This window comes from Boleophthalmus pectinirostris, unplaced genomic scaffold (assembly GCF_026225935.1).
Source record: "Boleophthalmus pectinirostris isolate CB_2022bp ecotype Guang Dong unplaced genomic scaffold, ASM2622593v1 HiC_scaffold_5, whole genome shotgun sequence".
Classification (NCBI taxonomy): Eukaryota; Metazoa; Chordata; class Actinopteri; order Gobiiformes; family Gobiidae; genus Boleophthalmus; species Boleophthalmus pectinirostris.
The window spans coordinates 11,090,035-11,162,123 of NW_026571404.1; the positions used below are offsets into that span (position 1 = coordinate 11,090,035).

Below are 72,089 nucleotides of genomic sequence, written 5' to 3' on the forward strand. Positions count from 1 at the left end.
TAAAATATTAGTCATACTACAGTACTACAAAGTAAAACAAACAAAACAGATCACATTAAAATATTACCAACAGACATCACAGATTCAATTAAACACTTGGTTTAAAAGCTTCTTCGGTGTCAGTAATTTGATGGATATTGCTTGCATTGGCATTAAGACAACAACCTGAAACAATTTATTCTACATTACGCCAATTAAACACTATTTTAGATCCATCTTGTGTTAAAAGTACACTAACTTTTCTGATGAATTATCTGGCGGCTGCTTCAAAGTAGATTTTCATGGAGAAGTTTTGCCTGTGGTATTAAACTCATCTATCTTACGATCATTAAAAATGTTTTGTAACTCAAAAATACCTTGAAAATCATGCGTTCTTACTGTGAGTGGGTTCATCTCTCCACAGATCTGACCTTTATCTGGCTTAGTGGCGCCACCTGTTTGTCTCCACGAAAATAGAGCTGGGGTCCATGTTCTGATCTATGTCATGGTCATAGATGGTTGTAACGCATCCTGGAGTTGTGTTTTGTTTCATTCACACTCATTTAACTCTCAAACTGGATATTTAGGCTCCATTTGAAAACAATCTGCTCTACCTTTTGATATTATGTGGTTATACAGGAAGTGCTCCATAATGTCATAGTACTCGAGACCGGTTTTGGTCTCGAGACCGGCCTCGAGACTGTTATTTTTTGTGGTTTTGGTCTCGTCTCGAACTCATACTTGGACCGCGTTTGGACTCAGTCTTGTCTCGTTCTTGACCTCGTTTGGACTCGGTTTTGTCTCGGTCTTGAAGGCGCTTGGACTCGATCTTGTCTCGGTCTTGAAGGCGCTTGGACTCGATCTTGTCTCGGTCTTGAAGGCGCTTGGACTCGATCTTGTCTCGGTCTTGAAGGCGCTTGGACTCGGTGTTGTCTCTGTCTTGAAGGCGCTTGGACTCGGGGTTGGCTCGGTCTTGAAGGTGCTTGGACTCCGTCTTGTCTCGGTCTCGAGGTCTGACACTCGACAAGTGATAAAATAGAGATAGATTTATAAAAACATTGCCAAAATAACTGTAAAATACAAAAGATGGTCTCGTTTCTCAGTCTCATCTCGGTCTCGGCCTTTAAAAGTCTTGGTCTTGTCTCAGTCTCGACCCTCAGAGGTCTTGGTCTTGTCCTGGTCTCTGGACCCTGTGGTCTCTGTCAGGTCTTGGTCTCGATAAGTGCGGTCCTGACAACAACACTCGTGCTCCAGTGTATTTTTAGCCCTGGAATTGCCCATCTCTACTGAACTAAAAGTAAAAGGTAGTTGTCGACTTCAAACTACCACTCCATGACATCACAAGGTGGAACACAGCATTCTCAAGCATGCGTGAATGAAACAAAACACAACTCCAGGTCTGCTTTTGATGAGATAACAGCATTATAACACGGTTTAAAGCTCACAAGAGTCCAGTTTGTGTAAATATAATACGACGGGACCTTTAAGTGACGGACCCCGCACTGTAAAAGTTACACATGCACATTTATACCCACTATAAGGAAGTAGCCAGCATTAGCACAATCTGAGCTGCTCTCCCGGTACAGTCCCGTCCTGTCCCGTCCTTGACCCTTCCCTGTCGGCTCGGGTCGGTCTCTGCAGTGGCGGGACGTGCACGCCGCTGCCCCGCTCCTCGCCTCTGCACCTCTGCACCCTCCGCCTCCCCTCCCGGATGATCTAATGCTGCAGGCGAGGGGAGAGGAGGGCGGCGGAGGAGGAGGAGGAGAAGGAGGCGAGGCAGCGTCGGGGCTCTGCGTGTGGCTCCGAGCGAGATTCGTGCTCCTCATAAACAAATGTGATTGATCTGACTTCCACTGCGAGCCTGAACCGCGACCCCTGGTGGCCAAAAGTGGGACTGCGCCGACAAAAGCTGCAGCGTCATCATAGTGAGCAGAATGGATAAACTGTAGTCTGGAAGGGCCACAGTCACATTCTGATGACTGCAATGTTTACATGACATAGATCGACACATTTTGTTAGATTTATTAATAAAAGAAACCTACTTAAACGTGTATTATGCAACTTTTGTGGTGGAGGATGTGCTACCTATTTATTTCCTTCAGGATGTTATTGCTTTGCTTAGAATGTTCCATGGTATGACATTAAACATTGCCAGTCTTGCATTTATTCATTACGGGTGTTTCTTTTGGTCAAAAATACAGTGATTTCTTCTATGAATAAGAGCGACTCTCCACAGATCTGAATTATAATGTGACATAATCTGCTTGTCTCTCTTGTGATAGAGGTTTAATCTATATCAAAGGTCAAACTAAGGCCCGTGGGTCGACTCAACTGTCATGACTTGGACTTGAGTCAGACTTGTGTCATTATTTTTATGACTTGAGACTTGACTTGATAAAATGGACTAAGATTTGGGACTTGAAGGTCAGTGACTTGGGACTTGACTCAGATTTGAGGCCTGTGACTTAAGAAGACTTGAGAAGCACATTTAAATCTTGAATTCTTTTTATTCTGACTGTAATGATTCACACTAAGATCTTGTCAGGACATTTAAAAAGGAAAAAAATAACATTTCTAAAACTCTTACTTACTCTATAAATACTCATATATAAATATACTATGATTATATAAGTACAATTTATCTTAAAAGTCATATAATTCACAAAAATCTAAACTATATTTGGTACTTTGGTTTAAAAACTTGAAATGACTTGAAGCTCAAAGCAGACGACTTGGACTTGACTTGGATTTATGGGCCAGTGACTTGAGACTCGATTTGCACTTGCCTGTATTTGACTTGGGACTTAACTCGGACTTGAGGTTAAAGACTTGAGACTTACTGGAGAAGTGCAAAACAACGATTTGGTCCCACCTCTGCTCAAAAGTTGTCACGGTCTATTTCTTAAAATTACTTCTCGGCAAATAATAACACGTCTGCATCTTGTGTTTTGTTGATTTTTTCAGTTAAAAAATGATATTTATATGTATACGTATTTACATTTGCCGCTGAATTTTCGTCACCTGACAAACTCAAGATCAAACAGTGACAGTCAAAGCACATGTAGACTTCTGTAGTGCAGTTAAGGACAGCAAAATGGTGAGTGTTAAAGTACGAAATCTTGACAGAGAGTGCCGAGTTTTCAAAGAACAGTGGATGACCAATTATTTTTTTGTTCAGTGTAAGGACCATGCAGTTTGTCTGATATGTAAAGAATATAATCTGCATCGTCAGGGTCATACAATTCTGTTATACAACTGACTCGACCCCGGCCCCCACAATCAGGAGCGATAATGTGGCCCCCAGAGAAAACAGTTTGGTGACCCCTGATCTATACTGTGGAACATTATAGACAAAGCAATAACATTTCCATTTAGACAAGGAAGTAGTGGCCCCTAGACCAGAAATGTTACATAGTGCAAGTTTAACTTAGTGGTCCCACAGTTAGTATGAATGTTTTTGTTGTTGTTATTGTTTTGTTTTTAGTGATTGGGAATATTAGGCTTATTATACCCTATTTGTTTAACATACAGTATATAGGCTACATTACAAATTTAAAGATAGGGGGACATGTATCTGTCAAAATTCTCCATAAAATAACATTAATGGCATCATAAACCTAAACCATAAAACTGTAATTTTCTCTATTTATTTTTAAGTGTAACTTGGGGCTTAAAGGCAGTCAGATAAATACATAGAACAATATTATAACTATGTATAGCCATGTGATTTCATTAAGTTGCAAAAAACAAAAACAAATCCAACAGAACACAATGAAAAATACCACTTTTATTGAAATTACATCATATTTACAAAAAACAACTGACATGACAGCTCAAACACTGAATGACTTTGTGGTCACAGTCAAAATGCCCAAAAAGAGAACCATAAATTCCTTGAATAAAGAGTGGGACCATATTATTTTGAAGTTGAATAGATAGATATAAGTCTAATAATTCTGTAATAATCAGATTTTTGCTGTGTGTTTACTTGTTTATTATTTAACTGGAAGATAACCTATAAATAATGCCCTTTTTTTCCATAATTGTCCTTGATAATACCTCCACTATTGTAAAAAATCAAGAAATCAGACGTAGACAATAATAAAATCAATAAAATAATAATGAAAACTTTGGAAATTAGATGATTATCAGATTTTCGGTGTGCATGTGCAATTGTAACAAACCATTCTGTGCAGTTGTCGTATCTATCTTGTAACCTTACATTGCTTCATTCAGGATTATTTTACACCTGAGTAAACAGTATAGACACTTCACTCATTGTCCAGTCTTTAATTAGTGACCTGCCTGGTTTGTTCAGTGTCTAAAAGTGAGTATGTTGTGGAGCTGACAGCACAGATCTCAGTAAAATGCTAACAGAGCCATACACTTTTGGCCTGGGATCAGCTGGACTCCAAACACACTGCGGAGGTTTACTTTGCATCCACATCTGCGGCCAAGAGGTTGTCACAAAGCGCTAGGTCAGACGCACACTGCAAACTGTTGTCTTGGCAAAAACATGAAACTACAGCCGTGGCAGCTCCATCGCTCAGTATTAAGGCTGGAAAATAATTAACCTCAGGATGAACTCTGGTTTAATAGGCTTCGTTCAAGTTATAACTTTCTGAAGAGCCAGTAGTTTAACACTGAGGCAGAGGACAACAGGTCAGGATTCAGTGGTAGATTTTGTCTGGGGGTGTACGTAATTCCCCTCCAGGAAGTATATTGTAAAAGCAGCACTTGTTGTTGAAGTTAGATGCCTGCGTGCTGCTATAAAGCATTTATCGGTTACAAGCCCACAATAATTGTCCTATAATTCAGTTATCCGGCCAGCCAGAGCCCAAAAGACCTGAGGGCCTGGAACCATATCCCAAAAATTCAGTTGGGATGATTGACAGGGGCGTTTTAACCAATCAGAGTGGCTCAGAGTTTGTTCATGTCAAAACAAACATATTGGCTTAGAAGTTTGAAAAAGGGAAAAATAATGCAGAGGACTGAAAACATCCATCCAATTTCTTCAGTTTATCCGGGGCTGGGTCGCGAGGGCAGCAGTCTAAGCAGGGACTCCCAGACTTCCATCACCCCAAACATTTCCTCCAGCTCCTCCGGGGGACCCCAAGGTGTTACCAGGCCAGCCCAGAGACATAGTCCCTCCACCCTGTCCTGGGTCTTCCCCGGGCCACCGAGCCACCTCAACTGGCTCCTTTCGACATGGAGGAGCAGCGGCTCTACTCCGAGCTCCTCCCGTGTGGCCGAGCTCCTCACCCTATCTCTAAGGGAGCGCCCAGCCACCCTGCGGAGGAAACTCATTTCGGCCGCTTGTTTCCATGATCTCGTCTTTTCGGTCATTACCCAGAGCTCATGACCATAGGTGAGGGGAGGAACGTAGATTGAGCGGTAAATCGAGAGTTTCGCCTTTCGACTCAGCTCCCTCTTCACCACAACGAACCGATACAGCGACCGCATCACTGCCGACGCTGAACCGATGTGACTGTCAATCTCTCCATCCTCCCCTCACAACAGAATTTAGAAATTTTTTTTGAAGAATTTTGATATTTTGTTCTGAATTATATGATAATTTTCGGGAGGAGACGCTGGACCATCCAATGTTAGGATGTTAGTTTTTCATGCTCTATGGTCCGAGTCCAGACCCTTCGAAGAGACTGTGGGGACTGGCTGGTCAGGTAAGTAAATCAATGTTTACGATACAAAAAAAAATAAAAAAGGTGTATTATACAAATGGACTTTTTAGTACTTTCTACCATTTTTAACATTGTGACCTTTGTCAAAAACATGCCGGAAAAGGTTTTATATGTCATCCAGTTCCAGTTATTAGTACAATCCTGTCCACATGCCTACATCACCCAGACTTGCTTACTGTGACAGTGCTCTGAAGGGGGAGTGACTTTCGCAGAGAGCAAGGTTTTGGAGAATATAGCATTTTCAAAACCATAAAAGGTAACACAATAATCTCAAAATTATGTGTTAAGACTGAAATATTTTTACTTTAAGGGAAAACTGTAGTGGATTTCTGTTATATATTATTATATATATATATGTATATATATATATATATATATATATATATATAGTCCCCTGCCCTCCATCTGAAAAATATATTACATAAAATTGTAGGACACAAAACATATTAGCTGTTAAAGTATAAATAATATTTTCTTCTTTTCATGGTTATAAAACAAAGTGCTGGCACCTTAATGGAGCTCAAAAGTCCTCATCCGAACATTCCCCATTCATTTTCCCATAGACTTTTAGACAAACTCAAAAACAAAACAAAAAAACACATACACATACACACTAAAAACGTAAAATTCTGTCAAATGTTTTTATAAGTTAGCAGTTCAGTATAGGCTTTGTGGCTTCATTACCACACGTGAGCATTCAAACCGTATTTACATGTTTTTATTAGTTTATTTCTGAAAGTCTACGGGAAAAATGAATGGGAAATTGTCTGGAACCAAGTGGTGGGCGATCACTGCAGAGCTCCATATGCCAGTGCATTGGAGTGCATGTGTCCGTCATCTCCTCACGTCGTTCATATAAGTCATGTGGTTCATTCTCTGTCGGGGGATGATGTTGTCAATGAGGCGTGGGCTGCAGTGCCGGAGGTAACGTAAAGACGGGTCCTCGTAGTTAAACGGAGGGGGTTTGTAGTCCTGTAGGTACTCTGGGATTAAGTGTGGCAGACTGCGGAGAGAGAAGGAGAGTTGGTCAATGTAATGATTAAACTAAAGCACAAACTGATGTCTGAATAGAGCCTCAGACAGAGCAGTGCCTACAGTTAGCACCACACCCCCAGAGAATGTTAATGACAGCTGCAAAGTATCAATTGAGACACATTACTTGAATAGTACCAGTTTAGTGTAGTTCATTCCCCATGTTTATGTCCTTAAAGGTGCATTGTGTAACTTTTCTGGTGGAGGGTCCATTAAATATTTTCTCCATGGAGATGTTATTCCTTTGTCTGGAATGTTTCACAGTATGGCATTAAATCTTTCTATCTTCAACGAGACCAAACCAGACTAAGTTACAGGTCAGATCTGTGGCGAGGCGACCCGCTCACAGTCAGGATGCCTGTTTTTTGATGTATTTCTGAGCTATAAAAACACCTGTAATTGAATAAATGTAATGTAAAGCTGTTTAATGTCACACTGTGGAACATTCCAGGGAGGGCAATGACATAACCATAGAAACAAGCAGGTGATGGACTCCGACTAAAACGTTTTATAAAGCACCATTAATGCGAAAAGATAAGATTTGTTTGTTGTTCAGCACTTTGGTAACCGTTGGCTTTTTTAAATTTTCTCCGATTTTCATTTTGAAGACAAAATGAAAATTCAATCCAAACATTAAAACTGATCATTAGGTGTAATCTGTGTATCATTCATTTGTTCATTCGTTTTTCAAAATAAAACCAAAAAGAAGAAACGGATAACAATTCGTTTTTTCAGTTTTCGGTTTTGTGTTTAAATAAATAATGGAAAAAAACAGATAACGACTGTTTCCTGTCTTCGTGACTTAAACTGCGATGCAGGACTTTTGCGCCGCATAAGGACTAAACCAGAGCTGGACCAGGACTGAACCAGAACTAAACCACGACTAAAACAGGTCTAAACCAGGTCTAAACCAGGATTGAACCAGGACTAAGTGTCAGGACAGGCCCGGAGGTGCACCCACATAGACAGTCAGGTGATCAGGACTGAGACCAGGACTGAGACCGGGACCAGACCAGGACTGAGAGCGGGACTAGAGTGGGACCAGACCAGGACTGAGACCGGGACTGAGACTAGGACTAAGATCAGGACCAGACCGGGACTGAGACCAGGACTGACACCGTGACCAGACCAGGACTGAGAGCGGGACTAGAGTGGGACCAGACCAGGACTGAGACCGGGACTGAGACTAGGACTAAGATCAGGACCAGACCGGGACTGAGACCAGGACTGACACCGTGACCAGACCAGGACTGAGACCGCGACCAGACCGGGACCAGGACCAAGATGGAGACTGGGACCAGACCAGGACTGTGACCGGTTTAGTCCTGGTTTAGACCTGGTTTAATCCTGGTTCACTTCTGGTTTAGAACTAGTTTAGACCTGGTTTAGTCCCGGTTCAATTCTGGTTTAGAACTGGTTTAGACCAGTTTTAGTCCTGCTTCAGTCCTGGTTCAGTCCATATGCGGCCCAAAATTTGGCATCACAGTTTAAGTCACAGAAACTGGAAATGGTCGTTATCCGTTTTTTTTTTTTTTTTCTTTTTTTCCATTATTCATTTAAACACAAAATCGAAAACTGAAAAAACAAATCGCTAGAAGTTTTTTCATTTTGATTTTGGAGGCAAATAATGAAGACAAATAATGTTTTTTTCATTTTCTTATTTTTGGTTTTATTTTGAAAAATGAATGAAAGAATGACACACGGTTTAGGTGTGAATGTCATTTTTAAATATATATTCCTACACACTACAATTTACTGTGATGAGAAAAAATGTGCTTTCCCTTATAAATTATAAACTGGGCCACATCTGTTGTGACAAGAACTATTGTAAAACATGCCTGAACATTTAGAGACGTTCCTGCCGCGTGTCGTGTTGTCTGTAAATCTACAAGCAGCAGCGAGCTCCGGACTGTCAAACGCTCTGTGCTTCATGAATATTCAAATAAGTCGAGATGCTTTGAGAACTGAGACAAATCTGGGACTAAATCTGATTCAAAACACAACCATCAGAAGACGACTACAGACTGTTGTGCTGCTCGTTTAAGCCTGAATAAATTGTACATAATTGCAGTAATTCTCAGTGGGAAATCTGCGATGCTCTCGTATAATAAGGGATAGAGCAGTGTGAAGGAGAAGCACAGAATCTCCATGAGCTAATGACTGTTCACAACAAACACACTTGTAACATACTCCATATAGTCCATGCATAGATAGTTTGTTTATATACTTTTTTTTAGATGGATTAGTAATTAATGTGGCCTGTATATGGTGCACGGTGTAGTTTCTGGGTCATCTCATGAAATAGTGAACAATCAAAAGAATGTACAGGACCAGTCTGAGTTGAAGGGTTTAAGCTTTAGGTGCACTGTGTAGCCTGCTTATTTATTATTTGTTTGCTGGAAAATTCCACAGAATGGCATAAAATTTTGAGACAAGCAGGTTACACCACCAGGGCCAAGCCACACGTCAGATCTGTGGCGAGGCGAGTTTACTGCAGGTTTTTCAAGGTATTACTTAGGTAACACTTTCTGTAACTGCTGCTGTCAGGATCTTCATTTTGTTCTTAAAATGTTTGTATTAACCAGCGCTACATGATCCTGGTGTTTTTATTTCGCTTCAGTTTTATATAGAGTTTTTCTGGACACTCAAAGATGCTTTTACAGTTCATTATTCATTCACTCCATACCCAGCGATGGTAAGATACTATTGTAGCCACAGCTGCCCTGTTGCAGACTGACGGAAGCGAGGCTGCCAATCTGCACCATCGGCCCCGATCACCACCATCACTCATGCACACACCACTTTCATACTAGGCAATGTGGGTGAAATGTCTTGCCTAAGGACACAGTGGCAGTTTTTTGTGAATGGCAGCTCCCGGTGGCTCCTGATTTTCTCAGTGTCTCCCATCCAAGTACAAACCAGGCCCGGCCCTGTTTAGCTTCTGAGATCTGACGAGATCAGGCTTTGACAAGCTGGTACGGCCATGTAGTGCACAGTCTACAAGGAAAGTTACACAGTGCATCTTTAAAATAATAAATTCAGTTTGTGGCAAAAGGAGAATTTAATTTGTCACATAGACAAAAGTTTATTTGGTCGAATATGTTTCACAGCTCATCCAAGCTGCATCCTCAGTTCTGCTCAGACGCTGGTGGACACTTCCTTATATCTGTCTGAAGGAAGGAGCTAACTACACTGAAACTACTCTGAAACTAACACACCTACTTGTTTACAGTTTCTGTTAGTTAGCTCGGCCTTTTGATCTTGCACTGAGTCTGAGTGAGCAGTCATATAAGCAGAATCATTCAGTCATAATGGAGCTTTCGCACCTCTGGGCCTGACCTGGCTATCCCTTTTTTTGTTTTTGTGTGTTTGTTTGTTTGTTTGTTTTGATTTAGGTTTGAGGATGGAGTTGTAAATAGGAGATAGATGATGTCTGAGTCCCCCATTTCTGTTCAAAGATGGATTGTCTTTCCTATCAAAAATTGCCTTATATATAGTGTTAGTTTCAGAGTATTTTCAGTGTAGTTAGCTCCTCCCTTCAGGCAGATATAAGGAAGTGTCCACTAGCGTCTGACCAGAACTGAAGAAGCAGCTTGGATGAGCTGTGAAACATATTCCACCAAATAAACCTTTGTCCAGTTGACAAATTGAACTTCTCTTTTTGCCTTGGATTCTACCTGGACGACTGAGGGAACAGTTTAGTTTGTATTATTCTTAGCCTAAATACCACAAACTTTCCACACAGGACAGTATTGTTTTAAAATAGCACTGCATATTAAATACTTGTGTGAAAATTCTTTTCTCATCAATATTATTTTACATTTCATGCTATTACATTGTGACTATGGTATCCTACTTGTGACAAACACTAAACCATAATTTTGCACATTAACAGCCAAAACCCATTTTCAAGCAATACAATGAATGCACACGGACTCCCACTGATAGTGTGATATTGTAAAGATGTAATAAACCCCCCCATCATATCTGATACATGAAGGATTATACATGAATGATAATCCGGACATCTCATCTGTTTTACTCATGACAACAGCCTCCGAACCTCTCCTTTTGCTTACTCAATCTAATCTAACAACATAATCCCTCTATGCAGGCCATTATATCCATAGGGTCCACAGCAGCGGGACAGAGAGGAGGAGAAAGCAGGCCAGTCATCAAGGGGATTAAGCCTCTGTCCCACTAACACCTGGTTGAAATGCCAAACATCTGTACACACACGCACACCGCAACACACGCATTTACTCTGTGAATTTACGAGCACATTAACAATCATACAAGGCCACAAATATACTATAACCATGGATTAGAATGACTTCAAATCATAATCTGGATTGGACTAGTTGTGAGAAATTTTTATTGAACTTACTTAAAGGCACCAGACCATTTTTTACAGCGTTAAAACATGAAAAACGGTTTACAGTGATCAAAACTATGGAGGATAATTTGTTTAATCAGATTTTGAATTTTAAATACTGTTGAAATTCTTACTTTTAATTTAACATGTTTGAATTATTTTTATTCTAAGACTGCGTTTACACTGAAACAAATCACCGTATCGTCGTTTCTGTGTCCGCAAGCCTTCCCTATCCACACAGCTTTGCGCTTAGTTTTTTCTTTTTTTACAGAAACGAAATTTAAAACCATATGGCTCATTTGCAAAAACTGAGGGCTCAAAAAACAGCTCGCTATTGATGCGGTTCAGATTCTGTCAGACTAAAGCACACGACTCAGTGGAATATGAGTGTTCTTTCTGTGACAGAGGGATGTTCTGCTGATGGTGGGTCTCTTCTGTGCTTCTACGGCGTTGGAAATGGTTCATGTTAAACTTATCAGAGATCATACGTCTGCAGGACTCTGTAGGACCGGCCTCCTGCTGGTGCCCAGAGTCAGGACTAAACAAGGGGAGTCAGCGTTTCAGGTTCACGCAGCTAAAACCTGGAACAGTCTTCCTGAACATGTGAGACAGACTCTTCTGTGACGCTGTTTAAATCCAGGCTCAAAACAGTTCTGTTTAACTGTGCATATTCATTCTGCACTCTTCTCTCTAATTTCTCTCTCTCTTTTTTTATTTTAATCTTTATGTTTTGATTTGTTTTTATTTAGATTTTAATGTATTTCTTATTTTGTAAAGCACTTTGAATTACTTTGTGAAGGAATTGTGCTATACAAATAAACTTGCCTCGCCTTGTCTTGCCTTACCAGGTCATACGCACAGACCGTATATATGAATGGACAAATATTCTAGCCTCTTAGCGTTTTGGTGGTGAATTACTTCGCGGCGCATAGACCTACATCAGCGTATCAGCGTTTTCAGGCATCCACACAGTGCTGGATCAGATCTGTACTCAGATGAATTCATGGGAGCTGGCGGCACTAGATCGTTCCGTCTCTGAAACACTGCATCCACAACGAAAATGACTCGAATACGCACTAGTGTGGACGAGGCCTGAGTTTTAGTTGTTGAAATTTTAAGTGTACATTTACAAAGTGTTTAAAATTCAAAATAAAAATGTAACCTTTTAACTATGCAGCACAAGCCCTCAAATTCAACAGTCAAAATTCAGAGTGAAAATTTTGCAGTCATAAAAATTTACAGGAAAGATCCAAGATGAAAAGGCCTAAGGAATCGCTCGAAAGTGATCCGATCTAACATAGTAACAAGCAGGAAATGGTGCAGTGAGGCGATCTGATTGGTCAAATTTAACCTCATCAAAACCTTATCTCTTTGAGTTGTTAAGTGTAAACCCCGCCCACAGGTGAGAACGACCAATAGGAAACAGCCTCTGTCCTCCTCGCTCACACATGATCGATTGCTTCTGCCTTGGCATCTTGGATCTTTGTGCTAAAATTTTTCATTGCAGATTTTACACTCTGAATTTTGACTTGAATTTGAGAGCTTGAAAATATCTGTGCTGAGTATTTAAAAGATGACATTTTTATGTTGAACTTGAAACATAGTATACTTAAAATTTCAGCAGCTAAAATTCAGAATAAAAATAATTCAAGCATCTTTTTTCAGATTTAAAACATTCAAAGTGAGAAAATCTTGATGGAACAAATTATCTTCCATACAAAACTTATTTCTCTTACCTCATTTATTTATTTATTTCTCCTGATTTAAAAACACTTTTTAATTAGATGAAGACAGGACGAAGTGGTCATATTTTCATCTCAAGAGCAGCTTAAATAATACAGGACAAAGGAAAAATTAAATCTGTCAACAGGAAAAACGTAAATTTAAGTTGAAAATGTAAACTAAATAAATATTTGGCAAGTTGACAGATTGAATTTTTCCTTTGCGATGGATTCTACCTGGACAACTGAGGGTTTCTACACATATATCTATAAGGGGGCAAGCCAAAATTTGCTTAAATACATGGGAAGAAATCAGGTATAATTTAAATGCTTTATTTAATCATTTGTATTTTTTACCGCCAGTCCTAATAATATGCTGAAAATATTTAAACCTTTATTACAAGTCTAATAATCTAGGTCTAATATGTTGCGTTTAAGACATGTTTACTAATGACACTAGTTTGTTTTTTTTTTTCTGCCTTGTTTGTGTTTTAAAAGCTCTTAAAGGGATTCCCATTCATCCAGGTCCGAGGTCAAGTGGTTACTACACTCTCCACGTTGTGTCATACGTTTGATTTGGTTTGTGTGTCATTTATATCTGAGTAAATAAATCTCCCATCCCCCCTCTGCAGTTCATGCTTCAGTGCGTGTTGTGTAACAAACTCATTCACAGTTAATCTGAATGAGTTAACCCACAACTGTTTTATAATAAATCCCGTGGTTGTATCTGCAAATCTCACTGGAAAAAAAGATTATCTGCATTAGGTAAAATGTCTTGAATGACTCATACAGGATATTTACTTGTATATTTATTGTGATTTGATAACTGGTTTATATTTTCAGAAAAATATTGAATTGCCATAATAATATCTAATGTAATTTTCTGACTTTATCAGTAGTAGTAGTAGAAGTAGTAGTAGTAGTATCAGTAGTAGTAGCAGTAGTAGTAGTAGTAGTAGTAGTAGTAGTAGTAGTAGTAGTAGTAGTAGTATCAGTAGTAGTAGTAGTAGTAGTAGTAGTAGTAGTAGTAGTAGTAGTCAGTAGTAGTAGTAGTAGTAGTAGTAGTAGTAGTCAGTAGTAGTAGTAGTAGTAGTAGTAGTAGTAGTAGTAGTAGTAGTAGTAGTAGTAGTAGTAGTAGTAGTAGTCAGTAGTAGTAGTAGTAGTAGTAGTGTAGTAGTCAGTAGTAGTAGTAGTAGTAGTAGTAGTCAGTAGTAGTAGTAGTAGTAGTAGTAGTAGTAGTAGTAGTAGTAGTAGTAGTAGTAGTCAGTAGTAGTAGTAGTAGTAGTAGTAGTAGTCAGTAGTAGTAGTAGTAGTAGTAGTAGTAGTAGTAGTAGTAGTAGTCAGTAGTAGTAGTAGTAGTAGTAGTAGTAGTAGTAGTAGTAGTCAGTAGTAGTAGTAGTAGTAGTAGTAGTCAGTAGTAGTAGTAGTAGTAGTAGTAGTAGTAGTAGTAGTAGTAGTAGTAGTAGTGTCAGTAGTAGTAGTAGTAGTAGTAGTAGTAGTAGTAGTAGTAGTAGTAGTAGTAGTAGTAGTCAGTAGTAGTAGTAGTAGTAGTAGTAGTAGTAGTGTCAGTAGTAGTAGTAGTAGTAGTAGTAGTAGTAGTAGTAGTAGTAGTAGTAGTAGTAGTAGTAGTAGTAGTAGTAGTAGTAGTAGTAGTAGTGTCAGTAGTAGTAGTAGTAGTCAGTAGTGTCAGTAGTAGTAGTAGTAGTAGTGTCAGTAGTAGTAGTAGTAGTAGTAGTAGTAGTAGTAGTAGTAGTAGTAGTAGTAGTAGTAGTAGTAGTAGTAGTCAGTAGTAGTAGTAGTAGTAGTAGTAGTAGTAGTAGTAGGTAGTAGTAGTAGTAGTAGTAGTAGTAGTAGTAGTAGTAGTAGTAGTAGTATCGGTAGTAGTAGTAGGTAGTAGTAGTAGGTAGTAGTAGTAGTAGTAGTAGTAGTACTATCAGTAGTATTGGTAGTAGTAGTAGTATCGGTAGTAGTAGTGGTAGTAGTAGTAGTAGTAGTAGTAGTAGTAGTAGTAGTAGTAGTAGTAGTAGTAGTAGTAGTAGTAGTAGTAGTAGTAGTAGTAGTAGTAGTAGTAGTAGTAGTAGTAGTAGTAGTAGTAGTAGTAGTAGTACAGTAGTAGTAGTAGTAGTAGTAGTAGTAGTAGTAGTCAGTAGTAGTAGTAGTAGTAGTAGTAGTAGTAGTCAGTAGTAGTAGTAGTAGTAGTCAGTAGTAGTAGTAGTAGTAGTAGTAGTAGTAGTAGTAGTAGTAGTAGTAGTAGTCAGTAGTAGTAGTAGTAGTAGTAGTAGTAGTAGTAGTCAGTAGTAGTAGTAGTAGTAGTAGTAGTAGTGTCAGTAGTAGTAGTAGTAGTAGTAGTGTCAGTAGTAGTATCAGTAGTCGTAGTGTCAGTAGTAGTATCAGTAGTCGTAGTGTATCAGTAGTATCAGTAGTAGAAGTATTTCATTTGCTTCAGTTCAGTTCAGTTCACATAGAGCACATTCTTGTTTACAGACCTAATTTTAAAATCCATTCAAATCCCATATGTATGCTCATTCAAATAAAAAATGTATCACAATTAATAATATCTTAAAGAATTAATTATAATTTATTGTAGATTTATTATTACATTTTGGCATTTGTGGTTATTTTAACTTCTGTAGATACGCCTTTTTGCAGCGAGCGTGTATTACTCAATCCCGTTTCATAACTAGGGCCAAAGACTTTCAGTTTAATATAGTTTAAGAGTGGGCAGATCATCCTCCAAGAAGAAGCTGAAGACTGGAGACAAAAGCCGCTGAAGCTACAGGCAACAGTTTTAAATCCTTCAAATGAACCACTGTCTCCGGGCTAAAGTTGTTAAAAATCAATATTCAAACACAAATCAATATGAAATCTATAATCAGATGAAACTAAATGCTAATCTGAGCATGATCAGACACTTATTTACACAGATAATATATGCTGACATGCTACAAATAATAAACACGGACAATCTTAAATGTATAAAAACATGTTTGCACGACAGATTAGAGTGAAAACAGAAAAAGAACATTTCTAGTATATACATTAAAGAAGCATGGGAAAAAGATTCTAATATTACAATATCTGAGGATGACTGGTACAATATCTGCAGAACTGCAATGACCACCTCCAGCTCTGGTCTTTGGAGAGAATTCACATGGAAAACTACTGTACGTTTTTTTTGTTACACCCTATATTAAGAGTAAGCGGAGTAATGACCCAGAGATGGCTCGGTGTTGGAGAGACTGTGGTGATGTCAGAGCAGGGCATTTTCACATATTTTGGGACTGTGTTAAGATCACATCCTACTGGACAATGGTGATAAAAGCTATTCAAAGTATATTCAGATTACACCTGCCAATATCATTGGGATTTACTGAAGTCTTTTTTTGTAATATTATATGTGGATTACAGAAATCAGACAAATATCTTTTGTCAATATTGCTGGCTGGAGCAAAGAAAGCCATTACCAGGAAATGGTTGTGTAAAGATGCACCTGGACTCACTGACTGGATCAAAGTAGTCAACGAGATATATGACATGGAAAGATTGACATTTTCATTGAGACTTTCTACTGCCAAATGTAATAGGTATTGGAGGAAATGGAACGATTATTTGAATTCGATATGTTAAAAACTGTCAGGACAGATAACTATTGGTTACTCTAGATGCTCTGAATTTTAATTAAAAATTTTTTACTGCAAGTTTTAAAATCTTTATTTTACTTGTTTTGTTGTGGTCTGCATTTTCCTTTTCGTTTTGTTTTGTAAACGTATAAAATTTTCAAACACACACAAAAATAAAGTTTAAAAAAAAAAAAAAACATGTTTGCACGACAGATTAGAGTGAAAACAGCTTTTACCTCTTCTCTTAACGGATCGAAGTAACTACAAGAGCTCACGCTGAACACAAGAACACTCACGACCCCCCGACCACCATCAAAAACTCAACACAACTGAATCCCTGTATCATTCGTTAATTTGTTTTTCAATATAAAACCAAAAATAAGAAAATGAAAAAACAACTATTTTCTTCATTATTTGTCTCCAAAACCAAAAGGAAAAAACGGATAATGATTTGTTTTTTCAGTATTCGATTTTGTGTTTAAATGAATAATGGAAAAAAACGGATAAAGGCCGTTTCCCGTTTCTGTGACTTAAACTGCAATGCCGGACTGAACCAGGACTAAAACAGGACTAAACTGTTTTCAGTCCTGGTCTGGTCCTAGTGTTAGTCCTGGTTCTGGTCCCAGTCTCAATCACGGTCTGGTCCTGGTCTGGTCCCAGTCTCAGTCCCAGTCTCAGTCCCGGTTCTGGTCCCGGTCTAGTCCCAATCTCAGTTCCGGTCTGGTCCCGGTCTCAGTCCTGGTCTGGTCCTAGTCTGGTCCCAGTCTGAATCACGGTCTGGTCCCGGTCTCAGTCCTGGTCTCAGTCCCGGTCTGGTCCCAGTCTCAGTCCCGGTTCTGGTCGCGGTCTAGTCCCAATCTCAGTTCCGGTCTGGTCCCGGTCTCAGTCCTGGTCTGGTCCCAGTCTGGTCCCAGTCTCAATCACGGTCTGGTCCAGGTCTCAGTCCTGGTCTCAGTCCTGGTCCTGTTTTCTGGTCTCAATCCTGGTCTCAGTCCTGGTCTCAGTCCTGGTCTGGTCCTGGTCTCAGTCACGGTCTGGTCCCGGTCTAAGTCCAGGTCTGAGTCCCGGTCTGGCTCCGGTCTGGTCACAGACCTGGTTTAGTCCTGGTTTAGTTCTGGTTTAGTCCTGGTTTAGTCCTGGTTTAGTCCTGGTTTAGTCCTGGTTCAGTCTGTATGTGGCGCAAAAGTCCGGCATCGCAGTTTAAGTCACGGAAACGGGAAACGGCTGTTATCCATTTTTTCCATTTTTCATTTAAACACAAAATTGAAAACTGAAAAAAACTAATCGTTATCTGTTTTTTTCATTTTAGTTTTGGAGACAAATAATGAAGAAAATAGTTGTTTTTTTAATTTTCTTATTTTTGGTTTTATATTGAAAAACAAATGAACGAATGATACACAGATTCAACTGTAACAGACAGTTTATTATTGATGTTATTTTATTGGGCTAGGGTTAGTTAGTATTTGGTTTACAATGTGCAGAAGTGTAGTCTTGTGTTAGACTAATTATCATTGAATGTGTAGTTCTATTTCTTTTGTGTGGCTACTTACTCTCCGGTGACTTTCTTCCTCCTGGAGTAGCAGCAGTAGGCGAGCAGAGCCAGGAACAGCAGCAGGAGCGGGATCCCCAGCCCCAAAACTAACCCCAGAATCAGGTCCAGGTTTGATTTAGAGGACGAGACTTGGGCTGAAAACAAAAACATGCTCTTCACATTCTTGGTTTTAGAAGACTTTAGTCCTGACGTAGACTTAGTTGGATCCTGTACTAGTCCTGGTTTACTTCCAGTTTTAGTCCCAGTTTTAATCACAATTTTGTTTTTTTATGTACAGTAAGAGTGAATGCAGCAAGAGGTTTAACACATGAACAACAACGTAACAAAAATAAAACAATACAACATACATTAAAACAACATTGGCCATCAGTTATTGGCCTGGGTTTAGACCAGGTCTAAACCAGGTCTAAACCAGGTCTAAACCCAGGTTCAAACCAGATCTAAACCTGGTCTAAACCAGGTCTAAAACCAGGTCTAAACTAGGTCTAAACCAGGACTAAACCAGGGCTTAAGCAGGACAAAAAACAGGTCTAAACCAGGTCTAAACCAGAACTAAACCAGGACTAAACCAAGTCTAAACCAGGTCCAAACCGAGTCTAAACCAGGTCTAAAACCAAGTCTAAACTAGGTCTAAACCAGGACCAAACCAGGACTAAACCAGGACTAAACCAGGTCTAAACCAGGTCCAAACCAAGTCTAAACCAGGTCTAAAACCAAGTCTAAATGTAATTCACCCGGCATTGCCTCCCTGTCTTGGTGAATGTGTATTATGAATGTGAATATGGGTGGATACTTTAAGTTTTTTTTTTTATTAATTCCTATAAGAAGGACTCAAATATACACTGAGTAATAATGTGGTTGATGCGAGACTCCTGGCTACAGTTGCCGTAATGCGCTGACAAACCATCAAGCGGTGCGGCTTCGTAGTTCACCAAAGTCGTACTAAAACATTTTGACAGATTTTTGAGCGCTGTGTACTACATAAAATTAGTTCGAGGTCAGAAAGCACAACCAGAATTAATACATACAAGGTGAACTGTCGATTTTTGAGAAAATTAAAGGATTTTAAGTGCGCCTTATAGTCTGAAAAATACGGTAATTAAAACTATAGTGGAACAATGCTTGTACTCACCATTGAGGATACACTCCTGGTTTTCGTCCACATCGGCCTCACCGTTACAGACACATCTATAACCTCCATATGTGTTTTCACAGACGGCAGGCTCCTTACAAACCGCGATTTTGGTTGCACATTCATCTAAGTCTGAAAGGAAAAAGAATGACATTATTTTAAAATGTTTTTTTTCCCCCAAACATGTCTGTCCCTAAACAATTTGTAACTGAATATCATCACTTGTCCACAGATCTGTCTGGAGGTGTTACATGCTTGTCTCTATCTTGTCTCCGTGGAAATACATAGATTTTTTTTATAACAATGTTTTTGTTTCTGTTTTTGTACATTATGAAAGCATGATTACAATCTATTTGCCAGTCGTGTACATGAAAACAAATAAAAAAGAAAAACAAGGACAGATCAACCTTACAGTTAGAAAATTAAGTTATCCATCCATACTTTTACATTACTTTTTTCCCCCTCAACCTAAATATAAATATATATAAACATACATACATACATACATACATATACATGTCCATATACATACGAACACTCATAAAAATATAAAATGTATATACACATACATTAAAAAATCTAATTAAAAGGTTTACAGAGTAATTTCAGTCATCCTCAGCACCATCCGTCAAATTAAGATTCCCTACAAAACTTTTAAGAGGACCCCACACCTCGTCAAACAATTTCAACTTTCCTTTTCTTAGATATATAGATTTAATGTTTAATTTTATACTGTGGAACATTCCAGGCAACAAAGCATTAACCACAGAGACAAGCAGGTGATGAAATCCCCACCAGAAAATTTACATACTGCACTTTTAATACATGTTTTTGTTTTTTTAATACAGTTTTAATTGACACATTCAAGCATGAAATTTAACTGGACACAAATTTTAGTTTCGTCTACTTGCTTGAATAAAATCTGAGAAGCATTTCACAGTTTGGTTTTATATTTAAATAAAAATAATGTACAATTTTAGAGCTTACCTTCGACGTTGACTGACTGGATCTTGTATTCGGTGCTGGCCCGGGACATGTAATCCTGTATGTACCAGTGTGGAGTATCACTGGAGACATTCACACGGTACTCGCTCGGGTTGATCTGACTCGCATTGTAAAACTTATTCGTAAAACCAGACGACCAAAGATTCTCCAGCTGAAGAAATGGAAGAGAAAATAGTGTCAGTATCTTGTTATGAGGCTGAACAGTGAACTGAAAATAAATAGGAATTGCTTTTTGTTTTAGTTATAACCTCTGCAGACAGTGTTGGGGAATAACAGATTACACGTACCGGAGTTACGTAATCAGAGTACAAATTATGAGTAACTGTATTCGGTTACAGTTACTTGTTTCAATGAGTGGTAATTGGATTACAGTTACTTTGTTGAAATAAATGGATCACATGGCGGTATTTTCCTGTTGTCACATTTTGGGCTATTCCCTTTCTTTTTTTTTTTTGGTAATTCCACTCATTGCCAGACACTAAACCAGGTCTAAACCAGGTCTAAACCAGGTCTAAAACCACGTCTAAACTAGATCTAAACCAGGACTAAACCAGGACTAAGCCAGGAGTAAAGCAGGACTAAAACCAGGTCTAAACCAGGACTAAACCAGGACTAAACCAGGACTAAAACCAGGTTTAAACCAGGACTAAAACCAGGACAAAAACCAGGTCTAAACCAGGACTAAACCAGGACTAAAACCAGGTTTAAACCAGGACTAAAGCAGGACTAAAACCAGGTCTAAAACCAGGTTTAAACCAAGACTAAACCAGAACTAAACCAAGACTAAAGCAGGACTAAAACCAGGTCTAAACCAGGTCTAAACCAGGACTAATTCAGGACTAAAACCAGGTCTAAACCAGGACTAAACCAGGACTAAAACCAGGTCTAAACCAGGACTAAACCAAGGACTAAACCAGGACTAAAACCAGGTCTAAACCAGGACTAAAGCAGGACTAATCCAGGACTAAAACCAGGTCTAAACCAGGACTAAAGCAGGACTAAACCAGGACTAAAACCAGGTCTTAACCAGGACTAAAGCAGGACTAAAACCAGGTCTAAACCAGGACTAAAACCAGGTCTAAACCAGGACTAAACCAGAACTAAACGAGGACTAAAACCAGGTCTAAACCAGGTCCAAACCAGGCCTAAACGAAGTCTAAACCACATCTCAAACCATAATAAACTAGGTCTAAATCAGGACTAAACCAGGACTAAAACCAGGTCTAAACCAGGTCTAAACTGGGACTAAACCAGGTCTAAACTGGGACTAAACCCGGTCTAAAACCAGGACTAAACCAGGTCTAAAACTGGATTTAACAGGACTAAACATGCTGCATGGATGTGTTTCGTCTTCTTCTATCAATAATATTTTTAATACGGTTCAGTAAAGTCTGGGCTTTTCATTGTTTTTTATCAGACAAAACATCTTATTTGAAGATTTCCTCGTCTTTACAAATCTACAGCAAATCAAGTAATCCAAAGTATTCAGATTATGTTACTCCCTTTAAGTAATTTAATGGATTACGTTACAAACTACATTTTGTTGTATGTAATCTGTAATCTGTAGGGGAATACATTTTAAAAGTAACCTTCCCAACACTGTCTGCGGATAAGGTTAAAGTTTACTTCTGTTAGATTGGACATGGCACTTATATAAAACCAGTTTAGACCTTAACATACATTTTATAAAAGTGTGTAATTGTGTTAAATTAGCAAATAAACAACACCAATTAGAAATATCTGTATCTGTCAGAAAAAATGCAATTAAATATGTTCAAACCTGCGTGAGTCCATTGTTCTGCTGCCAGCCCAGTGACACTTTGAAAACATTTGATCCTAAAAACAAAATAATGTCATTTCACTTCAGAATAAAAAGTGATGTTTCATGTATGTTTATGAACTTTTGTACCTGGAGGATTGGCAGAGTCACCTACAAGGAAAGACACATAAGACAGTTACTATTGATTAGTGATTACATAATATTCTGAATGACCCAAGACCCATTTCACAAATTTTTTATTATTACTCAATCAATACGATCAAAAAAAGATGAAGGTAGCTTTTAATCATACACTGAATAACTGGACTATTCCTATGTTTATGTGTATTGTGTATACTGCCCTCTAGTGGTCGAATGTGTGGTAGCATGTGTGCTTATTCCAAATGACAAGACATTTTCTAAATTAGAGTAAATTAAATGTATAATATCATATTTATATATGTGTATGAATTTGTTTGAGGAGCAGTGTGGGTAACAAATGACAAATATTCAGTTATCAATTATGTTTAAGTCACAACATCAAAAATTTATTATCTATCATTCATGTAAATCAGTGTATTATTTGTTAATTTGTTTTTCAAAATAAAACCAAAAATAAGAAAATGAAAAAACTACTGCTTTCTTCATTATTTGTCTCCAAAAAAAAAGAAAAAACGGATAACGGCTGTGACTTAAACTGCGATGCTTTTTGCTCCACATATGAACTGAACCAGGACTTAAACCAGGACTAAACCGTTTTCAGTCCTAGTCTGGTCCCAATCTCAGTCCTGGTCTTAGTCCTGGTCTGGTCCCAGTGTCAGTCCCGGTCTCAATCCCGGTCTCAATCACGGTCTCAGTCCCGGTCTCAGTCCTGGTCCTGGTCCTTGTCCTGGTCCCAGACTCAGTCCTGGTCTGGTCCCGGTCTAAGTCCTGGTCTCAGTCCTGGTCTGGTTCCGGTCTGGTCCCGGACCTGTTTTAGTCGTGGTTCAGTCCATTTTTTCCATTATTCATTTAAACACAAAATCGAAAACAGAAAAAGTAATTGTTATTCGTTTTTTTATTTTGGTTTTGGAGAGACAAATAATGAAGAAAACTGTTGTTTTCATTTTCTTATTTTTGGTTTTATATTGAAAAACAAATGAACGAGTGATACACAGATTCATATATCCTCCTGAGACCCGGCCCGTTCATCTGTGTCCTTTGTAGCAGACACCAAGTTCACCAGTCCGTCTTAAGTGTTTGGAGATTGACTCTTAATGTTGGGACTAAATTCCTCTGCCTGAATAGGGCTGAGGGGATTATAGATACAATCATGTCCAGGATAAAAAATGAGCTCAATAGGACCCAAGTCTGTGGCTGCACTATGATGAAATTAAAAGGGAGTCTAAAAACTTTTTGAGGCAAATGTAGAAGCTGGTCAGAGATGTTGGTCATTAAAAAAGCTGTTTTCGTTAGGTTGTTAACTTCACATGGATTACAAAGGACATGTTACAAAATTATATAAAAAAATGAAATAAAATAAAATTGAACAATATCTAAATGCTAAGATGTTTATTTACTTTCAAATAATAAAATAATAATAATAATAATAATAATAATAATAATAAAAATAAAAAATAATACTGCAATACACTTTTTTTGTTCGGGTCCCAGGAGGATATATATATGTATATTTATTATTTATAAGTATTCTGATTGTTCATATTGGTTAAAGCAATGAAAATTAAAAAAAATGCAACACATGTAAAACATAAAATGCAGACTTCATGGTGCATGGGTTACATATTGCATAAATCAAATGAGTTTTTACTTCCTTATTTTTAAACTGTACGTACCACATCCGTCATTGTGGTTGCTATCTTTGTATCTGCAGACACATGCCACAGAGCCAGGTGTGTTCTTACACTCGTACTTTGCATTGGGGCACGTCTTAAGATTTGCACACTCGTCGATGTCTATAATGCAAAAAGAGAGAAACATTTAGAAGCATATATCACATTTTAATGACATATTCTGAATCACAAAGGGACAATATTGCTAATATCTATGTTATAATGTTGTGTCCTCATCAAAACCATATCTGAAGTTTTCTTTTGTTTCATTCACACATGTTTGACACACAAATTTAGGAGTTCTTCTCTCAAACAGAAAGCACTCTGTTCCACCTTGTGATCGCTAGTGCTCCACTGTGTTTTTAAACTCCATACACCTTCACTAGAAACATTTGGATAATTTCAGTCCTGGAATTGCAAATCTCTACTGAACTAGAGATTGAAAGGAGCTGTTCATTTGAAAAGTACCACTTCATGATATCACAAGTTGGAAGGGAGCATTTTGAGCTTTGGAGATGTAAACAAACTAATAATCAGTGTTGGGAGTAACGCGTTATAAAAGTAAAGAATTACTGTAATGCGTTGCGTTTTGCGGCATTACAGGGGAAAAAAATGGTAATATTTTACTCAGTGCAAATGTCAGTGATGTGCATTTTTACTCTGGATTGAAGTGGTGGGTTTTTCATTTTTCTTCATACAAATTCGCTAAAATCATGGCGATATCAGCAGCGGTGAAACGCCGAAGACGCGAAAGGACCAGCACAGAACTCCGCGGTCCACAGGTCCACAGGGCTAGCCGCAGCTGACGCCCGATCACGCCTTGCAGACTCCCTGTTCCTCGGGCTCGGGGTTCTCTTAGGGGCGGTCCTAGATTCCAAGTTTTAGTCCAAGATTAGTCTTGGTTTACTCCTGGTTTAGACCTGGTTTAGTCCTGGTTTAATTCTGGTTTAGACCTCATTCTGTCCTGGTTCAGCTCTGGTTTAGTCCTAGTTTATTCCTGGTTTAGACCTGGTTTAGACCTGGTTTAGACCTAGTTTAGTCCTGGTTAAGTCCTGGTTAAGTCCTGGTTCAGCTCTGGTTTAGTCCTGGTTCAGTCCTGGTTCAGTCCTGGTTTAGTTCTGGTTCAGTTCTGGTTCAGTTCTGGTTGAGTCCTGGTTGAGTCCGGGTTCAGATCTGGTTCAGTTTTGGTTTAGACCTGGTTCAGTTCTGGTTTAGTCTTGGTTCCGTCCATATACAGCACAAAAGTTCAGCATCTTTGTAGTTATTTTGGTGAGAGTAACTTAAAAATAATGTAATGTCTTACATTTTATAATGCAATAATATTGTAATGTAACAAATTACTTTGAAATGACAGTAACAAGTCATAAATAACACATTACAGTTTTAAAGTAACTTGCCCAACAGTGATAATAATAAAGGGTTGGTCAAACATGAGTGAAAGAAACAAAACACAACTCCATCTATGTTTTTGATGAGCTCACAAGAATCAGTTTTTAATGTGAGATTTTTTACGACCTGTGCAGTTCTTTCCATTTCCAGTGAACCCAGGTTTACAGGTGCAGGTGTAGTTGGACTTTGAACTCTTACAGATGGCGTCTTTGTGACACGGGAAAGGGTGAGGCGGCTCGCAGAAGTCTGAACACACAAACAACACAAATAATATTTATGGCTGGGACAAGACACAATTTACAAAAGACAAGACGAGACACGAGATTATGTCCACAAGAACGAGAGAAGACGAGATTCTGTCATTGTAGCACTGCTTTTAGGAACTACAGAGTTTCAAGGAATGTGACTAACAGCACGTAACCCCTTTTTGTCATCACAACACCAACACATGGAGTAAAAAATACAAGATAACTTTCCTCATGTGTGTCTAACTTGCATCAATTTTGCCTTGTGAGAACTTGTCCCATCCACGTTTAATAATTAAGTAATAATTAATTAATATGAATAAAGACAGACTGTAATATTAGATTAGATTCATTAAGGAACAGAAGAGGTGGTTAGGACTAGGGCTGTTCAAAAATATTGAAATATCGATATATTGTATAGTTTAATGTAATGATACAGTATCGATATTGTGGGCTGCTGTATCGATATATCACATATCGAGTATTTTTTGGTGTATTTTACCAAGTTATTTTGTTACAGCGCTACAGTTTTGTTGCTTGTTTAGTGGAAGGAAACTCACACTGCAAAAAGGTTAGTTAAAATGACTTAAATTAAGAACATTTTACTTTATTTGAGGCGACTACCAAAGGAATGGAATGGAAGTGTTTTTCTAAATTCATGCGACATTTGATTTCATTTCTTATTTTAAGAGTTGTTGCTTTTCTTGTATTTTCATATTTTAAATACAAAAAATCATATTCCGCTGATAGATAATTTCACTTGTCAAGTGGAATTTACTCAAATCATGATAAAACTTTCTTAATTCAAGTCATCTTAACTTGGCTAGATTAAATTTTTTGCGGTGCATGTGACACATTTGACATTTTCACTGTTTTGAAGATTAAAATGTTTGTATTTCATATTCACTTTGCACAAGAAATGGTTTAACAAAGACTTAGCCTCACAGCCATGATTTAGCGATTGTTTTTATTGAACGGTATCAAATTGATTTGAAATATTTCGTATCGAATTGAAAGTTCACTGTATCGAAATATGTATCGTATTGTGGCCTGTGTATCGAGGTGTATGTATCGTATCGGCAACTTCTTAATGATACCCAGCCCTAGTTAGGACACATACTTATACACATATACACGATCTTCTACACAGCATCTGAATGTGACGTACCTTGTTCAAAGCACTTGTATCCCTCTTTTCCATTGGCCACAGTTTTGTCGGGACACGGCCCACAGTTGAACTCGTCGGGTTGACTGAGGGGCTCACAGGTCACCCCCGGGTAACAGGGCAGCCCATTACACACGTTAGTACGCTTTTCACAGAACTGCCCTCCAAATCCTTTACGGCACAAACAGGCCACCAACTAAAGACAGAGAGAAGTCATGATGTGAAATAGGTGAATAATAAATAAATGAAGACAGATCTGGAACTTTTGGTGGTAATTTGGAACTATGCAATAACATTTTATGAGGACTGTCAAAAAAAAAACAGGACACCAATATATATTAACGATAACAGGTTTTGAAACTAGAAATGTATATGAACAGGTAATGATAAGACAAAAATCACATCTATAGACCTTTTTCACAATGGCTGGAAGTGCAGGATGTAGGGTAAATGTCACTGACATAATCCTTTTCTATGACAAAATATCTGTGGAAATGTCTTGCATATTTTCCACCAGCTTCACAAATTTGCCCAATCACAAAATTTTCATCCAACAAGGTCAACAAACGACAAATTCTGCCCATGAAGAATTTATCCACAACTATCAAGGTAAGAAAGATGAAAACGTAAAGGTGAACAATGAGTTTAAGTTGACAGAATAACGTATTTTCATCACTATAGGGCGCGCTCAAAAGCCTCTAACCCCATCAAAAAAAGACCGCACACCCCACAATCCAGAGCGCCCTATACACGAATCCACCCGGGTGTCACAACACGACTTCAGTAAACTACAAAGCCGCACCACCCGCAGCGCACGCAAACACACACAGAGCAGACAGCGACCGCACAGCGAAAAATACCCACAGACACACTCATCATTAAACACGGACAAGGAACGGAACGGAGGAACGAACCGAAAAAACGAGTGCAATGTGCCACTCTGAGCCACAACTGAACAACTGAGTCACTGCGAACACGTCGACAATCCAGCGGTCCCAGACAGCACCCTCCCTACGCCCAGAGTCACCGTGAACGCGCCAAACAAAGTCCCACTGACCTATCTAACTGTTGTGTGTCGTTTAAAGTCCAGTGCGGTTTATTTGTGAAAAAAAGTTCGAAAAAGACCATTCAATGACAGTGCGTCTTATAATCCAGAGCGCCTAATAGTGTGGAAAATACGGTATGTCCTTGTCGACGTTGTTGGATGAAGATTTGGTGATGAGGCAGATTTATGAAGCTGGTGGAAAATACGCAAGACATTTCCACAGATATTTTGACGTGGAAAAGTATTACTGGGAGTTACGTTTACTCTACATCGCGGCACTTCTGGCCATTGTGAAAAAGGTCTTTAGGACAAAGTTGGGTATCAGAACTAATGCAAGACCACATGCACATTTTAATTATTTGGTATCATAATATAAAGAGTATATTTTCCCCCCCTCTTATAAAAATTGAGCTCAAAATTTCATTATTTTGGCAAAACTACATTACATTTTTCATTAGCTCACAGACCACCTCCAAACAATCAAAGGCAAGGTGGGTGAAATGTCTTGCCCAAGAACAGGACAATCACACAACATCTATGCACTAACATTGAACCGGCGCTTTATCATCTCTCTGATCATATTCTAAAGTGTATTTTACCTGGAATTTGCCCAGCAGGTGGCTCTTTGTGGGGGTGTTGAACTGGCAGGTCCCTCCGTTCACACAGTTGCACAGTTTGATGGTGGGCACAAACAGAGTGCTGGAGGTGGAGTCGCTGATTTTCAACTGGATCTGGACAGGGCTGGTACTGAGGGGGGTCCAAGACAACACACCGTCCCCTACAGAGATAATATAAGACTCTAATATAGATATCTAAAATCTAAATATCAGCCCTCTATAAGCTGTATTTAGGCTCATTGGTTTCATTAGGTCGTCTGGTATATTAATAGTTTTCTTTAAAGTGCACATGACAGGTTAGAATCTGTGTATCATTCGTTCATTCGTTTTTCAAAATAAAACCAAAAATAGGAAAATGAAAAAATAACTATATTCTTCATTATTTGTCTCCAAAACCAAAATAAAACAACGGATAACGATTTGTTTTCAGTTTTTGATTGTGTGTTTAAATGAAAACGGCCGTTTCCTGTCCGTGCGTTACTGGTCCCGGTCTAGTCTAGGTCTCAGTCCCGGTCTCAATCCTCGTCTCAGTTCTGGTCTGGTCCCGGTCTCAGTCCAGTTCTGGTCTAGGTCTGGTCCTGATTTCGGTCCCGGTCTCAGTCCTGGTCTCAGTCCCAGTTTAGGCCTGATCTCAGTCCTGATCTCCTTCCTGGTGTCAGTCCCAGTCTCAGTCCTGGTCTTGGTCCTGGTCTTTGTCCCGGTTTTGGTCCTTGTCTGGTCCTGGTATCACTCCTGGTCTTAGTCCCAGTCTGGTCCCGGTCTAGTCCTGGTCTTAGTCCTGATCACCCAACTACGTGGGAAACACCTCCGGGCCCATCCCGATACTTAGTCCTGGTTTAGTCCTGGTTAAGTCCTGGTTCACTTCATATGCGGCGCAAAAGTCCAGCATCGCAGTTTAAGTCACAGAAACAGGAAACGGCCGTTATCTGTTTTTTTCCATTATTAATTTAAACACAAAATTGAAAACTGAAAAAACGAATCATTATCTGTTTTTTCATTTTGGTTTTCGAGTAAAATTATGAAGCAAATTGTTGTTTTTTCATTTTCTTATTTTTTTTTTTATTTTGAAAAATGAATGAACGAATGACACACAGATTTTTGAGCTGTTTGTTGTCTGACTGGCTGAAGTTGTTAATGCTCTCTCATCTCATCTCAGTTTACAGTCTGGTGGGCATGTGTAATCTGAGATGTTTCAGCTTTAAATGCATCTGTATTCGAATGCTTTTGCGGGCCTCACCTGCCAGATTGACACGCAGAGGTCTGGGGTACATCAGAGAGAAGGAGATGGGGTCTCCGTTTGAGTCCCGGGCCGTGAGTTTAACCTGGACTGTGATGTTTACTGTGGCCCGGATCTCCAGAGGGGTTGTCACGATGGGAGGCATGTTTCCTATAACAGAACATACAGGGATTATATTTACATACAACTGTGAATGGATTTGTAGTGGCCAACTCCAGCAAATAATATACAACGGAAAGAAATGTTGCAGTCGACATTTACAATTTATTATTAATCATTAATCTCATTTTCATTTTATGGGAGGCATATTTCATGGACCAGAACATTTTCATTTTTCAAATCAAGTCCACATCCCAGTAACAATGGGGATCAAGACAAGTGTAAATGCAGCCATAAATTTCAGTGTTCTTTATATGTAAATTGGATAAATTCTTCAACTTCTTTCATAGTTGGGTAGTGAAAGGAGTGTGCATAATTTTGAATGTATCGTTAAACTCAACTACACAGCTTTTCTGGATCTCTTTGGAGACAAGCTGGTGGCACCACAAGAAAGCAGAACTTCCACCAGAAGAATTACATTTTGCACTTTTAGATAAATGACGTGGATGTAGCTGGTGCTTACCATAGAGCAGAGCCATACTCGTGTGCCTCTCCTTGGCCTGCCGAGCCTCCTCCCCCAGCTCCATGTCTCCAGTGGCTAAAGTGTCGTGAACACACTGCATGTTCCCAGAGCAGAACGTCCTCAGCTCGCTGACTTGGGCCGGGGAGGCGCTCTGGAGCAAGCTCTCAGTCGAGACCGGAGTGAAGGGTCCAGGAGGAGGAGACAGGAGCAGGGACTCTGGTACAGGGACTGCCCCTAAAGATGCAAGTATACATAAAATATACAGGGTTAGAGAAGAATCGGGTTGCACCTGCCTTACATATGTACGTATGTACTGCCAGAGGAGTATTTTGGGAAATTACTGTTGAATACGTATAGAGAAAAGATGGTCTACACCAGATTTAGATATAAACTCCTTTCTATCTGCAGTCCTTGGGCAGGTACAGACATTAAAGAGCTTAATTATTGTGTCTTATTGTAATACAGTGACTATGTTTATTGTATGTTCAGACACAGACACTTTTCCACACCTATGTCTCCTATTGTTCAGCTAAGGAGCTAACTAACAACAAAATACTTCAAAGAAATGGACCATTTTATCACCGACTGAAACAACAGAGTGGAGTAAGAGTAAGGCTTAGAAAAGTTGTCCAGAGTTCACCTGGTTCGACCTGGACGCTGCTGTGATACCCAAGCTGCAGAACACAAAGGAGGGACACTTTTGTCCTTGGGACAAACTGCCCTGACACAACATCTGCTGACCCTAACTGTCCCATGTTAAACTGCACTGAGACCTTTGACTGAGACACAAAGGTGACAGAGAAACACAGTGTAAATGTTGCTGCAGCTAAACTTGATTTTCCCTCAAATAATGATCAGATTTTTGTGTGCATGTAAATAGTGCTTGTGACTTAGTTGTACTCACATGACATCCCAAAGGCGTTTATCTTATCTTGTGGGAGGGAGCTGAAGCTGGGGGGCACCAGCAGGATCCCGTCTGACATGAGGAAGTCAGCTGATCGGTTTGAGCACCACAGTCCCATCAGACCCACCGTGCGGTTAAAGAACTTCTGAGGGACCTCCACCTCGGCCCCCAACTCCCTGTACCCTGAGACCCTCCTCACGGACACATGCAGCCCCCCAGAATAGACTGCCACGCAGTGGCTCACAGACAGACAGCGCACCGCAAAGTCCCTCCGGCCAACGTGCACCACTCCTGTACACAAGAGATCAAACATAACGTAACACCTGAACAGAAAATCAGTGATGTAAAAGAAGTTAAAAGTTCTTAATGGTGAACTATGTAACTTTTCTTTCATGTTCTACTTGAAAATCAGGCTTTCTGATCCTGGTGGCATCATAAGAAGAATACCTTTAATTTAAAAGAATTTAAAAAAGGTTTGTACAATGTTTATTTTACAATGTTTATTTTCTTGCCAAAACAAAACCTAGTTAATTTTCTCAAGGCCAATAAAGCAATCTGAAATGTGCATTCTGTGTGAAATGTGGACTACATTTTTATTTTTATTTTTTTAGGGGAGGGGTTAAAAGTATGGACTGATGTTCCTCAAAACATCACAAACTGAAATGTAAATCATAATTTACCTGTTAAAACCATAAACAGTATGAATATATTTAAACACGATTCTCACCAACATAGACTGGGATATTAACATCGTCCACAATAAGCTGAAGGCCATCTCCCGCGTCTGCACATCTCCACTCCACCTGCAAAAAAAAATAAAAATACTATTATTATTACTACTTCAAACTTACACACACGTTTTGTTTGTGACTAAACTTGTGTACCAGGTCTTTTATTATCATTCTCTACTCCTAGATTTTAGTGAAAACTGTTAAGTTGCAGATCTGTGGTCTAAACTGTCTAAAACTGAGTGTGTTTTGTCGCCAATGGCCAACGCATTTGAACAGACCTATGATGTTGCACGTCTCTGCTCTGAGTACTCATGCAGGAAGTGTCCAGTTTAACAACTCCTTTGGACAATTGCTTTGGGAGGTGTTTAGTCACACTTTAAGTTTGACTGAATTGGGAAATTATTTAGTATAAACACTGTAGTGAGCAATATTTCTATAATTATTAAAATTAGTACATTGTTCTGACCAAACTCTACACATAACACAATACATTCTGATACACTTCCACATTATAATTGTACTTCCACGTATAATTGTAAAAATATTTGTAGTATTTGTTTTTCATTTCAACACAAATTTTAAACTATTCTTTAATCTATTCTTTAGCTCTCTCCTCCTAACACTCCCTTTCCCTTGTCCCCCCTCCAGCCCCCCTCTCACTGACCTTCCCGATGCCCTGGTAGAAGGCGGCCATGCGCACCACCGCTGGGACCTGGGAGAAGACCTGGTTCAAGTTTGACTGGAGCGGCTCATGTTGTCCTTGAAGAGTGAAGATATTTGAGCCGGTGAACGAGGAGAGACGAACGATCACAAACTCTCCCAAAGCTTTGAAAGAGTACTCTGTCCCATCGAACGTGACGAAGTGCAGACTGCCAAACACCATTGCTGTAAGTATGGACAAAGTAGTAGAAGTCATAGTAAGTAATAGTAGTAATAGTGAGGTTAAGGTACACTTTATTGTAGCCATAAGGATATTTGTCCTTTGCTTAATCTTGAGTTACGTTTGGGCTGACTATTGTGCATGTTTTGGGTTGTTAGGGGAAACTCATCCAGATATGGACAGTAGTAAGTATAAGTTAGTAGTAGTAATAGTAATAATAATTAGTAGTAGTAGTGTCACCCCGGGGTTCTACTTAGTGTTAAAAATACACAAATGTTTTCACAGGATTTTCCTAAAACTTACAAGTATATTGTTAATACTGATATTAAGATAGTCAGTATTGCGTAAAACTTAATATACTAAACTTAATATACTTCTTCATTACAATTATTAGTTTGTACAACCAGCAACGAAAACTAAAAATCCTTACATTTTTCATTCTCATTACGGTTTATTTTGTACGATCACAAACAATAAACTTTTGCGCCTTCTTCATTACAATTATTAGTACGTACGACCATAAACATTATTTTATTTATTTCTCTATTAGTGTTTTTCTTAAACATAATTCTGCAGATTTTTTTTCTTTCTCTTTTTAAAGTAAAATGTTGCATTGCTATGTGAAGCACTTTGGAAACTGTTTTGTTTGTAAAATGTGCTATACAAAGGAAGTTGGATTGGATTGGATAAACAAAAACTAAAAATCCTTACATTTGTCATTCTCATTGCTGTTTATTTTGTACGATCATAAACGATAAACTCTGCCTACTTTAACATTATTATTAGTTTGTATATATGTATGTATGTATGTGTGTATATGTTTATGTATATATGTATGTATGTGTTTATATTTCGGCAATGCATAATGACAGTTAAACACTCCAAAGGTGTTAAAAGTGTGAACCACGTGATTATGTTAAACAACAGGACACTATAAGTTTTTTAAACTTCATCCTACTCCTTTTGTAGCCTGATTCATCAGCCGGTTTTACTTCGTTTCACTTTGTATAAACCGTCTGACCTCAGAGCATTAGAATTTGTTCGCTCGATGGTACGTGGATACTTTTTATCATTTAACAAATCACTGCTATTTGGTCGTGAAGAAGGGCAATAACGTCTTTCCCCTTGATAAAATTCACTAAACATTCTCCTTATTCTGGCTTTAAATTCTCGATCTCGGGAATCGTTGACAACACTGACTGTATGGCTCTTCATTGATTGGCTGGTGCCCAAACTCGCACTTCCGGGGTTTTTGCGAACCGTCTATTGTATTTTGATTCCTGACTTAGCCGCTGGAGAGAAATGAAACTTGAGCGGAGGCACTAGGTGGCGCCAGCCTGGCTACTCCTTTTGAGCACCAGGTCCCAAATATGTTCATGTACATATCTGTGTTTTTGTTATTGTTTTTGAATTTTTGTTGTTCCTGGCTAAAACAAATAAAATGAATGAATGAATGTTCTTCTCTGCTTTATCTAAACTGGTTGTCTATCAAAATGTTGTCATTATTATCACATCTATAGTTCTAAATCAAAAATCCAAGGTTTTCTGGAGGCCAAATAACTCCATAAAAGTGTAAATGACCATTTCTGGCAGAGGCTCAAGATAAAAATCAATCATCCAAACTTGGCTGTACAACCTAATTCTCAAAGATAATGTATGTGCAGTTAATAGCCCTCACCGACGCCCTGCCCCGCCTTCTTGGTCGTGGAGCAGTTGCTGGGGTCGGCCCAGCAGTAACCCTGGCAGCGGTCCAGGGGGCGCTGTCTAAGGTAAAGGTCGCACAGAGGAGAGTCGATACAACACCACTGGAACGGCAGCAGGTCTTCATCTGTAGACAGAGGAGAGCTTTGTAAAAATGTACACAGGACACATGCATTCTTCATGTTTAGTTTGTGAAAATAAACACCATAATGTAAGATAAACTTCATTGTCTTGATTGAGACATCTATCCTCATTTGAACCTTGACCCATTGTTGTTGTTTTTTTATAAAATAATAAAATAAACCACACTGGCTGCCATGTTCAGAATGATATCTTTCATACAACAATGGTCAAAGTTTGTGTAAGAATTTCAACAGCAGGGGGCATTATTTCCCCATTTTTCCAAACTGAGACATGAGCAAGTACAGTTTTGTTTTCAGATTTAGACTATCAAATCCAGACCCATTTTAATGACATACTGTGAAACATTTCAAGCAACATTTAATTAAAGATCAAGGCCTCTAAACAATCTGTACATTCACCATCAAATCTTCTTACCTATATGTCTCTGTCTTTCTGTCGCAGTGAAGTATCTCTCGCTGTATCCCGTCAGCAAATCCCCCTCTAGCTCGTACACGCACCTCTTCCCTGATCCGTACGCATTGGACAGGACAGACCGAAAAACGTGACCGCCCACCCCTCCATATCTCTGGAGCCTCAGCGCAGCCACTCTGTCAGTCTGGTCCAGCACTTCTTGGATAAACGACATATCTCCGAGTGCTTGTGTTTTTGTACAGGGACAAGACGGTAGACCAGACGCCCATTCGCTCGCATCTGGTTGTTTCAAAGCCCACTCTTGACACTTAATTCTTGAATCGGAATTTGCGCCTGACGGATTTGAAAGATCGTACACCAGTTCTCCAGGTTTTCCCAGAGTTCCTGTCCATTGGTTGGGTCGGTATCTGCCCCCCTTTCCGAATATGTTGTCAGCTGGGACTGTGGGTTCGATATGGGTATTTGTCCCGTCTGTGTAGCCGACCAGAGCGTTGTGGTGCTGCCTCTGTCCCGGGCCCCAGAGCATGTCCCCGTACTTCAGCAAAGCGAATGAGCTGCCGCCGTCAGTGGTCAATATGCACTGGAAGGTGTTGGTCTGAAACAAAGTTTGGGATATTAAATTAGGTTAAGGTAGGCTATGTTTTTGTGGCTTTCAATACAGTGAAGTTTCTTTATTTTAATTTAATTTTACGTTCATTTGAGTAGCCCTCCCCAAAGATCAAAACAAAACAAAGATTTGACTTTGTTATAAATAACAAAAAAATATGAAAGGAAATGATGATGGTGAAAATAATATTAGTTTAAGTATAGGGACTAAAAATGTTTAAAAATGGAGAGAAAAGGAATTTTAATTATGAATTGACCGTAATGTGTCAATGTAAGGGGGCCTGGCGGTGTGTTTATGTCACACTACCATATTACTTTTGTTTAATTTAGCCAAATGCCAAATTCGGGTCAGTGTGTGTGGTCGGGGGAAAAATTTTTTGTATTTGTTGTGGGTGTTGCTTTATGTTTTTGTGTTTTGTTTTATGCTGACTATTGTAATTTGTTAAATGTTGATTGTTGTATTTTTTTTTTATGTTATATTCTGTTGTCCTTAAAAAAAATAAAATAAAATAAAAGATCAAAACTGATACTCAGATACCAATCAATACTAAAAATAGTATAAAAAGTAGCATCAGTACTGGAAAAAAAAATCACATAAATAGGACATAATTGGACCTTTCCTAAAATGTTTAGAACCGTCTTGATCTGTTTAAGAAACTGGTAACACTTTATAATAACTACACCTTATTTAGCATTAATAAAGCATGAACAAAGACTTAATTAATAATGATTCACACTTAGTAACTACTTAATTACTACCTGAATTAGCACTTGCACTTAATTTGCCTGTACTGTAAATAGTTACTCATAATTATATCATACTTATTTACTCATGGACTAACCAATTGAGCATTTATTAATCATTAGTAAACTATGAGAGAATGATTTACTAATAATACAATGCAATGATAATTCAGGCAGCTGTTATCTGTTAGTTACATCTTTTTGAGAGCTTTTCTAAAGTGGAGACAAATTATCCTTTATTCAGCATTTACTAAGCGTGAATCATTATTAATTAAATCTTTGTTCATTATTAATTAAGTCTTTGTTCATGCTTTATTAAGGCTAAGTAAGGTGTAGTTATTATAAAGTGTTACCAAGAAACTACTTATTTATGCAATTATATTTGGAGAAAATGAAATCTTGTTGTCTAGAACAGCCGTTTCCAAAGTCTGCTGTGCCATGGTCCCCCTATCGATGTGAAGATCACACAAGGCCCCTCTAATAATAGTTTACACTACATGTCATATTTTCTCTTTAAATGTATGTTTAAGTTAATACAAATATAAGTTGATTTAAACCAAAATTTCTTGCTTGTTGTGTGGACAACTTTTGGCAGCCTCCCTGCAATATTTCTAATGTCACTTTGGGAACCGCTGGTCTAGAAAAAGGGTGTTTTGTTGTTATGGCTCTGGCACTGAAAACATTATCAAGTATTTAGTATCAACTTTGAAATTTTAGTATCGGGATAACACTTATGCAATGCTTGGAAGCGGTCTTCCATGTTTTTTAAAGTCCATATGCTTTAGTAGATATCGTCCACTTACTAACACTCACTAATATTTACAGCTACTAAGTAAAGCAACTCTGATTTTTGTTCCAGATTTGAGTGTTGTGAAAACACACGGCCACCAGAGGGAGATAATGAGCTTCCTTGGTTTTCCCTGAGCTGCACAACAAATGCTCTTATTAAATGAAAAGAGGTTTCTCAAATTCCCAATAACAATACTATCTCTCATAAAGCTCCGTGACACGAATACATAATGGATAATACTTGTCTCCTCCTCCAAACAGTGAGACTATTCAACTTTCTGATCCTCCTTTATAATTGCATATCAATTCACAATGAACTGATTACAACTATTGGCACGTAATCATTTTGGTTTAGTTTTGTCATCTTTGGATAACTCAGTGGAAAATAATACTCAGATACTAATCATTGTAAACACTAGTATCGAAATTAGATACATGGAACAACGCTGAAGGAAAATAATGTGTTTTTCTGGCGGACAGATTTTAGAATGACACCATTAGTTGATAGTAAATAGTACATGACTGTTCTTGTTGTGTACCTCCTCTAAGTTGAGTTTCTGGTAGACGGGGGGCAAGACATGGTCCCATGTGACCTTGAGGATGTAGGCCGGAGTGAACGCAGGTTTGTTGAGTCTTTGTTGAAACTTTGTGACTTCTGCTGCTGTGCGGTTAAACACAATCTGAGAGTAAACGTCTGACATGTCCAACTCACTGTACTCCTGTTTCAAAAACACAACAGAACAAACGGTTAGAGAAGGGAGAGTGGAGCGGCAATGAAAAGCATTTTAACAACTTATTAACTAGTCCAAAATGTATCTGAATCACACTTTAAAGATATAGCATGCAACCAGTGACGTGCATTCAGGAGAGGCAGGGGAGGCAGAGTCTCACCTGTCAATCTTGAAAAGAAAAAGAAAAGTTGATTATAAAATATAATACATTTTAATATTTGTCACCTGGTATGTATTACAAATCCCTTTTCCGTACAAATCCAGTAATAAAAAATATTTTGAATTAAAAATGTCAAAAGGTCTGCATGTTCCAGTGAAATACAGGAAGGAGGAGACGCGCCGTGAGGCAGCACCTTGCTGTGCCGCTCGGTGAATAGTTTTATCCCATGGTAATACCTAACAAACAGTATCTGTATGCGATTCAAATAATGTGTGTCACTGTCCTGTCTATCCAAAATAAAACATTCTGACGATGTGTTCTGACTTTCCAAAATTTTGATTATGTATGAGATATATTTCTCTAACGTGTTTAGGCTCGCAGATTAATTATAAAACAGCAGTAAAAAGTTACTCGGTGAGGCAAACAGTTCGCCTGACTCAAGGAAGAGGGCGCTGTGAGTTGATTCTTGCGCGGTTAATTTTTATTCGTAATAATCCGCCTAGATAATCACAATGGACGATTACATTTCCAAACTGAAAAGATTCGCAAATCTGGATTTTCAATCAAAGCAAGATGTAGTAATCAAAGGGAGACCAACACCGGAGCTCAGAGGTTTGCTTCAGACTACGGCAAAGAACGTAACTCGGAGTTTTCAAACGGAGTTGGCCGCTCGTTTTCAATATAAAACCAAAAATAAGAAAACGAAAAAACAACAGTTTTCTTCGTTATTTGTCTCCAAAACCAAAATGAAAAAACGGATAACGATTCGTTTTTTCAGTTTTCGATTTTGTGTTTAAATGAAGAATGGAAAAAACGGATAACGGCCGTTTCCCGTTTACGTGACTTCCGTGACTGCGATGCCGAACTTTTGCACCGCATACGGACTGAACCGGGACTGATCCAGGTCCGAGACCAGACAGAGACCAGAGCGGGACTGAGACCGGGACCAGACCGGGACCAGAGCGGGACTGAGACCGGGACCAGACCGGGACCAGAGCGGGACTGAGACCGGGACCAGACCGGACTCCGAGCTTGGACTCCGAGCCTCCACGGGGTCCGAGCCTCAGCTTGGAGCTCCGGCCCTGCCGTGGGCTCTGAGCCTCCGGTCTGTCTCGATCTCGGTCTCAGGCCCGCTCTGGTCCCGGTCTGGTCCCAGTCTCACCGCATACGGACTGAATCAGGACGGATCCAGGTCCGAGACCAGACAGAGCTGCTCTGGTCCTCCGCGCTCAAGAACCGCGGCTGATTCCGAGGTGGTGCAAAGCCTCCGACTGACGCTTTCACCCCAACGAAAACGAACCGAACTAAGAGCTTTTGGTTCAGATGGACCAGGTCCGGGACCAGACCGGGACCAGAGCGCTACTGAGACTCAGTCCCGGTCTCGGTCCCGCTCTGGTCCGGTCTCAGTCCCGCTCTGGTCCGGTCTGGTCCCAGTCCCGCTCTGGTCCCGGTCTCAGTCCCGCTCTGGTCTCGGTCTGGTCTCGGACCTGGATCAGTCCTAGTTCAGTCCGTACGCGGTGCAAAAGTTCGGCATCGCAGTCACGGAAGTCACGTAAACGGGAAACGGCCGTTATCCGTTTTTTCCATTCTTCATTTAAACACAAAATCGAAAACTGAAAAAACGAATCGTTATCCGTTTTTTCACTTTGGTTTTGGAGACAAATAACGAAGAAAACTGTTTTTTTTCGTTTTCTTATTTTTGGTTTTATATTGAAAAACGAATGAACGAATGATACACGGATTTGGATGTCCTACGAGAAACCGCCTTTTCTGTTTTCCCTGTCTTTTGTTTTCAGTTAATGACAATGTATGGACTCAAACTGGATATTGTGACATGAAGACTTTGCCTAGAAGCCTCAGCAAGCATGAGCGATCAGCCACTCACATTCAAAGTCAGATCGCTTTGAAAACTTTTGGGGTTTCAAGGATAGACTTGGCCTTGGATGAACAGCGGAGACTCAACATTAGCCTACACAACGCAAAGGTAAAAAAGAACAGAGAAATTTTAAAAGACCTCATCAACGCAACCTGTTTCCTCGCTAAGCAGCAGCTAGCATTTCGTGGCAATGACGAGAGCGCAGGCAGCGCTAACCATGGAAACTATTTAGGGCTATTATACGCTTTTGCTGAGAAAGACGAGAGGCTAGCGAAACATTTAGCTACGTCCACTGTCTTTTCTGGCTTGTCAAATAGAATACAAAACGATCTTATTGAAGCAGTCAGCGATGTCATCAGAAATGATATTAGAAATGAAATTAGCGCAGCCTCATTTGTAGCAGTAGAAGTAGACGAGACAACCGATGTGACAAATAAAGCTCAAATCTCTGTCATTTTGCGCTATGTAAAAACTGAAGCAGCTTGTGAAGTGAAGGAGGCGTTTTTGGGTTTTGACGACGTGAGTGCAGATAGACGAGCCCCTGCTATAGCCGAGTATGTTATGGGTGTGTTGGAGAAATACACCTGTGTTAAAAAGCTTGTAGCCCAGACATATGATGGGGCTGCTGTAATGGCATCAGACCTTAATGGGGTGCAGGCTAAAATAAAAGAAAAGGTACCTGAAGCCATGCTCACCCACTGTTATGCGCACAAGTTAAACCTTGTACTAATGCATTCAGCAAAGTGCATCCCTGAATGTCGAGTGTTTTTTAAAACAGTTAGCAAGTCCACCAAGCGCACGCACTTAATGGATGAGGTGGTGAAGCGACGTTTACCCAGAGCAGCGCCTACAAGATGGAGCTCTAACTCCAGACTGGTCCAGACAATAAGCATGTACCAAAACGATGTGCGTGCTTTATTCCATATCATGGAGGAAAATCCCGACAACTGGGATAATGAGACTTTGATGATGGCAACAGGATACGACCGGTGGCTGTCAAAAGCATCAACATGCTTCTTACTTATGACATATGAGGACATTTTCAGTGAAACAGACTCACTTTTTAGAGTGCTGCAAAACAAAGTGTTAGATATTCAGTATTGTTGTGGGCACATCCGTGATACACTCCGGGCTCTAGAACTCAAAAGACAGGATTTTGATTGTTTTTATAACCGATTTGAGCAGAAATGTGGCGAACTTGGTCTGACAAACACAGGACGTACAGAGTTAGTCAGAGATGAACATCGGCAAGTGTTCTGTAATATTTTTGATAACATCAGTGATCAGATGAAAGCCAGGTTTGATCACTTTGGTGAGCTAGCTTTCCTTGGTTTATTGGATTGCACAAAATTTAGTGAAATGTCACAACATTTTGATGACACGAAACTGCAGAGCTTGTCAAAATATGCAAGGTTTTTTTGATTTTGTGAGACTAAAGGCGGATCTAATTGGACTGTATAGCTCCCAAACGGTGAGGAATGAATGCAAGTCTCCTGGACAACTTCTCAGCTTTTTGGCCCAGAACGACCTCATCCAGACTGTCCCTGAGGCAACTAAGTTACTCCAGTTAGTACTCACAATACCAGCGACAACAGCTTCTGTGGAGAGATTTTTCTCAGCATTAAAAAAAATCTAAACATACAGTCGGAACAGGACTGGTCAAGGACGTCTTTCATCCCTGGCAATGATCTCCATTGAGTCAGAGAGACTGTTGAAACTGAAGGACGATAAGGAGGACTTCTACAACAAAGTCACTGACATTTTTGTCCAGAAGGATCGGCGCATGGATTTCATCTTCAAGTGAAGGTAAGATAAACTTGGATAATTTTAGTTTAAAATGGGCTTAATTGAAATAAATTTGCCCTTTAATACAAAATGCATCATGTTTGTATAAAGATGCTGTTTATAGTGCTCCTTTGGGTTAATTTCCAATTGTAAATCTGACTCTGAAAGAGTCAGTGCCTCACTAGCCATGAACCACACCGCACGTCACTGCATGCAACTTTCTGGACCTGGGATGTTATCGGCATGACACCATCTATTTCTATCTGTTTCAATAGTTTCTTATTTATTTAAACATTACAATTTGCAAATATTTAGTGTGATTATGTCAAAACCTAAATCATACCTATGCACTAAAACAAGGTATCCCCAGGTTTGACTACCCTAAATTTAAGACTTTTTAAAAACCTTTTTAAGACCACTTAAATGAAAATAAAGACCAACATTGCACCCTTTATGTAGGCGAAAAACACCAGATCCAATTCTAGTAATGACCAACCAACTACTTTATCTAGAATCCAACGTCTTTCTCCACTCTACTGATTGTTTACTCATTGCCGCCGGCGCCAGAAACCAAAGTATCATTTGCGTATACTCCAAATTAGACGCTCATTCACGTTACATGATTTCACGTTGTTGTTGTTTTTTTTTTCCTCCCTCCATTGCACTGCAGCCCAGAGTATACAAAAAATAGGCAAATGAAATTTAGGACCTTTGTGAAAAAAATAAGACATGGACAAACATAATTTGAGATTTTTTAAGGCCTTAAATTTAGGAACATAAAATTTAAGACCTTTTTAAGACGTTTAAGACTCCGTGGCTACCCTGTAAAACCTTCAACCTTCAGCAGCTCTAGCAATCGATAATTACAGATTACTCATGACTTTCAGCTTCAGTGCTTCATCTAAATGCTTCACTATTGTACAGCACTTAACTTGGGGCTCCCTGTTCACCTGACCCCTCACACGTACACACCTGATAAAACACTCGTCCTCTCCCGTTGCTGAGGTCCGCGTCATCCCAAAACGCAGCCAACAGAGACAGGTTCCTGTGTTTGGGGAAGGCAGCACCCGTGGGAGCAGGGAGGAGGTACTGCTCGTTCTCATCTGGAGTCTGGAGCTGAATCAGGCCATTGTCCGAAAACTGAAGAGACAGAGACATACAGAACTGTGTAAGCTAAAAGGAGAGAGCGGTAAAGCTTCTCAGTGACGATGTATTGCTATTTTTTTCTGTACAAAACAGTAAGACTCTAATAATGGAACGTATTTTAAAATGCCTCCTTACATCACCATTTTAGGTACATAAGATATGAATTTGATCAAATAAATAAATAAATATAAATAAATAAAGGTGCACCGTGTAGCTTTTTAGTTCACTTGGCATGGTGGCGTCACCTACTTGTCTCCATGAATTTAAGAACTTTAATGCCATACTGTTAGGTTAGGTTAAGTTAGGTTGCTTTATTCGTACCCGTAGGTAAATTAGTTTTGCAGATTTGAGAGGCAGGTGCCACATTTCACATTTCACTCATCCACATCATCATCAATAAACACGTATAAAACCACAATTACAAAATAAAGTGTTACAGTGCTCCAGTGCAAAATGGTTTGTTCCATCAGTTCAATTCATTCATCGCACTTGACTAAAATCACAATAAATATTAAATATATAAAAAACACATGATACTGTGCAACATTCTAGGAAAACCAGACACATCTCCATGGAGCCAAGCCCAAGGAAATTTTACTTAAGTAAGACAGAATACTCACGTAAATCCTTTTATAGGACTTTCCGAGAAAAGGAAAGTCGACTGGAGGAGTGATGTACGGAGAGTTTCCGTCCCCGTCTGTGATCATCACAGCTTCATCTCCAACCTCCTCTCCATAAGGAAACAGGACACTCTCTGTCCACACAGACAGAAAACAAAAACATGAATTTGAATAGTATTTCATCAACATCATAATAATATGTCAAATTAAATCTACATTTTAGACATTGGTAAGCACTTAAAGGCATAAAGAATTTCATATATGACAGTTTAATAAGTATGACTATGATTTTTTCTTTTTTTTTTTCAAATACTACAAACTAGCACAGTTGGTTTGCATGGAGATGCTATTGCTTTGCCTTAACTCTTCCATAATATGACATTAAGCATATCATCATAGAGACAAGTAGCATGTCACATCTGTGGAGAGGCGAGTCCGTTCATACTCATACTTTAATTCATCATTGCATTTATATAGTGCCTTTTAAGATACCCAAAGCACTTCACAGTTCATTATTCATTCACTCAACACTCAGTGGTGGTATGCAACTATTGTAGCCACAGCTGCCCTGGGACAGACTGACAGAAGCGAGGCTGCCAATCTGCACCATCGGCCCCTCCATCCACCACCATCTCTCACACACACACCACTTTCATATTAGGCAATGTGGGTGAAGTGTCTTGCCTAACAGTTTTTGCCAATGGCGCCCCCTGTGGCACCTGATTTTCCCAGTGGTCTCCCATCCAAGTACTAACCAGACCCAGCCCTGCTTAGCTTCTGAATCTGACAAGCCGGTATGGCCACCCAACTGTATGTTTTCATGTATATATATTTTGAGCAATAAAAAATCTGCAAATAAATGTTAAATTGATAGGCTTAATGCCATACTGTGGAGCATTCCAGGCCCACATCTTTATGTTGGCAGGTAGGTAGCAGACCACATTTAACTAGGAGAAATATTAGAGGAGTAGATTTTTAAGACTAGAGAGAAGGAATAGAGGTAATCCAAAATCTAGACATTTGTGAATGCAATACTGTATATGAAAATCTATAAGTGTATGTTGTTTTGAGGTTAGTGCTATATCTTATCTTAGTGTTTTAACAGGTAAATAGCAGAAGTCATATCCCACCCGTTGGAGCCGCTGTAGTGGGCAGAGTATATGGTTGGCGATTGGCACATCTGAAAGTCCCTGGTTCATTGATGCAGATTTTGGGTTGAGGGCAAAGTATGGTTAAACATTCGTCTACATCCACACAACCTTCTTTTCCATGTCCATTGTTTCTGGTTGCGATCCACCCTTTGTTACAACTACACCCGTACCCTCCAATGGTGTTCACGCACTGAGCTGCAACGTGGCATTTTCCATTATCTTGTTGGCATTCATCTATATCTACACAACTGGTGCCCAGATTTACAAATCCGGGTTTACAAACGCATTGGTAGGACCCGGGAGTATTATAGCAAGCAGCGTTGAAGTGGCACGGTTTAAGCACACTGCATTCATCGATATCTTTGCACCATGAACCATTCCCTGAAAATCCAAATGGACAATGGCAGGAAAATGATCCAGGCGTGTTCCAGCACCTCGCAATGGGGTCACACGGAAATCCAGCGCATTCATTGATATCAGTGCAATTGGAATTTTGTTCGGAGAAGCCTTCCGGACAGGAGCACTGATACGAGCCAGGTGAATTCGTGCAGACTTGATCGGATCTGCATGCTGTGCTGATTTCACATTCGTCAATATCCACGCAGCCTACGCTATTGTTCGTGTAGCCAGGCGAGCACAAGCAGGTATAAGATCCAAGCGTGTTGTTACAGTAGGAATTCTCGGGGCAAGAGGCGTCTCCACCATCACTGCATTCGTTTATATCTTCGCAAATTGTGTTTCTTAAGAGTAAAACCTAAATTGCACGGGCAGAGATACGACCCTATAGCGTTAACACAAGTTGAGTGGTTTTGACATATTGTGGTGTTCTCCAATTCGTAGCATTCGTCAATATCAGAACATTCAGTCCCGCTGCTGGAAAATCCTTTGTTGCACTCACAATAATATGACCCAATTGAATTCACGCAGGTGCCATTGATACACAGGCCAGATTCAGGGGCGTTGCACTCGTCTATATCCAAACAGGAGCCATTAAGCTTAAAAAATCCAGTATCACAAATACAGTCGTAGCTGCCATCTGAATTGATACAAGTACTAAAATCAGGGCAGGTTGTATTGTCCAGGCATTCATTGATGTCTTCACAATAGGTCTCGTTCTCTTGGTAACCTTCAAAACATTTACACAAAAACGCTCCTTCTGTATTGTGACATTTTGAAAAATTAGGGCACTGGACCGAGCCTAAAGCGCATTCGTCTATATCGGAACAAAAAGTACGATTGCCGGAAAATCCTGGGTCACATTTACAGTCATAGCTTCCTTCTGTGTTGGAGCATGTACTGTTAGCGGGACATTTGAAATTCCCAGTTGCGCATTCATCGATATCCTCACATGTCGTCCCGTTTGATGCAAAACCATCGAAACAAACGCATTCAAAAGATCCGTCCGCGTTGACACATTGGGAATTTTCAGGGCAGGCTTTATCACTTTGGGAACACTCATCAATATCAGAGCAAGTGGTGCCAGGGCCCTCATATCCATCAATGCATCTGCAATAGAAAGAGCCTTGAAATGGGTAACACTCTGCAAGCGGGTGGCATATTGATTGTGCGTTGCGGCATGTTTCGTTTTTGACACAAATCCCTATGTCGTAAACTTGATCTAAAATGCAAGAGCAAGTGAAGTAGCCTGGAAAATTATAGCAAGTCATGTTTTTGCTACAAGTTGTGTCCAATTTGCACTCATCGATGTCTTCGCAAATAAATCCATCTCCCCGGTATCCACTGTGGCATCGACAGGCGTAGGACCCGTTTTGGTTGATGCAGTTCGCCTGGGCGCTGCAGTTGTGCGGGAGAGAAGAGGTTGGGTCGCATTCGTTTATGTCCTGGCAGTCAAATCCATCGCCCTCTGTGCCAGTGGGACAGGTGCAAGTGAAGCCTCCGGGCGTGTTAGAGCAGCGGGCGGTCGGGTGGCAGCCTCCATTTTGGATCTCGCACTCATCAACGTCTATAATTCACCCAAAATGGGACAGTGTCAGGGAAACAGCCCCAAAGTGTGCTAAAAGAAAGCTTCAACACAGTTCACTTAAATGACCCAGAGGAGAGGGGGATTTTTGTAATGAGAAAAGACCCACCTGAGCAGTTTTTGCCATCTCCAGTGAAGCCGTTGAGGCAGGAACAAAGATGGCTGCCGACGGTGTTGACACATTTGGCGAATCTGCTGCAGTCATTTTGTCCTGTTAGACACTCGTCTAAATCTGCAAGAAAAGAGAGAGAAGTCAGATTATGTAACTAAAAAAAGGTTAACCAGTAGTTGGAATTCTGCTCATAAAATACAGCAGTATTTTTTACATCTGTTTGCCTGATGAAGGCCTAGTGCCGAAAACATTGTACGGTTTGTCCTAATAAATCTCACAATTTGCAAGTAAGATGATGTGCGGGATTTTTCTATGTTCTTGGGCTTCTCCCTTTCCTCCAACACACCCATCTCAAGTAACTGATGTGCAAAGTTCTCATTCTTTTATACATCAGTAAAGTAAAATTAAGAGAATGCATAAGATAAGCTATTTATTTTATATTCCTTGTTTATTTTTCATGTATTAATTAAGCATGAAGTGAATGAGACATAAAATCTGTGTGATAATAATTACTGTTATTGGATTTTCATAAATAATTAGATTGAATATTGTGATATTTCAGCTTTGTTAAAAAAAAGCAAGAAACCTTGAACACAGTGAGAGGAGAAAAGAAAATAGTTGCATTTCAATATGTATTTCTCAGTTGAGATACATGTTTTTGTTTTAATTTAAAGGGACCATATTGAGCTATTTTCTGATCCATGTTATAATGTTGTTTCCTTATCAAAATCATACTTGGAGTTGTGTTTTGTTTCATTCACACATGTTTAAGACACAAATTCTGCATACTTAGGCTGAATTCTTCTCTCAAACAGAAAAGCCTCTGTTCCACCTTGTGATGTCATGTGGTAATACAGGAAGTTTTTTTAAACTCCATCCACCTTCACAAGACTCATTTGGATAATTTTAACCCTCTCTACTGAACAAAAGATAAAAGGCAGCTTCCACTTCATGACATCACAAGGTGAAACAGTGTGTTTTGAGCTTTGGAGATGCAGACAGACTAATTAACAAACAGTTACTCAAACATATGTGAATGAAACAAAACATAACTCCACATTTTTGAGGCTGTAACAACATTATAACACGGCTTAAAGCTCACAAACGTCACCTTTGTGTAATAAAAGACCTTTAAATAACGTTTCCATAACAACAAACATAAAACTTACCAAAACAGCTGGAGCCAACTTGAGTGAATCCTTGTTTACAGACACAGGAGTACGACCCGGGCACGTTCACACACTGAGTCTCATTTTTGGGGCAGACACTGTCCAGCCGGCATTCATCAATATCAGAACAGCTCACCCCAGAACCCACATACCCCTTATCACAAACACACTGGTACCCGGACGGCGAGGGGTGGCAGAGTCCCCGGGAATGGCAGGATGGGTCGCACTGTTGACTCGGGGTGATGCATGTGTTGTTCAAAACCAGTGTCCCATTCAAACAGGAGCACACGAACGCACCAGGAGAATTGACGCAGACTGAAAAACTTGGGCATAGCTGGTCATCGGTACATTCGTCTACGTCTTCGCACATGATCCCATCGCCAGTGAAGCCTTGCAGACAGGAGCAAGCAAACCCGCCGATGGAGTTAACACATGTAGCGTGAGGATGGCAAGTCCCCCCGTCTTCTGAACACTCGTCTATATCATTACACACGGTGCCATTGCCTTCAAATCCTCGAATACACGTACAAGTATGGGAACCGATGGTGTTGAGACATGTCGCGTTCACGTGGCATGGGTTGTTTTCACATTCGTCCATGTCAACACAAGTTTTACTACTTGGAGGGCGGTAGTATCCAGCTTTACAATTGCATTCGAATGACCCGTCAATGTTTTTACACTCTTCATTCGCTCCGCATGGGTTTTCTAGTTTCTCACATTCGTTTATATCTAAGCAGGTTGTTTTATTAATCAGTGAAAATCCAGAAGGGCAAACGCAATAGAAAGATCCTTCAGTGTTGACGCAGCTTGCTTTGTTTTTGCACCCGCCATTGTCCGCTAAGCATTCGTCTACATCGTCGCATTTGGTCAGTCCATCCCCTTTATAGCCAGCCTCACAAGTGCAGTTGTAGGCGCCAGGTAAGTTCAGGCAGATCGCTTTAGGGTGGCATTGAAGAGACAGTGAGCACTCATCTATGTCCACACAGCGAAAACCATCTCCATTGTAGCCTGTTTTGCACTGGCATCTAAAAGAACCAGCTGAGTTTTGACAAGTAGCGTAAGGGCTACACAGTCCCTTTTCACATTCATCAACATCTATGCACTTGGAACTATTGAAGACGTATCCAACTCCACAGTCACAATAGTATGATCCAGGTGTGTTAACGCAATCTGTGAAAGAGGGGCAAAGGTCCTGGTTTTCGCATTCATTTATGTCGTCACATTTTCGCCCATCGCCGAGAAAACCATCGCGACAGGAACATTCGTACGTTCCGAGTCGGTTGATACAAGCGGCGTTCGGATCGCAGTTGTTTGACCCATCGACGCATTCGTTTATGTCAACACAGGTCATCCCATTTCCGTCAAAACCTTTCTTACACGTGCACGTGAATGACCCTCTTGTATTCTCACAAAGCGCGTACGAGCTGCACCTCTGGGTAGTGCACTCATCAATGTCTTCACATATTTGTCCGTTACTTTCAAACCCAGTGCTGCAGGTGCATTGGAAAGTCCCCGGTAGATTTTTGCAGCCTTTATAGCCAAGAGACAAAGAGCAAATCTGAGGCGTTTCTGAGCATTCATCAACATCCAAGCAAAGATAGTTCCCATTTCCTTTATAACCTGGATTGCAGGTACAGACGTAAGATCCAGGGTTATTCGTACAGGTTGCGTTCCAGTGACATGTTCGCTGACTTGCGCATTCATTGATGTCATTGCATAAAAAACCATTCCCGGTAAATCCATTTTTACAACTGCATTTCCTCCCTCCTTCAGTGTTGGTACAAATGGCATATTCGTGGCAACCTCCGTTCTCCTTAATACATTCGTCAATATCTTGGCAGTTTTGTCCATCTCCTGTGTATCCTTTTAGACATTCACAAACGTAACTTCCTAAAGTGTTGTTGCACCGGGCTTTGGAGTGGCAGTTGTTGAGTCCACTGGAGCATTCGTCGATGTCACTGCACACCGTCCCGTCGCCCTGATAACCCATTTGGCACACGCACACATAGTCGGTCTGCACTTTGAGACAGTCGGCCTGAGGGTGGCACAGCACGCCTGCTTTTGCGCATTCCTTTGCGTCCAATACTGGAAAAGAAAGAAAAAAATGGTCAGACTGAGAGTGATACAGAACAAAGAGAGAGAGAACAGTTAAAATGTATGAAGATATTGATTTAGGTTTGGCTTCGTTGATTCTAATTGCCTTAGAAGTGTGTGTCCATGGCCCCTTTTGTCTAATTATGATGGATCCACCCCATACCCAAAGAACTAAGCTTAGAAGGTTGGATTGCCAGGTGTAGAGGTAGAGTGCCTGGCTATGTAACAGTAGATCACTGGTTCACTGAGTACAAGTACTACATCTAGTTTGGAAAATAAATGAATGTAAACATAAAACACCAGCCATGAGCTCTCAGACTGAGAAACCTCCTAACACATGTGCGAATGTCTCTGGAAACACTTTAAAACTACCAAATGTGTCGCCATAAAAAAGCCTACGCATTTTAACACGTACACTACCGGTCAAAGGTTTTAGAACACAACACTTTTTCCATTTTTTTACTGTCTACTGTTGACTAAAACATATTTTAAACTTGTGATTCCTGAAAGTGTCCACCTTTGGCAGATATAACAGCTGAACACACTTGTGGCTTGTTCTTTTTACAATAGAAATTAAATATTATTCAGAAAGTTCTTCCCAAGTCTGTTGTAGAAGTTCCCATAAATGTGTGAAACTTGTAGGATTCTTGGCTTTCACTTTTCTGTCCAGTTCATCCCAAACCAGCTCGATGGGGTTTAAGTCTGGAGACTGTGCTGGACACTCCATGTTTTCAAGTTGTATCATCTTGTTCTTTTTTCCTGAGGTAGTTTTGGCAGAGCTTAGACTTGTGTTTTGCATCTTTTATCTTTTTTTAACCTCTGGCTGTTCAGTTCTTACCTTTGTACCATTTCAAGCTCTTCATTACACTCGCACGACTTGAATTGCAATAAATAACTGGAAATGGTGCTGAAAAACTTTAGACCCGTAGTATATTGTAACAATGATTGGCTAATCAAATTTAGTTTTTTGTATTTTTAACTTGTACCAGTACCCAGAGTACCATGTGTCTCTTCTAAGGTTGGAACCTGTGATCTACTGATCCACTACACCAGGCACACACTCTTGGCTCTCTTGACTTTCATTTAATTGACCCCAAACTAATTTATGTTTTGAATTAATAATATCTTAATATTATCTAGTGTCCCTTTAATGCCATACTGCTGAAAATCTCCAGATAGCGTACACTCTCCCGGTAAAGTTGTGTGTCTTTAGTTGATAATAAAATTTACGGAAACCATTAAATAGTAGATAGTAGTGTATGTAGTGTTATAATTATTAGGACTTACCTGCTTCACATAGACTTAGACAAGAGAGGAAAAGGAGCAGAAACCTGGAAACAAACACAAAACACGGTTAAATATACTAAACTATACGTACATACTTTTTCTTGTTTTTCCTCTCTTGTTATTTGAATCATTTGAAAGATCCACTGTGTAACTTTTCTGGTGGAGTGTCCAGCAACTGCTTATCTCCAGAATGTCATTTAAAGACTAAATTAAATAAAAGTTTAATGTCATACTGAGGAACATTCCACGTAAAGCATCTCCTTGAAGAGAAGCAGGCAACGTACTTACTAGAAAAGTAACATACACGTTTAAAGTTCAGTCTTTGTTCTGGGATTATGTAGACCAGAATCACCTGAAACCTTGAACTTAGCTCCTGCAGTGTTTTTTGCCCTATTTATAGAGTATATATTACCATTTTGACTTTTCATTGTGATTCTATGTCCTTCTTAACAATAGTTTGGAGGATTTTGTTTCTTGGTCACCTAAATGAGCTGGTAACACTCAACCAGCCTCCTCTTGTCTTGCAGCGTGTTAGAGGGACTACGGTGATTATTTTTACTCTAAATGACCTAGTTAGAGCACTTTAATTACACTGGAACAGGCCAAATGTCTATTAATTTGAAATTTAAAAAGACTGAACTTGTAAAATAAGGTTGACCATATGAAATTTTGATATATGATGGTTATATTGTTTCATCATATACATTTATGCTCAGACACTTTTCCCCACCTTTTCCTGATACTGGTTGGTCTCTATCATGAAATGAGTTAGTGACAGCAAGGTTTAACCAATCACAGTGGAGTGTGAACTCTCAGAAGAAGCAGAGAAGTTTAATTAAAGCAATATAAATCGAGAGAGCTGCCAAAAAAATGAGATACTAATCGATACTAAAACTAGGATCGAAACTAGAGAGAGTATAGATACTTAAAAAGCCACATTCACAGGACAGATTTGAACCTTTCCTGAATAGCTATAGAATGATCTGATCGATATCAAAACAAGTATAAGAGCACATAGACTAGTATATATGCTCATAGACCACTATGGAACATAATGGGTCAAACGAGGGATTATACAGATATAAGGCCATATGGTAATAAAGCCAGAATTATATAGAGCACAAAGTACTTCAGATTTAGGGCTTCTTCATTTCTCGTTCCTCCTTAGCCAACGGGCATTATATTATAAAATAAACACATTCCACTATTAATTCATAGAACACATAAACAACACACATTATCTCATTGTACTGCTATTTCCTTAGCGATATGGTCGAGTATGAACTTCTGTCGCCTAAACAAATCTTTCTCAGTAAAACATAGAACTTTTCTGAAGCTTTCTCAATCGCAAGTGCACGAGACCGTTATCTTTCAATGTTCACGTAAAGGGATGCAGCACTACAGCACCACCGTGCAGGGAAAACAGGTATTACAATTAACAAACAAAAAAGGACCAAAGATACAAACAGGATTTACATCACAATTTACAGTTTTTCACCCAGTTACAGTAATATAAAAGAAAGTGTTGTTTGAAAATGTCATTCTGTTTTTTTAAATAAAGAGTGTTTTTACTATCATGGTATTAGAAATAGTATCATGTCTATCAAGTTCGAAATCTAGTATTGAAGAAGAATTGAAATTGTGACTTGGATGGTTCAAGATTTCATTTTTATATTGGCCTTCCCCCTTCCCATGATTATATAACACTCATGGTGGTTGGTTCAAGTACAGAGACATATATTTAGGATAATATTTGTAATGCTTTAATACAGTATTTCTCAAACTGGGGTACATGTACCACTGATGGTATGAGGCCTCCTTCAATTTGCACAATTTCATCCATATTTTTGTCCTCCTCTTGGTTAGTTAAGGTTAGGGTTAACAGTCCTATTTTAGACTGGCTTTAGACCTGGTACATGTAAGACCAAATATATTCTAAGTCCGTACGCAGTGTTAAAAGTTTGAGAACCACACCAATGTATTCAACTTCAGAAATTTCTTGTTTCAAATGAAAGTATGTTGTGACTTTGACAACAAATCAACCATTTAAGTTTTAAATTATTGAACATAATACCATTATTGTAATCCTGAAGATCATAGTTATCACTTATTTCTTAAAGCTCTATTTAAAGATATTATTTCATAGTGTTAATATATTTAGTGTCTGAAGCTTTCGGAAAAAAATGCGAGCCAGACTTCCACAACATGCATCATCAGGTTTGTTGTGATCATGTTTCCATGGCAAAGTGCAAATGGAAACTCCAAGCTTTTGTCGTAATCTCAGGAGAGGAACGCGACTGACGTGAGGCTGGGGAATCTGAGTCCTATTACAGTCAGTGAACGCACCAGCTACTGTAAATCTCGTCCAAGCTTCTCATGGGACAAACTTGTCAATAGAGTTAAACATCTGAAGTGCGCCCTTACCATAACTGCATTTTTATGGTTAGTACATTTGTTGCGTTCTTTTCTTCTGACTGTTTCCTTGTTATACCTACTATCTGTAAGCACTCTGATGTATTTTATTAAAAACATTTAGACACAACAAGTCATCACAATTCATCCTATTGCCATAACTACCTCAAGACAGAATGAAGGAAACATAGCAGTCTAAAGAAGCTTATGGCGTCACCAATCAGACACCTGGGCCATTGACGTAGGAGTGTCTTGCCCAGTGACACAAGAGCAGTAAGCAGTGTTAATAGAATAAATGTAGTAAACAAACTTCCATAAATTCAGTCTAGAAAACCTAACTGCTCCTCCATCTACCTCACCGCTTCTCCGGAGCTTACCTGGCCCTCAGCCTTCATCACCTCACTCCAAACACTCATCCACGCCACTCACCGCACCTCCTCCTCGTCCAATCAGCGCCCAGTCTGCCCAATTTAAACCCTTAGACATACAGCCGCATCATCTCATTGCCCCCTTCACTCTCCTCATCCTCACCTCTACCTCCTCCAGTGTCCAGACACCGGGGGAAGTCCTCTCCTAAACGTCATCCAACAGGCCACGCCCTTCATGTCTTCTGCCAGGGTTTGACTGCCAAAGGTAACTCATTCAATAAAACTATTAATACTTTTCTCTTTGTGTCAGTCTGAGTCTCTTCAGGTTGAATTAGCTGTTAATTGTTAATGCAGCACTATGTAACTTTTTGGTGGAATGTGTACAACTTCCTAGAAACCGTCTGACCTCGCAGCATTAGGATTCGTTCACTCGACGGTAGGCGGGTACTTTTTTTCCACTTAGCCAATCGCTGCTATTTGGTCGTGACGTATGTAATGCACCGGAAGAAGGGCAATAACCTCTTTCCCCTTGATAAAATTCACCAAACATTCTCTTTGTTCCAGTTTTAAATCCTTGATCTCGGGAATTGTTGCCAACACAGAATGTATGGCTCTTCGTTTAGTGGCTGGTGCCCAAACTCACACTTCCGGGGTTCTTGCCAACCGTCTAGTTTATTCTGATTCCTGATCTAGTCACTGGAGTGAAATGAAATGATATCCTCTTTTGCTATTTTAGGGCTACTTTAGACCTCCTTTGATAAATGAAGCGAGTCTCAAAAGTTAAAGCCACAGTATGTAATTTCAACATGTAATCATGCAACTCCAAAAAGTTACACACTGTACCGCGAGGAGAAAATTCAGTTTGACGACTGGACAAAAGTTAGTTTGGTTGAAGACGTTCCGCAGCTCATCTAAGCTGCTTCTTCAACCAAACTCACTTTTGTCCCGTCAACAAACTGAATTTTCTCCTCGCCATGGATTCTACCTGGACGACTGAGGGATTCTTCACACTTAACACTGTACCTTTAAGGATAAAGACTCCTGACTTTGTTCCTCCAGATCAGGATTTTGTGTCTTACTTAAGGGCCCTGTAATGAGTAAACCGGTGGGGCAGGAATTTAACCTGCAACCCTACAACACTTACATACAACAATTAGTTGTTTGTCAGTTTGTGTTCTTCATTGTTTTATAACACAAATTAAGATATCAGGGAGGTTGTTATTTTCCTGTGTCAAATTACCTATCCCAAAGCTTTCATAATGTAACAAATATGGGGCTGTCCCGGCAGTGACAGATTGTATCTTTGATATGATCTGACATTATCATTCACTGTTTCCTGGAATTTCACTTTATCCCAGAGAATTTCCAGTTAGCCTAATGTTAAATCAAAGGAGATGTTTGTGTAATTCCTCAGTCGTCCAGGTGGGATCCATAACAAAGGCTTGGATGAGCTGCGCAACGTCTTCACTCAAAAAAGCTTTTTTTCACTTGACAGAATTAAATTTCTCCTTTACAATCAATGGGGAATTTAAGATGCCAAATACTACACTGAATAGGGATGGGACAAGATCTCGTACCATCTTGTAAGATCAAATTGTCATGAGATTGTGCTCACAGGAGGAAAATGATCTTGTAAGATAATTGGTTGGTTTGGACATAAATGGGTGAAATGCTGCTGAGTTAATATTTTGAGAAGCCACAGTTCCAAAAAGCAGTGCTAGAATGACAGCAAAACAAATACAAAATTGTAAGGGCCCAAATTGTGAACTGAACTACACAATTTAGTCTCGTCTTGATCTCATGGACGCAATCTTGTGTTTCATCTTGTCTTATGTAAATTTTATCGTCCCATCCCTCACACTGAATGCTTCATATTATAATCATTCAAAAAAGTAGTGATCAAGCATCTTATCAATTATTTTATGTATTTTGTTTACTTTTATTACCTTGTTTTTGCTAATATAGCTATTTTTTTAATAATCACCACACCTAACACCGTGTCCTTGACATAGGAGTGACTTGCCCAATGACCCAACAGCTGTCTGCTCCCACTGTGTGTTAATAGAATAGATCAGGGGAGTCCAAACTTTTTTCATCAAGGGCCACATATCTAAACACAGACAAAGCAGAGGGTTGATCGAGGGCCGTAGACTTATGCTCATTACAGTCAATAATTAAAATATGTGCATGTTTAACGCGTTAGAATCACCCATCAGCCTTTATTCATGCTAAGATCCTTAAAAAAACACACTAAATATTAAATATTTGCTTTACCAAGGGAGATTTTCAAAAAACTTGCAGTAAAAAGTAAATTTTTTATTGATGCAAGCTAATTTGGGCCAATTCACCTGGAAGCCCGAGGGCCAAGAAAAATTTGTCTGAGGGCCGCATTTGGCCCACGAACCATAGTTTGGACAAGCCTGGAATAGATAAATTCAACTTAATTGAACTTCCAACAAATTGTGAATTGCTCTAAATAAAGCAATACTCATTCATAACCATGACTGAAATTGTCCTGTGAGATTAATGTCAGCCTAGAATATTCCACAGTATGGCTTTAAACTTATATTTCTTCTTGGAGACAATACGTTTTCCTGGTAATTTATTAAACGCTAGAAAGGTCAGTTTAATGCCATACCATGAAACATTCCAGCCAAATCACCATGAGGATAAGGTGACAGACACTCCAGTAGAAAAGTAACACAGTGTAGCTTTAAATTGACCCTAAATACAAAACCTAAACATCTTTCTTGTGGATAAAGATGATTTATCTTACCACATTTTCCCAGTTTTCCGGCTGGTTTCTGGAGCCTGGATGGGGACAAGCCTCTGCCTCCTTCAGTTCACCCGTTGCCGCTGCCTCTATCAAACCCGAATGAGACCTTCGTGATTTTTCCTCCGCTCCTTCCAGCTCCCTCCTCCCGACCAGAACATACGGGGACAATGGGCCACCTCACCACAGCCGATGACATCTTAAACCTCTGGGAAGGGGAACACCCAAATCCACTCGTTGGGTGACACCAAACAGGACAATAAGCCAAGCTCTTCCCTCCGGCGCTCCTGGTTTGTCCTTTCCACGCAGGACAACAGACCGGTGCATAATATAAACACTCAATTGGATCACAAGATTTTATAACACCACATGAAATGGACTCGTCTTAGTAGAAAAATATAAAAAGTGGCTTAGATGGTGAAATGAAGCAGTGGTAGTGTTTTGTTTTAGTGGTGTCTTCTCTGGACAATGCTCTATAACATCAATGAGGCTAAAGTGTCCTGCCTCGGGACACAACAATAGTATGATCTTGAGCAGAAACAGAACCACTATTTTTTCTGGTTCAACTACACCAAGGATTCTTAAACAGGGTGACCTCAAGATCCTATTTTTAATTTTTTTTTTTTTTTTTTTTTTTGCAGTAGTAGTAACTTGGCGCCCATTCATATATTAAACCAGTAAGCGATTTCTTTTTGTGACTAGTCGACTAGATAAAAATTAGTTCTATTGTACATTGAGACTTTTAAAAAACATTATCAACCGAATAAAAGTTGAAATATGATGACTGGAGGCTTCAAAACCGATATTTACAAATAAAGTATGACAAATTGCTTATTAATTTCAGATATTTGATTTCATAAAGCAACTGTATTTGTTATAAAAATGTCTTTGGAGTCTGTGTAGTCTAGATCAGAGGTCATTAAACTAAGACCCGTGGGCCGACTTCGACCCTTCAAGCCCCTTTGACCGGCCCCCAGCCCCTCTGCTCCTACCACTTGAACTGGCCCTAAGAGGCAATCCTCAAAAATTGTCATGGCATTTTTTTTTTTATTACTTTTTGGAAATAATAACACGCCTGCATCTTGTTGTTTTTTCAATTTAAAAAAATTATATTTATATGAAGTATTTATATTATATTTAAATAATTATATGACGTATTTACATTTGCAGTCAAATTTTCGTCACCTGACAAGCTCAGGATCAAACAGTGACAGTAAACGCACGTGCAGAGTTCTGTAGTGCAGCTTAAGGACAGTAAAATGGCGAGTGCTTAAAGTACGAAAAGTTGACAGAGAGTGACGAGTTTTCAAAGAACACTGGACGACCAATTGTTTTTTTTGTTCAGCGTAAGGACCGCGCGCAGTTTGTCTGATATGTAAAGAAAGTGTGTCGGTTTTCAAAGAATCTTATCTGCATCTTTAGGTTCGTTCAGTTCTGTAATACGGCCGAACCGACCCCGGCCCCCCATCACAGTCAGGAGCGATAATGTGGCCCCCAGAGAAAAAAGTTTGGTGACCCCTGATCTAGATAAAGATTATGATTACCAACATATGACAGTATTTTTATTATTATTACTATATATACTTTATTATACTCTGCTCTACTACTAGTCACAGTTAGTCGATTGATCATTGCTGCTAAAACGACTGCTCTACACAACACTGCTGCGCCAGTGTCCTGTTACAGCAATATCATTTATTTGCTATTTTATCTGCTTAAAGGTCTAAAACATGGAATAATGTGTAGGACAAAGGAGGATGAAGCTGAATGTATGACCAGACTATGTAACACTCATCTTGTCTTCATTTATGATAGTTATATTGGTTTTCTTTTAGGTGGACAACTTTGTTAGTGAGATGCATTTACCTTGACGTGTTTTGGCTGCTAGTTTGGACAGTTCTGATAATGGTCTAGCAACAGAAATATGTCAAAGTGAATATATCTCACTAACAATGTTGTCTGCTGAAAGTAAAACCAATATATAGTCACTAAATCTTGGTCTAAGGCTGTGCAATTAATAGAATTTTGATCGCGATTTCGATTTCTGTGTCAAACAATCTCCAAACTCATATAATCGAATTGAAACGATCTCGCTTAACAGAGTTTATTTTGGGATATTTTTTAATATAAATAAGTATATATTTTTATTTTTTAAATATAGAGATTGTAGAACAGCTGGACACATAGTTTATTTTGGATACATTTATGTTTTTCTGTGTCTTATTTCATGCTCAAAATTGTATTCATTTTATGTTTTAGACATCGCAAAACTGTGTAAAAACGAGGTACACATTTGTAGCCTATATTTATTTATTTTATTTTATTTAGGTTCAATGTGGGTTTTTTTGTTTGTTTGTTGGGAGAGAAATGTTGAATAAATGCATCGTGTAACTAAAAAAAATAATCGTTTGAATAATTGTGATTTCAATATTGACCAAAATAATCACGATAATAATTTTTTTCTGTAATCGAGCAGCTCTACCTTGGTCTTAGCCAGGCTTGTTTTCCTCTTACAAATTTTTTTTATAACAAACAGTGCCAGCAGGGAGCAGTAAAGACACATAAACACCCACGAGGGAATAGAGCGTAGTAGTATTCTTCTAGTCTAGTCTCTTTGATAGTCTCTTTGATTTGGTCTAGTCTCTTTGATTTGGTTCTCTCCCTCTTGTGGTCTTTGTTTGAACTTAACAATAAAATACATGTCTTGATAAATTAAAAACACACAACTACATTAATCAAATAATGAATTAACACTCTTTTTTAACATCACTAGTACACAGTATTCCAATATACAGAGAACAGAGAAAACTAAACAGAACTTTTTCACTGCCAAAACAAGTTGGACAGTGGACTGGTATAACGGATTATAATCTAATCTTTATTAATGTCCTAAAAGTAGTGAAGAGATTTGGTGAAAATAGACAGATTCACACAAGGGAGCATAAATCAATGTTTAAATGCTGTGACATGTGAACGCGATTTCATTCATGATTTCAATAACAGCAATCATAAAGTGTTTGTGGTAATTATCAGTGCAAAACATGCCAGGACATATTAAATTGATGAAGAGTCCTTGGGAAATGGGGATAGCTAAATTTTTCTGAATCTTGGCTTGTCACATTAAGTTTGAAAATGCAAAATATTGTTGAAGTAAATACAGATGATAAACGATAATATTAACTGAAACTAATTTATGTCATTGAAAACCCAAGAAAACCCAATTTAAACCACAAAATCTATTGTAAATGTAAAATATTGTGTAAAAAAAAAAATCCCTGAAACACTCTAGTTCTTAAACCCAAGTTAGTTTGGATCTGTAATGAGTCATAGAAGTTATTAATTCAACCTTCTACAGCTCAAATCTTATCATAAAGCCAAAAATAACCAAATGTATTAAAAAATAAGTCGGGTATAATACTTATCATGTCAGGCCTATTTCAATCTGAATCTTACTGACTCATTAACATCTTTTTGCAGCTTTGAGTATATCTTAAAAATATCTTTTCCAATATTATTTTATAGAAGACAACCTCTGTGTGTGAATTTGTACATATCAGGTAGTTTGTCACTGAAACTGTGGTTATTTTAAGCGTTGTCTGAGAGCTCTGAGTCAGCAGCGGCGACCTGCTGTGACTCACAACAAACTCCTGACAGGTTTCGGTTCGTCTCCTTATGATGATGTCACCGAGCGGGACGATCAAGGTGAAACTTATTAACTAATGTTTACAATATCCAAGGAGTAATCTTCTGACAGATAGATACACAAACTGAATATGAACAATAGTCACTAGGGAGCTCTGGTTGGATAATTTGGGCTGTGAGAGGATTCTAAGATGTTTAAGAAGTATCTACAGTACTTTGATTAAATTTAGTGCTGTAAAGAGTGTAAAAAGATAAAAGGAAATCCAAACTAATTGATCCACTCGAACGGAAGAATCAGAAATCTAATCTATTCAATCATAGTAGCTTTGAATACAAAAATAATATGTCAAAAATATTGATAGGTTTGGCGCTAGGCTCACTAATGTGTACTTTTGCCCAACAAGTCTGGGCACCCCTGCTAGAATATTTGGAAAATTATGATCATGTCTGACAAAGTAATTAAGGTACTTTAAGGTGAACTGCATATTTTATCTGATGGAAGGTCGAAGCTGAAGTTTCAATTTAACTGTGTACTGGTAACAGTATGCAAAATATAAGGAATAGTTGTGTAAAATAAATGTAATATCCCTAGATTACAGTAAAGTTGGCAAACTTTGACTTTGATTTTTTTTTTTTATTTTTTTTTACTTGAAGTCGCAAAGAAAAAAAGGTGACAAAACAATAAGTGCAGATTCCTTTAAAAGGAGTTGAAGCAATTCATTCAACTTAATCATATTGAAAGCCATTGCACAACTATTGTGACATCAATTTTCCAAAATATTTAAGCCAGTATTGGTCAACAGCCTGAAGAAATAGTCCATATATAAATATGTTTATCCCAGGTCATATTTTATAACACCAACATACCAAATGTAAATTAATATTAAGAACAATGTACAAATGCTTTATCTTTGCTGTATCAACTGTATTTGATAAGTCATATTATTCTCACTATGTGCTTTTGTAGATAGGCTATCAGTGTATATTTAATTATAACCTGATATGGTATAAAAATAAACAAACTTTAGTTAACTTTCAGGAAACTTTACTATGACCTGGTCAACTTGCTGGTTTTCAGATTACATCATAACTTTATGGGGCTACAGTATTGTTAGGGCTGGAGGGCAGGTAAAATTATTACTTTATATAATTTAAACTCAAATCAAAGGCATGGTCACTAGAATAATTTATCAAATTCAACATTTATGCATTTTCCATCTGGATATTTCTTATAACAACAGTATCCATGTGGGAAACTGGCTCTTCCCCCTTTTGGCAGAATGACATCATCACATAGTATGCAAAACACCAACACACTGTGTTACTAAACCCCAGGCCAATGTGATTCTTCTTTAATCCACCTATTCCAATCAAACTACAAGAGTTCCAAAGCAACAGTCTTACTTGTAAATGAATCGTTTTATTTCTATATTAATTATGTGTCGATTACAAGAGTGAGGCTTGTTCTCACGTTAGATCTGTTCAATAATGTGTGAAAAAACATGAAAATACTTGTGTAGCAAGTCTTCCTGTATCACCTGTGGGAAAATAACAAGAACGAAAAAAAAAAAAGGGAGCGGCTCTCCATATTTGGTCATGGCGGAACCCACATTACGCATGACGCACAGCCCCCCTTCGTACGTATCGACTCTATGTAAATGAGCGTGACGTCATGAGAGTACCTGACTTTATAAATTACTTGATAACCTGCACTCTTCAGTTTGGCAGTGACAAACAAAGAGGAACTTACAAACCGACCTAAAGCCTCACCTTTACTCAGCGCGTTCTCGTGAGAGGCCTTACCTTTGTGCGCGCCCCCGCCGAGTTTCTCCTCAAACAGGTTTGACCAGGACACACCTACGGAAAGAAAAAGGAAGCTTGTGTACTTCGCCTGTTTTATTTCGGACTCAGAGGACGACGTGCGGACAGATTTAAGCTCTTCGTTTGGGAATTAGTTGGCTACACTTTTTTTTAATCTCAACATGAAGATTTTGATAGCCTTTATCGTCGCTACCCTAGCGGCTGGCGCATATGCTCAATGTAAGTACCATTTTCGACATTTTTCTCTCGGATTACACGCTTTTAGACCTGCTTCTGCCCCTCACGCACCTGTAACTTGGCAGTCTTTCATGTATTTCAATAGACGCCATGGAGCACTCCCTTTCTTCTTCTTATCCAACTTTTTACGCACGAAACTCCCTTTTTACCACCGTGCTCCAGATTGCGCGTTTGCTGAAAAGTAACTTCGAGTACTGTCGCGATAAAGCTGCGATACAAAGTGTGATTTTAACTCATTTATATTTGCATAACATTTGCCACGGTAATTGCGCAGCTCAGTTGGCAGTTGAGGCGGTGGGGGTGGGGTGAATTTGTCCCGCTTTCCTGGGGACTTGTTTGACTAACCAACGCCCAGGTGTAAAATGACCCTGCTCGTCTACCTGTAGCGCTCGGGCCACTCAGTTTTATAGGCCTCTACTGCTATAAACCTACGAAACTAACCCCTTTGTCCCTTCTTATCGTGCTTTTTAATGTCATTGACCCAATCATTCCGTTTTCTTCAATCTACTATAGGCTTATCTCGTATTTATAGATGCCTTGTTCGAAACTTGAATACATGCTTAACGAATTGTAACCTGTTGTTGTTGTTTTTTTATTTTAGGCTCTTGTGAAACTATGAAATGGGCTACATGTGATGGAAACCCGTGCTCATGCCACCTACTTGTTGGAAATGGCACTAAACAAGTTCTGGACTGCGCTAAATGTAAGCGAGACACCATTACTTGCCACTTCTACTTCACACATGAACAATTGTTGATGTGTGTATATATTTGTGTTTTCATTTCAGTGATCCCCAAGTGCTTCCTGATGCAGACTGAGATGTACAGAGCCAGGAAAGGCCTGAGCACCCGTACGCTTGGAGGAAAACCCGTCGAAACCGCGTTCGTCGACAACGATGGCATCTACGACCCCGAGTGCGAGAGAGACGGTACATTCAAGGCCAAGCAGTGCAACAACACAGAGACATGCTGGTGCGTCAACAGCGCCGGAGTCCGCAGAACCGACAAAGGAGACAGAGATCTGAAGTGCGAGGAGCTGGTGATGACATAGTAAGTTTGGATGAAGCCAGTAGAATAGAGTACAGAAGTGGGTGTGGACATTTGGTTCCGGATGGTTCAATTAACCATGCATTGTTCACATAGAGAAGATAAAATAAGAGTTTAAAAGCGGGATATTGCCTAACAAGCAATAGGGGGAAGCTCTAGTAACCATTATATAATCACGTGAAAGAAATTACATGAAAAATGCCAAAGTGTAGTTAACTTTTATACAAATATGGAGGAAAATAGCCAGGATTACAGATAAAATAAATGAGCCAACAGGAAAAGATGGGTTCTTCTTAAAAATATAGCCTACATACTATAAAATCTATTTGATTTATGGTCATGTTTTGCTGCATAGCTGATAGGCCTCAATAAAATGATATGTGGAAGTTTGTACATTTTGCTTTCGGGAAACAGAAGTGGCTTCATTTTACTTCAGATTTTTGTGAAATTGTGTTGATTCACATCCCTAACACTTGTCTTTTCTTTGTAGCTGGGTGCGTATTCAGCTGAAACACAAAGAAATTTCTGGAAAGGTCGACGCTGCCAACTTGAAATCGTAAGTAAAGTTTAAGTAAATTTTACCGATCCTCTCAAGTTTTGATAACGCTATATAACTGTCATAGTCTTGGCTCATGACATTTTTTATATCCTCTTATGTAAGCAGTATATTCATTACACTTTTACTACTTTTTTGCAGCGCTATTGCAGATGCCATTCACAAGCGTTACGTGAACTTCAACAAAGACCTTGTCAAGAACGTTGAGGTGAGTGTCTCTTTTTATTTGGTATTTCCTATGAATCAAAAGGTATCCATAGGTTTGAATGTTGAAAAATCCTTAAAATGTCACATAACACAAAGCTGAAATGCGTGAATAGGCCACTCCCTTCCGTAGCCATTTAAAGGGAAGGTGTGTCTGTCTATACTGTTCAATTTCATGAAACAGATTTACCTAAAATGGAAACAAATCATACGTTACCTGTAGTTAAACTAATATTTCATTTTGTTTTCCTCATTTTTAGTATGACCCTAAAGCTCGCCTGCTGGTCGTGGATATCGAGCAGCCAAAGGGAGAGCGCAAGAGCGACCTGACTCACATGGCCTACTACATGGAGAAAGATGTACGTTTCATTGCTACTTGAAGTTATTTGCTTTCATGGACAAGTGTCAAGCATCTACCTACTAGTCTCATAATAATAGAAATCTGAATTAAATGTGAATATCAAAGTGCATAACGACAAGATTGGGTATATTTTAAACAGAAACGCTAAGAATGTCCCTTCTATTATTTACAAAGTCTTAAAAATAATTAAAAAATGAAGGCCACATCTAACGTTGTGCATGTCTATCTGTGTTTATAGGTCAAGGTTCTGCCCCTGCTGAGAAGCCAGGACCCCTTCAGCCCGACAGTCGGAGGTCAGAAGCTGGAGTTCGAGGACATTCTGGTTTACTACGTGGACGAGAAAGCCCCCACTTTCACCATGAAGAATCTGTCCGGAGGCGTCATCGCCGTCATCGTGGTGGTCGTCCTGGCTGTCGTGGCTGGTCTGCTGGTCCTGGTAAGTTCTGGTTTCAAATTTTAAGACTCCGCTGTGTAACTTTCACGTGTTTGTCTCTATCGAGCATTAGTTTTGCCTGGAATGCTCGAGAGTATTTTTTTCAGTAACCGTTTATTGTTGGAAAAACGCCTAAAACCATTGTGAGCGGGGGTTAAGTTAATGCTATACTGTGGAATATTCCAGGCAAAGAATAACATCTCTATGGCAAGGTGGAAAGTTACATTGTGCCACCTAATTGTTGAGTTAATTATTCTTAGTCATACACAATCAAAAGGACATTTCTACCACATTAGAAAGCAGAAGTTTTGATTGGGTGTGTCAAAACCTTTACCTAGTACTTTAATACTATATTATAATAATAATAATAAAAAATAATAAAATTAATAAATTATAATAAAAAATAGTATAATAAAAATAATAAAATTATATACTACTGCACATATTATTATTGACTTTTATTTTGAACTTAAGTTAAATAGGACAGTCCAAAATGTATCTTGTTTTACTTGACTAAATAAGTTTTTCATTCAGTACTAATGTGAGTTTCTTTTCTTTTTTTTCCCCCTTGTAGTTCTTTGCCAACAGGCGCAGGGGCAAGTACAACAAAGCCCAGCAACGGGAGATGGAAAACATGTAAATACTAAATCGACAGATATTGTACATTACTGAATGATGTGGGAACGTGCCACATTTTTACTTGAGAATTGCAAATGGAAAAGGGACAATCAACTCCAGGCTTTTTAATGTATGTGTCGCTATCTCGTTAAGCCATTTTATTTATGAATTGTAAAAATTCTTAAAACCAACACCCGTTATACCCTTAAATGCCATAAAGAACTGTGCTTTTAAATGTAACAGATTTTGTTTTGAACCATGCTCTAGACTGTACAGTTTCTTACCTATCGTGTGTTTTTGTTGAAATGTTTTTAATAAAAGTGTTCTAAAAGACAAACACTGGTATTAACTGTCAGTTTGTGTTCAAGCAGTTCCCTTTTATTGTTGTGGGTGGAAAAATACAGCAGGTGCACAGGGGGAGGAGCCACCAGGCAAGAGAAGTAGCTGTGACTGGGAACCATTTTTGTTTAGGATTAAAAATTCAACAGAAAACTTGAACTAAAAATGTTCTATTTGTAACATGGAAACAATTTTTAGGGGTCTCGGGAGCTTCCAAGTTGCTCACCAAGAGATTTCAGAATTACATATGTTGTTCTGAAAAACAAATGCCATTAATTAAACATCTATTACCATTGCAAGTGTGTGTAATTTTGATGCCTATAACTTTATGCACTAATAACTGGATATTGATTCATAATGGGCCCTGTCTAAAACTTGCTGTGGCTCTTATATTTACTTATTTACTCGTAGCACTTTGACATTTTTGATTTGTAAAGGAGCTCACTGCAGGAAAAAGGTTGGAGACCCCTGGTTTACAGCAAGCGTTAACCAAACTGGGTGTGGCAGATCTGCTTTGAATTTTATGGTTAAAACCTGAAGTCACTACCCAGTACATTTCCTACCTTGAGGCTCCATATGCAAAACTTTCTCTCCTTTTTTTTCCTTTTTAATATAATTATCCTCATTTTCCAGAGGGGTCTTGGTTGTGGATTGTGTTTAGTATCGTCAAATGTGTTCCCTTGATAATTATGTTTAATGCAATTGTTTTTTCAAGCTGAAAATGTACTTCCTCATGTCTTCCTTTAACCATTCATGTTCTTAGAATCTTGTAAGATTACATTTAATTCATGGAAAATGTTTTGAAATACTTCTACATCTTATACCTGCAGAACCGGTTTAGAACTGCATTTATCAATAATTCATTTCGTAATTATAGGGCTATGTTTTGAAATCTATGTTGGCTGGCTGTAAGACTGTGGCTGAAAAATATTTAACACGTGTATCCATAACTTTTTTCTGTATAATTTGTCATATTTTGCTGTCGTACCACTGGAATCTCAGCTGTTCTTGGAAGCTAAGCAGGGTTGGGCCCGGTTAGTACTGGGATGAGAGACACCACTGGGGATATCAGATGTCAAAGTGCGGCGGAAGTGACATATTTTACATATTGTTGTTGTGTCCTTTGGCGAGACCCTTCCCCTTGTCTGTGAAAGTGGTGTGTTGTTGTTGTTTTGACGTTTTTTTGGACCTCACTGGAGTTTCAGAATACAGCATGAGACTAGACGGTCATTCGGAGCAGCAGAGGCATCAAGTCCGACTGGTCCATCCTGTTTCGGGCTACTCCTTAAACGAATACTCATGATATGTACACAACAAACATCAGTAAAGCGATGTCTGCAGATTAATCGGGAATCAGTGACGAGTCTCAACAAGTTACATGATAGAAAAATCGATTTGTAAATGTGTGTAAGATTTTTTTTATTCCTCAGATATGCTTTAAACATCCTTCAATCAAATCTGGGTTTTACTAATAATATGTTGATTTATTCTTAAATATAAAACATTAGACCTGAACGTTAAGTTGTTTATGTTATAATTTTGTATTTTTGTTTCTCAAGAGCCAATCGTCCAATCAGAGAGCAGAATAAGCATCACATGAGTGTCATTTATGTTTCAAAAGGACGCTCTCTGATCTGTATTGTCACTACCTAAACCCCAAGCACCTGCAGCCAATCATTAACCAGTGCTTTTCTTCTGCTTTTTCTTCTCTTCTTTGCTGTGTTTTTTTTTTTTTTTTTTTTTTGTGCACTGCCATAATCATAATCAATCTGCGGGCTTCACATGAGTCAGTGCACATTACATACACCGGTATATTTAGGTTATTTATCAGGTTTTATAGAACTAATTCAACATTGTGTTTCCATAGACAGTCAATTTGTCCTTTGCATTAGAATCCATCTTTCAATGCTTCTGGTGCAACTAGTCAAAAACACTTTTAATTCAAGAGGTGCAAGATTAGTCCAGAGATTAGAAACTGGGACAGATGTTGTTACAGAACATGTTCAAAATCCAAAAGAGACAATATGAGCTCAGAGGTACGGCCATGTTTATCAAAAAGAAAATCAGAACAAACATTATGAAATTTTGTTTATATGTTAAAGGGGTGGAGCTCTGGAACAAATGTACAGAAAACCTAAAATTGTGCACCAGTCTCTTTCACTTTATAAAGAAGTTTAAATGTTTAACTCTGGACAGATGCATGAATTATGAGACTTAGTTTGTGCTGTAGTACTTTGTTGTACTGTTACTGATTTGTTTGTTTCCTCTTGCTGTATTTATGAAGATGAATTGGTGTTACGATGACGCGCTGACAAAGGAATAAAGGGTCGGCATAATAAGCTTAAGCTTCAGCCTACACCTTTTCGGTCAGTGTATGTTAAATATGACTGTCTGTGAATTAATGTCAAAATATACCTGTGACCGACTTAAATAAATAAATAAGATGTGAAACAACAGACTAAAATGTTATTAGGGACTCAGATATGAACCAGACTTCAGACTAAAGAAAATGTAAAAGTGGTGATGGAAAACCACACTGACTGCAAAGGTTTCATTTTTGCATGTGTTTCAAAGAATGTGGTCACTTCATTCATTGTGAGAATACAACCAAAGTACACAGAAGTGCACAGTAAGAGTGAGAATCGCAGTTCTGGTCTCACAATCATGAATGTTCACTAGTTAACAGCTCTGTTCAGCTATCGGTCAACTTATTTCAAAATCTCTTTTATCAAATCAAGCTTTTCATACAAAAATGCACCACAAAGCACTTTACAGTCAGTATAAACAATCTCACATGCTCAGTGTCTCACCCACAAGTACACACACAGCCAAACTCACACTAAAATACACAAGACTAGGTACAGATAAATGAGGCTGAACTAATTCAAATGTGCTTGGATGATTATGACACACGAGATTATACATAAATAAAGCTTTCTGCCATAATTCCACGTGTATATTCTATATGTATACTGCGAGTCTAAAAAGGAATTCACACAGTACCACTAATTTTCTATTTAAAAATCCATACACATTGAATTAGTTGTTACTATTTTACTTTTTTTCTTTAAAGGAGTGTTTGGCAAGTATCTATTAAGATCATGAAAAATTCTCACATGCATTCTCAACCAACCACAGACAAAAAAGACTGAACTTAAAAAAGGATGCTTAGATCATTTAAAGTGAACTATGTAACTATTCTGGATCTCCCACCTTCTTGTCTCCGTGTTATTGCTTTGCCTTGAAGGTTCAACGTTATAGTATCTAACTTAAGTATCTACACGAACACAGGTGGCACCACGAGGCCAAGCATTTTTGGCAATAAAACTTCTGCAAAAGCAATAACATCTCCAGGAAACACACAGACCCTCCACCAGAAAAGTTATGTCGAGCACGTTTTTTTTTCTATATTACATAGAATTAACATTTTAGACAAGATCCAAATGCAAAGACTGCTGTTCCAAATCAAGAACATAGTTGGTTTCTCTATAAAAACAGACGTAATATAGAGACTTACTGTGGGTCAGATGCAGATCAGTTATGACTCACAGTTACATCTGCGTATAAGGGACCACTCAGTCGACAGTTTACAAGCACCAGGCCTCCCTATCACAAGCTTCTGCTGAGGGCGGCTTCTACTGAAGTCAAACACAGACAAGCCACTTACAATGTATAAGTTTATCCTTCTTTATTCAGAACATGGGGCTAAGATCACACAAGGCCACAAGGTCTCAGACAACTCAGTGTTGTACATCTCTGCAAGACAACAGCGGGCACTTGTTTAGAGGCTTCCTGCTCAGTGACGACTTTGTGGTAACTGCTGCTCACTGTGAGAGGTAAATTGTTGCATCTTCAGCCATTTATTTATTACAATGGACTATATTAAGGATTTGCATGTGACGTGGCAGTCGCGTGATTTAATGTTTTGGCGGCCATACTGGAGGTCAAGACTGGGATTACTCAGTTTATTTCAATGTAATCATGGCAATAACATGACATAAAACTGTCTGAAATTGCCAGCTTCTTAGATCAGCCGTTATTAGAAAGGTATAAAGCTAAAGTCATCCTCTTGGGTTGTGGAATAGACCCCAATCTAATTCCGATGGAGAGCTTTGTCAGTCTAATCAACGCTGACTCTGTGCCCTTTAGTATCCAGATATTTACAACTACTTAATTCATTTGATGTCGTCCTACACCAACCAAGAAGTGAAAAGCTACACATGGTTAGAAGCATATAAATATTTTGTAGCGGGATGCAACAGATCTTTGTTGATCACCGAGCCATCACATCTGTTCCCGATAACACCAGGTCACATGGTTTTGTGACATAGACGCAAAACTTTAATATAAGCTTTGAAATGAAAGGTTTTAAGTGTGGTTCTTGGACCACACTACCTCATCTCTGCCACTAATGATACGAGATATAATGTGTTGAAAAAGTGCAAGCATCAAAACTTTGTGGAAACCTCTTCGGGGAATGATATGATGCTTCTTAACATTCTCAAGATGTGTGTTTTTAAATAAAGTATAGTGTCAACAGTGGATAAACAAAACACCAATCAGGCTTAACCATGTGCCAAACGAATTTTTACGATTAGGAAAATCTGTAAATGAGCCGTTTTCCTTAATGTTGAACTGTAATTTTACTGTAAAAGTTAAACCTAAACCTCAATATTTTCTCGAACTGCTCCAGGCGCTAAAGTCAAGGTCATTGATCTTCCAAAAAGTCCAGTTAAACCTCAGGCAGACCAACGCCTTGTGAGGTTGCAGGATGATGTTATGAGGTCCGCCACGGTAAAGTTGTGAATGACTTGAAGAAAGTAACGCTCAAGATCTTCCCCGAGGACGCCTGTAGGAGGAGATGGGGTAAAGCGCAGGCAGAGCTAACACGACCAAGTCATTAACAAAATAAAACATTAAAAATTAAACACATTTCTTCTGCTTTTAGTGTGACTCAGGTGGTCTTCTGGCGTGCAGAGGTGTTCCAGTCGGCACTGTGTCCTTCAACTTGAGAGGAAATTGTTCATTTAGTAAGAGAAATATTTTCCCCAATGATATTTCTGACTTTCTTTCCTGGATCAATGACATTTTGAACAGAGGGGACTGTTAAATACTTGGTTGGATAGTTGGTTCAGGCTTGTTTAGTTTAGTATCCGATTATACTGCATCTACACTGCAAAACAGCAAAACAATTATAATAAAACAGTGTTGCAACAGTCACTTTTTTGTGTAATAATTGCACCAAAATGTTTATATGGAAGAATGTCTCATGATATAAGAGCATCAAGTTTTTTGGGAGAAGAAATGTGTTGATAATTCAAACCAGTCTGAGAACCTTTTTAACATTGTTTTAGGAATTTTTAATCTCTGTCACTTCTGAAGATTGTACATTTCATTAATTTGGAAACGACCTGATGCAGCAAATGACTCAACTCAAGTCACAAGATTAAATGTGGTCACATTTATAACAAAATAATAATAATAATGTAATAATAATATGTATTTGGAGCTTTATTAAAGAAGTTTCTCTCACACATTGGTGTTGTGATGTGAGGCTTTGGGACAGTATGTGTTGGGGCACAGTGGTAAAATCACCGACCTATCAAGTAATAGGCAGATCATTATTTAAGAGAGCAATAAAAACATTACTAATCCTCAAGAAAACATATAAATGCACCACTTCTGTTTTATGAACCTGATGAAAAAAACTCCAGTAAATGAATGAATAAATGAAAAAAAAAGTAAATAAATAAATAAATATTATGCATACATAAATAAATAATATGCAGTTAACTATGTGATATGTCCACAATTGCAGACTTTCCACAAACATCATCTTTGATCTTTTGATAAGACTTCACACGAAAAAGAGCTGATAAGTTTTAAAAAATGATGACAACTTTGAGAAGCAAACACTGTGGTGAGTGTGGCTTAAAAATATAACAACCACTATCTTCCAGCATCTCTCCAGCATCATTTCATATCAATCTGAGTGACACACTTTCAAATTCAAAGAATCAGATTGGTATTATCACAAACAAAATCCAGGAAATGCGTAAAGTGGTAAAATGTTGACTCATGTGTTCTCTTGTAAAACATAAAATGTCACTCAATTCTTTTTTTAACGCTGCTTTCTTTACCAAATAAATGTGAACAGAAAGGTTTTGAGCAACTGATGACAGTGCTTACAGAAGTGATGATGCATATGACCCAAGAGTCCACACACACACA

The 72,089-nt window shown here is 38.9% G+C and overlaps 2 protein-coding genes across 2 annotated transcripts; one reads left to right on the forward strand and one right to left on the reverse strand.

The window, feature by feature from the left end:
- Window positions 1-6,010: 6,010 nt before the first annotated feature.
- Window positions 6,011-53,876, reverse strand: si:ch73-105b23.6 (mucin-like protein). The gene is made up of 24 exons (XM_055162943.1): window positions 53,815-53,876; window positions 51,049-51,092; window positions 47,668-49,752; window positions 46,496-46,618; window positions 43,255-43,388; window positions 42,461-42,628; window positions 37,476-37,655; window positions 34,801-35,392; window positions 34,220-34,369; window positions 32,326-32,546; window positions 31,658-31,733; window positions 30,931-31,221; window positions 30,027-30,260; window positions 29,405-29,554; window positions 28,150-28,328; window positions 26,509-26,701; window positions 25,222-25,341; window positions 23,710-23,829; window positions 22,025-22,045; window positions 21,896-21,951; window positions 20,098-20,266; window positions 19,111-19,242; window positions 17,977-18,112; window positions 6,011-6,681 (listed from the first exon to the last, which is right to left on the reverse strand). The coding sequence occupies exons 1-24, from the start codon at window positions 53,874-53,876 to the stop codon at window positions 6,513-6,515; spliced, it is 5,805 nt and encodes a 1,934-aa protein (XP_055018918.1). The 3' UTR covers window positions 6,011-6,512.
- Window positions 53,877-61,946: 8,070 nt separating this feature from the next.
- On the forward strand, window positions 61,947-65,856 carry epcam (epithelial cell adhesion molecule). Its single transcript, XM_020935696.2, has 8 exons — window positions 61,947-62,283; window positions 62,903-63,004; window positions 63,089-63,350; window positions 63,838-63,903; window positions 64,045-64,111; window positions 64,368-64,466; window positions 64,707-64,904; window positions 65,476-65,856. The coding sequence occupies exons 1-8, from the start codon at window positions 62,226-62,228 to the stop codon at window positions 65,539-65,541; spliced, it is 918 nt and encodes a 305-aa protein (XP_020791355.2). The 5' UTR covers window positions 61,947-62,225; the 3' UTR covers window positions 65,542-65,856.
- The last annotated feature ends 6,233 nt before the right edge of the window (window positions 65,857-72,089 follow it).

What these genes read in the sequence shown, in the direction of transcription:
- si:ch73-105b23.6 (XM_055162943.1), bottom strand. Translation starts at nt 53,876, where the DNA reads ATGAGTGTTTGGAGTGAGGTGATGAAGGCTGAGGGCCAGGTAAGCTCC. An exon ending in TGACTCTGCCAATCCTCCAG is followed by an intron (nt 21,952 to 22,024) that starts GTACAAAAGTTC and finishes TTTTGTTTTTAG; the next exon opens with GATCAAATGTTTTCAAAGTG. An exon ending in CCAGTCAGTCAACGTCGAAG is followed by an intron (nt 19,243 to 20,097) that starts GTAAGCTCTAAA and finishes TTTTCCTTTCAG; the next exon opens with ACTTAGATGAATGTGCAACC.
- epcam (XM_020935696.2), top strand. Translation starts at nt 62,226, where the DNA reads ATGAAGATTTTGATAGCCTTTATCGTCGCTACCCTAGCGGCTGGCGCA. An exon ending in GGCTGGCGCATATGCTCAAT is followed by an intron (nt 62,284 to 62,902) that starts GTAAGTACCATT and finishes TTTTTATTTTAG; the next exon opens with GCTCTTGTGAAACTATGAAA. An exon ending in AGTTCTGGACTGCGCTAAAT is followed by an intron (nt 63,005 to 63,088) that starts GTAAGCGAGACA and finishes TTTTCATTTCAG; the next exon opens with TGATCCCCAAGTGCTTCCTG.